General features: G+C 42.0%; 1 protein-coding gene across 1 annotated transcript; it reads right to left on the reverse strand.

Annotated features, from left to right (window-relative positions):
• Positions 1-30,128: 30,128 nt before the first annotated feature.
• Positions 30,129-36,748, reverse strand: EN1 (engrailed homeobox 1). The gene is made up of 2 exons (XM_072617019.1): positions 35,717-36,748; positions 30,129-31,250 (listed from the first exon to the last, which is right to left on the reverse strand). Exons 1-2 carry the CDS (start codon positions 36,669-36,671, stop codon positions 30,934-30,936), a joined length of 1,272 nt encoding a protein of 423 aa, XP_072473120.1. The 5' UTR covers positions 36,672-36,748; the 3' UTR covers positions 30,129-30,933.
• Positions 36,749-72,089: the final 35,341 nt, after the last annotated feature.

Consider the following 72,089-nt stretch of genomic DNA (forward strand, 5'->3'; position numbering starts at 1 on the left):
CATTAGTCTTCTAGAATCATGGTTGGTCATCATGCGGATCAGAGTTCCTAATTCTTTTAAAGTCATCTGTCTTACCATGTTGTTGTCATTGTATAAATTGTTCTCCTGATCTGATGATAACTCTTCATCTGTTCCTCTAAGTCTTTCCAGATTTCTCTGAAACCATCTCCCTTATAATTTCTTACAACACAATAGTATTCCATCATATTTATATACCATAACTTCATCAGCTGTTTCCCAGTTTATGAGCAGTCGCAAAGATTCCTATTCTCCATCAACTGAAAAAGAGCTATGAATTTGGGGGCATATTTTTTATTACAGTTTGTTTTACTTAGGATTAATCCCTCCCTTAATCTATCCTTCTTCTAAATCCCCCTTTTCCCTTCTTTCCTTTCCATTCTATGTCTCTGTTGAGTGAAATGCATTTCTCTAATAAATTATATGTGTGTTCTTCTACCCTTTGACCAGTTCAGATGAGTATGAGTTTCAAATGTCTGCTCATTTTCTCTACTCCCTCCTCCTTTTGTGTAGAGATGTCTACTTGCACACTCTGATTATGGTATATAATTTTCCTTAACCTTCCTTTTCTTTCTCCTCTTTCCCCACCACCATGATTTTCCTCTTTCTCTTTCCATTTAACTCCCAGACCCTGTGTAATTAGACTTCCTCTATGATCCCTGATGATGATAGGGTTGAGAGGGGGCATATATATCATCTCCCCATATTAGAATGTAAGCAATTTATCCTTGTTCAGTCCTTTGTAATTGTTTGTTAAATGATTACCTTTCTATGTTTCTCTTAACTCCTATGCTTGAACTTCAGAGTTTCTATGCAGTTCTGATCTTTATATTAGAATGCCTGAAAGTCCTTTATGTCATTAAAAATCCGTTTTCTTTCCCTGAAGAATTATACTTAGTTTTGCTGCTAAGTGATTTTTGGTTTTAAGTCTATATCCTTTATCTTCTTAAATACAGTAGTCCAAGCTACCTATTCCTTTATATTGAAGTCAGCTAGTGAGTGACAACACACGTGATCCTGACTGTAGCTCCACAGAATTTGAATCCTTTCTTTCTGGCTGCTTGCAACACTTTTTCTTTGACCTCAAGACTCTGGTTTTAGTTTTGATATTCCTGAGAGTTTTCATTTGGGGGTTTCTTTCAGGAGTTACCTAGTAAATTCTTTCTATTTCTGCTTTGCCATTTGGTTCTAAGAGATCTAGGCAGTTTTCTTTTAAAATTGTTTTTAAAATAGGATATGTGACCGCTTTTTTTGTCATGGAGTTCAAATATTTCAAAAATTTTTATTTTTTTCTCTTTGATTTGTTTTCCAGGTCACTTGTTTTTGCTATGAGATCTTTAATTATTTTTCTATTTTTTCAATCTTTTGACTCTGTTTTAATACTCCTTGTTGTCTCCTGGTCCACTCTATTTTTCAGGAAGTTTGTTAGCTCAGTAAAGTTTTGTACCTTTTATGCCTAACTGTAAATTCCCATTTCAGTTCTTTCTTTCATCGCTCTCATTCTTGCCCAATTTTTCCCTCAAGTAATCCCATTTCAGCTCTTCTTTTCTTTTTAAACTCTTGCTTCATCTCTTTCTGAAATTTTAATTGAGCTTGTATCCAAGTTGTGTTTTTCTTTCAGGCTTTGTTTGTAGATATTTTAGAGTCATTTTTGTCTTTTGGGTTTGTATCTTGAGCATCTTTGTGACCATAATACCTTTTAATGATAAGATACTTTTGGTCTGATATTAGAAAAATTCTAATTGTCCCACTTCCCCCCTCACTCTTCTACCACCACCCCCCTCCAACTCTGCAAGGTCCTGGCCTGGATTTGAGTCTAAGAAGCAGTAGACTACTCAGCCCCTATCAGTCATCTGGGAAGCTCTGCTGGTTCTGAGTCACTGAACCATAAGCTGTCCTTTGGTATGAGATTCCTGGTCCACTTATTCTTCTGCAGGCTTCAAGCTGGGCTAGAACCTGGAATTGAGATCCTACTCTACTCTGAGGTCTTAGCCACAGTACTGCTTTTTTGCTTACTTACTTTTAAACCTGCTTTTCTCTCCCCATGTAACACCTAGAACACAGAACATCCTTTTGCTTTGCAGGACACTTCTCTACCCCTGAAGATCTGTGACCTAGAACTAGGTACTGTGTAACAAAGTTGCCAGCTGACACCTGTTCCTATTTCAGTGCCCCAATATGAATCTAAGGGTGTCCTGGTACAATTCTGAAACTTGCCCTTGCCTCACTCTGACAACATATGCTTAAACAATTTGCACACACACTCCTAGACAGGCTCTGCCCCCAATGTCCACAAACTACTCTGTCTCCCTATGCTTGAATCAGCTTGGGAAAAAACTCTTAACTTTTTCTTGGATTTCCCCAAAAGGATTCAGAATGGTGCATTTTCTAAAACTGTTTGGAGGAGTTGAGGGGAGTGGGCTACCCTGTCCTCCTCCAACCCAGTTTTTTTGCTCCTGCATGTTGTAGCTCAGTCTTTCTCTGCTCCTCCAGCTTTAGGGGAACATATATTTAATTTCTGATCCAAAACTGTTGCTTTTTTTTCCTGAAGGTTGGAATTCAAGAATCCCCACTACTTGGCCACTTGGTTCCTTCCTTTATGGCTACCATCTCTTAAGTTAAAGGATTATGACAAGTCCTATCCACAGCTGGGTCCAGCATTGTCCAGGAAAACCTCCTCTATCCCCACTTTGATGGAGCCAACTGGGTCATGTGGCCCTATTCTCTCCTAGAGCCTTATAGATAAATGGTTCCCCCCAGAGATACTTCCTTTCACTGCCACATCTAAAGATCTCTGAGTGATAGCATATACAGCTACAATACATGCTTCCACTCTGAGACTTCCAACAAAAGTTGTGCAGATATATAAGACTCTCCCACCACAATTTTGGTGTCAGGTGAACTCTCAAGTCTTTAGTTTCCAGTTGCCTCAGCTCTCCCTCCAGATACCTCCAACAAGCCTCCCACAATCTTTTTATAACACACAATAATCTCAATCAGCCAATTCAGCACCAGACCAATAACTCCTCAGTCCTCTCAGTGAGGAGTCATAGGACATATACTTGTGTTCTATATGAAGAGACAAAGGCTCACCTCCCAGTAAACTCATTGATCTCCTTGCCTCAAGCACTTCCTCCAAAACACTTATTAGATGTAAGTCTTTGTAGTAGCTGATTAATAAATATGAATGGCTAGTGGATGCGAATTCAATTCAACCAGCATTCATTGAGTGCCTCTTCTGTGACAGAGTCACTCTGCTAGGCTCTAGGAATACAAAGACAGAAATAAAAAATAGTCCCAGCCTCTTGTATCCAATTTAATGTGTGCATATGATGGTCTATGACTAATTCACTGAAGGAAACCAAAAAACTCGAAGTATACATGAACTCCCAATGAAGTCCTTTCTTTTGGCTGAGTCAATAGAAAGACATATCAATCAGAAAAAAAGTGTCTACCCCAAAGCAATTTCACCATGCTTCCCCCACCCCTCACCCAGTGGCCTGAGAATCTATTTCAGATAAGAAGAGCACTCATACACTTGACGCGTTCTCATGCTCCACATTGCCTTCCACCTGCAAGAAATTGGACTATTGTCAAGCAAATGCACATGCTATTTTTTGGTCCCTGCATTTCCCAGTCTGCACAGCCTCAGAGGCAGGCTCTGGTAGGAGAAAGAGACCTGAGTGGGGAAAGGCAAAGAGCACATTTCTATAGCATTACCTACCAGAACAAAATCTATTCAAGATAGCCCTGATTTTTTACTCATCAGAAATCCTTTGGTTCTTCCTGGTGTCTGACATAAATCTATCCTGCTTCAGATTATCCCCCACACTAGCTTCAGACACTGGCAGAGTGACAGCACCATGAAATGAAACAAGAAGTTATTCCCTCCCAGCTCCCACTCTGTACATCACTGAACATGGGATATGAGTAGCAGTCGTAGCCTTGCCATGACTGATGAGAACAAGCAGCAGTCATCCATCTCATTACTCTCTATCGAGCTATCTCCATGTCAACCTAGTCACCGAATCATAGACACTTATATTTGGGGATCTTGTCAAAATCTTTAACTTCCTTCAAAGCTCAGCTCACGTGCTATCTCTTCCACGAAGCCCTCCTTGTTCCATCCTTCCCACCACTCTCTTCTATCCAGTTGTTAATGCCTTCTCCTTCCTCACATTTTCATAGAATATAGTGATCTCTTCCTTGCCCCTTTCAAGACCAAGGTCCTCCACTGAATCAGGGGCTCTATATCTTGCCACTGGACCCAGATGACTCGGGAGGAGAGAGTGAGGCTTGTGACTCTGCAATTCACTTACAAGTCATGGCATCACCTTCCTGATGCCATGGTCCTGTTTGAGAACGAAGGACAAACAGCAACTCTATAGTAGAAAGAGCACAGATTGTGGAGTCAGGAGACCTGGGTTCAAGTCCCATTTCTGATTGCTGCCAATGAGACTGTCAAGTAACTTAACCCTTGGATCTACTTCCTCATCTTTAAAAATAAAGAGGTTGGATTAGGTGACCACCACCTCTCCCAGCTTTAAGCCTACGATCCTGCAAACTGTATACCTGGCTCACCACCTCTCTCCCTAATCCAGCATAAAGTCCTTGAGGGCAGGGCAGGTTCTATTTTTATCTTCATGTTCTCTGCCTAGCTCAGACTTCTCACTCTTTGTCAAACTTAATTAAATTGGAAGGTGCTTCAGAGATCTTCTAGTTTCCTCCGTACTGCCCCACCCATATGACTAAAACTAACTAATTCCAACTCCCATGACCATGTACATATCATTCACCTACCTAATGCTTCCTGGTGCTTTTTACAAATATCTGATTTTTGAATAAACTGAGGCTGAGAGGGTTCAAGTGACTTTCCAGTGGTCAAAATCATAAGAAAGTGCTGAAAGCAGGTTTTGAAACCATGTCTTCCTGACTACAAATCTGGCTCTCTATTCACTATACCACAGTGACACATAGAATACAAAACAACTCCAAACAATTTGATATTATAAAATCAAATACTAAATGAGATACTATGGATTAGAAATGCTATAGGAGTTAGAGGTGAAAAACCAATGACAGCAATTGATGATGCTTTGCTATGTGACCCTGGACAAGTGGTTTAATGTCTCTGGGCCTCAGTTTCCTCATTTGTAAAATGGATTTGACTTCTAAAGTCCCTTTCAGCTCTAAATTAATTCTATGATCCTATATGAGACTTAATATCATTTTGAAGAAATGACCAAAATCTATCCTCTTCCTCTCTTGCCCTAATGCTTTCTTTAAAAAAAAAAAATAGTTCCTGACTCAACACATCTTCCTCCAAAAACATCTGGAGGAGGATGCTGGGAAAGAAGAATATAGAAATGGACAAAGCACTGCTCTTTGCACAAAGTGAGAGTGTAATAAACCCCAACTGGTTTCCATAGGCAGGCTGTACTGGAGGCTCAACAGAGTTGTTGGTAAAAATAGCTGAGGATTTTCCTCCACAGGTTTTGATATCTGTGGCTTTCTCTCATTCCCAGGTGTTGAGCAATAGCTAAACTTACAGAGAAACTGTCTGCTGAGAAGCTAGTGTTGATTTTGTCCATGTTTATTTCCTATTCTGTATCTTCTCCTTTGAGGTCCAGAATCAACCTCCCTTGAGAAAGTCCAAGGATCAGGGGGAAGGAAAGGGCCAAGGAGGAGAAGGTCAGAGCAGTGGAGATGTTCCTAGAGAAATGATGTGTGTGTGTGTATGTGTGTGTGATACATGTGTATATGTATGTGTGTGGTACATGTGTGTATATGTATGTGTGCTACATGTGTATGTGTGGTACGTGTGTGATAAGCAACATGGAGGACACTTGTCTTGTTTGGTTCCCCCGCTTCCCAACCAGGAGGAGAAGGATGAGTAGCCCAAGTCACAAGACACTTTCTCTAATGACATGTCCTCCTAGAAAACTGGCCTGCTCCAGCAAAGTAATGCCACTCACTTTGGGGTGGATCTCTGTAGACTCTTCTATCTAGCTGAGGCCACCCATCCAGGGTGTTCCCTTAGCCACACCTGGCCTCACCCAGACCCCATATTGCATCAATTGGCAACTCTAAGTCCCATTGCCACCCTTACCCAGCTTTCTTCCCACTCTTCATCCCTGCCCAGCCCTATTCCACCTATTTTTAAATCTTTTTTGCTTGGAAAAGTTCATGACTACCATGGCACCAGCATTTCTGCCTGTGGGCAGCAATGGCCAGACCCAAGTACTGGCCAGAATCTTGAGCCCAACACACCAGTCACTGTCAGCACCTACTTCCCCTGCTCTACCAAGGACATTAGTCAGGAGTTCAAACAAAAGTTCTCACTAAATCCCTTTCTCCTGCCTCAGATACCTCCTATAATCAAGTAGGCGTGTGTATATGTGTGTGTGTGTGTGTGTGTGTGTGTGTGTGTGTAAATAAATAAGGCTGATGCAGATAAGGCATTCTGTCATCAGAAATGTATTCTGAGAGCACAGTTTATGGTTAATGAATGTTTATATCCTAATGTACTCTATACATCTGTATTATAGCAGAAATTCCTTCACCTGCTATAAAGAACCATGACAAGTATACCTTGGAAAGGTACAGTAAGAGTCATATAGTAGTTAAGGATTTTTGCCTCCAACCTTTTTAACATAGGCAGTTTGTCTTTGTATTTAGAAAGGGTTGTTACACTATCCTTATAACTCTTTCAAATAAATGAAATCTGTATAAGTAACCAACTCATAGAATCAAAGAAGGGACCCTAGAAATTGTCCAGCAAAAATCTCTCATTTTACAAACGTTTAAATTGAGGCCCAAAAAAGGTTAATTGATTTAACAAAATGACCTAACTAGGTCACACAGTTAGTGGCAAGGGCAGAATTAGAACCAGGTTCTCTGGGGACTTCAGTGCTCTCTCCACCATATCATGCTGGCTCAAACAGAGACAGTGTATACAGGGTATTAAGCCAAAATTAACTGACATTTTGTAGCACTTTTAGGTTTGCAAAGCTTTTCATCTCATTTGATCCTCACAACAACCCTGGGAGATAAGTGTTACAGATATTCACATATAATTATTCCCATTTTGCAGATGAGGAGAATGAAGCCCAGAGAGATTAATCAATTTGCCCATGGTCACATAGCTAGCAAGTATCTTGGGCATGCTCTTGCAAGGTACAATAGCTTGTTTTCTCAGTAACATTTGAGAGTATGTACATCCAAATCAGCACTTTTCCCTTCAGGGCAAGGTCCCCTGGGGAGGCCAATATACCTATTCCAATGATACTCATATCACTCAAAATGTTTGCAGCACTCCTTTCTGGAAATGGCCACTAAGGCTTACTAACATTTTTTTTTAATATCCTTTTTGGTTGGCAAATATTTATACTTGAAGTATAAATTCTACCTTTGGAAATAATTACAAGTCTTTGGGAGCCAAACATAGCAAAAAAGGGTGAATAACTGGATAAAGCATTAAAAAATATGAGTTTGAATTCTGACCCTGCCACTATATGACCATGGACCAAGGTACTGAGCCTCAGAATCTCATCTGGCAAATGAGGTCAAACTGGGTGACCCCTGGAGGTTACATCCAAACTGAAAGTGATGACCCTAGGAATCTAGAAGAGTAATATTATTTTAGGTCCAAAACATGGTGTGGGTATAAAGTAATGAGACTAAGGTACCTGTTAATATTACTAAAGTGTAATTCCTAAATAATCATATTCCTAAAGTGGCTATGAAGGTCACCCCAGAAATAAAATTCCAAAAAATACTTTAAGCCATAGGAGCATCATTGGGGAGAATGAATAGCACATTAAGGCCATCACCCTGCTTTTCCCCTTCCCCAGAAGCCTCAGGTGACTCCCTGAAGAAGGAATTAAAATTCATTTGGATACAAAAGTGGGGTGTGTGCGTGTGTGTGTGTGTGTGTGTTTAAAACTTGATATTTGCAGGGATTCCTAACCTTTTTTGTTTCATAGATGCCTTGCCAATCTGGTAAAACCTATAGACTCTTTTTCAGAATAATGTTTTAAATGCCTCCAATAAAATATACAGGATTACAAAGGAAACCAATTATATTGAAAACAAAATGGGATTATTTTCCCATCCAAGTCAACAGATGCCTAAAATCCAATGGGCCGCAGACCTCAGTTTAAGAATTGCTGCATTAGAGCCAGACAGACTTCAAGCATGAAGACCGGAGCTGCCATTTGGAATCATCCATATGGCCAGACCTCAGGCTGCAAACAAATTTAAAATACAAGACAAACAAACAAAAATATTATGAGCCCCTAATGTTTTAGAGGTTGACAGAAACATACCTCTCTTCACCTCTACTTTCCCTCCTCCAACTCTCACCCCCCCAGCATGGTTATGTTTCAAATGACACAGCTAATTAAGGTAAGTACCATAGCAGTCTGGGGTGGCATAAGTTAGGGTAGATGCTAACTCCGACAAGGCTTCCAGAGGAATCCATATTTCAGGGGTTACTAGCTCATCTGTAAATAAAATAAAATTTCCTCTGGGCTTGAGCTTAGGAACCCTGTTCCTGCCTTTGGCCTGAATGTGATTAGTGTTTTGGTGAAGGGCATGGGGGCAAGAGGAGAGAGTTAGTTTGGCCATCTTTAAGTCCTCTTGACACTGAGTTGCAAGCATTTATTTTAAGGCTTGTTTCCCCCCTTCTTTTAGAAATCACTAGAACTTGAAGCTACATCTAGTAGAACAATTAACCTCCTATTCATTTAAGCCTCCCACTTCCCTGTAGCATCTGGCTCTGTATGAAGTTCCCAAGAGACCTGGGCCACAGAAGTGGGCAAACTTTCCTATACACTTGATGGGCCATGAGGTGTGGATGAGAACTGGGGGATCAGATTTTGAGGCAGGGACCTCCATTTCTCAGAATGACCTGAGAGATTGTAAGACATATCCATGTCTGGGTCAGAAGAGCCTTCTGTAAATTAAGAGGAATTTGGACAAATATGAAATAAGGAAGTCTCTACACAGTGAAACTGGTTCACTGTTATCCTCGGATAAGGATATAGTGGAAGTCATTTAGATAACTGTATATTTTGAAAGCAACCAATTGTGCAGCTAAATTCAATAGGTTAACATCAAAACAACCAGCTATTTGGTTGAATTTAACTATGTATTTTTTTCAAATGTCTGTGTAATATTTGACATGGAATGGATCTTTCAGAATATATCTTCTCTGCTAATAAAGCTAAATATGTGTGTGTGTAAATACATGCATATCTGTGAAGTATTATAATTATGGTGATTTTATAAGTAATTATTAAGCAAATATGACATTTTTCAGGTAAAGTAATTGAATATGCAACAAAGTACATACCAGCACCACTCCCTGGGATTTGTACTAGATTTTCCTTTAAAAAATCCCCAGTGTATTTTCTTCAATTCCATAGCTACACTTAAATAAACAAAACCCTTTAACAATTTGAGGACTATTAAATGTTTACAATTTTACTTATGGTGACTTGAAAAGTTTGCTTCAGTCAAATAATTCCACTGTTCTATCCTTAGCATTCCTGCTACCCTTTTATTTCTATAACACACAATTTCCAACATGTGGCGAAGGCATTAGTGAGGGTCTCGTCACGTTATTTTCAAGTTTCAGTTAACTGAAGAGAAGCAGTTGCCTGGCACTTGAGAAATAATGCAAGGTGGTTTTGCATCAAGTTCAGCTTTTTGGAAACATGCTCATCTGTAAACAGCACAGCTTAGAGGAAGTCCGTCGCTTGTTAAGACTCGAGTACATAGCTCTGAAATGCCATGTGCTGGAGGATTGCTTTAAATGCACACATCACTTATGAGAATTCAGCCTGGATAGTTCTTTTTGGAAAAAAAAATGCTTTAGCACATAATATATTTTTCATCAAATTATTCCCCCAACTTAAGTTCAGCCAGACAAGTTAAATGAGGTATAGTGATTTTTCAAATCTGAATCTGCTAAGAGTTTTTCCATATTTCCACTAAGAGAGTTTTTTTATCGTTTTAGCAACATATCTGTATAGTACTGTGCGTTTGTGAGAGGGTATGTGTATGTGTGTGTGTGTCTGTGTGTCTGTGTCTGTCTCTGCGTGTGAAGAATGAACTTAAAATAATCACCTTGACAATATCAATGTATATCCTCTATTGTGAGAAAATTTGCAACCTCATCAAGGAATGAGATTCAAATAAATTTTCATTGTCCCACTGCACAAAGCTAATCTGCCCAATCCTAATTTGTTATTCATTTTCCTTGTTTAATTCATAATTTGATGCTAAACATGGTGAAACAGCACAGTGCCCTTTAAATGCCGTTGCATCCATGGACATGTATCCTGCAGCTATACAAATAATGTTTTCTATAAACAATATTTTTGTGCATGCGCTTATGGATATAAAGCATGAATGGACAGAGAGATTGAAGAAAATGTGCCAGGAAGTCAGTGGGTGATATATGTATATTCATACATATATATATAAAATAGTCAATGTTAACCTATCCCTAAACTTCTGGAGATTTTTTTTTAACTATCTATTTTTGCTAATTTACTCCTCAGTATTTCCAGTGTCCTCATTTGCAGTGAAAATTCTCTCTGACGAATGCCACTGATTTAAAACTGTTTGCCTGGACTGGGTAATTGCGATAGATTTGAAAAGGCGTCTGCAAAGTATTCCACAACCTGATTTTTAATTTACTGCATCATCAGCTACTTTTATGATAATATTTAATCTACTGAAACAAAACCAGTGCCTCAGTTTAGGGAGAAAGGGAGAGAATATTTTTAGCAGCACCAGTTCTATGTGAAGCTAATGGGGAAATAATTCCAATCTATCTGATCTGGAAAGTGGTAGGGTTGCATGACACTAAGGGAGTAAATTTATTCTTCAGCAGTGTGCTGATAAATTTGAAGATCGTATTTCACTACACACTGTTAAGTCTAAATCAGCAAAGGAAAAATATATATGTAATATAAATATATAATCTACGTTAAAATGACAATCCTTTAAAACCCTTAACCATTCCTCACAACTATAATATTAAGAGAACTGCAGTAAATACAACTCTTTGTGGACTTAAATTAATTTAATTTAACTCACATGCTACTCTGATGACCAAGTACCGGGCAACCGTGATGATAACATTATTATCTGCAAGTTAGGCAAAGAATTTAAAAGGGAAGTTGGCTGAGACAGACCTCGGAGGTATAAAGGGGGTTGGGGGAGAGGGCATGATTATAGAACTAACAAAACACCTTAGAACTCGTGTAGCTCCTTTAACCCAGGGACTTCCAACCCTTTACTTTTGCTGCTTTTAAAGACAATTCAAAACTGAGTCATGAAGATCAACTACTCTGTCAACCGTTTTGTTTTGTTTTTTTTTTATTCTCTGGGTCCATGTCTATTGAAATCCATTTCCTGTGAACCAACCTGAAACAATCCTAGTGAGAGACAGTAAAAATCCATCTCCCAACACCAAGAAAGCATTCTTAAAAATCTGTGCCTTAAAGATACAAACTGTAATGGAAACTTGCCCTGGCCAAGGAAAAATTCAGCTAAACATGGTGACTTCCAACCAAACTTGAACTCCAGGGAAGATCACTCTTCCCCCCTCCCCCTCCCCCTTTACAATGACAGTCCTGTTGAATGATTTGGGGCTACTCAAAAGCAGTTAGACATTTGAATCATCCACTGGGCCCATCCCGAGTCAGACAAAGTTACTGGAAGTTTTGGCCTTCTTGGGTAGAAAATTACTCCTCACCAGAGTTGATCTGTGCAGACTCCTCTGTGATCAACAAAGCAGAAAATGTAACTTGAGCATTCAATTCAACCAATATACCCTTTTTCATCTATGAGAGCAGTTTAAGGGGGAGCTAATGAGAAGGAGACAGGCCAAAAGTCACTGCCTTGAGGTGGGACGTTGTTACTGAAACAAGTTCAGTTTTTGTTATCGTCTTATATTAGAATGTTTATACCCTGGAAAGGGAAGGAAAATCCCCTTTTACGCCTGTAATTAGCTTGTTTGAAAGTGCCCCATTTTCCCCCCATACAATTATTCCTATCATAAATTTTGCATTACTCCATGCACAATAATGCACATAAAATTAAATAAACAATTTAATTAATTTAATTAAAATTAAATATTAAACATATTGTGTATAAGGAGCCCATGCATTTGATTTAATTGGGCGGGAGTACCCAAAGCAGTTTGGGTAACAGCAGAAAATAATTAAAAACAACAAGTCCGTTAGCCTCTGGGTACAAGAAATACTTGGGAACTTCCTCTTGAGAAAGGTTTATTTAATTAAAATTAAACTAATCTTTCGAAAACATTTGATAAGCATTTCATAATACAAATCATAATCCAAAAATGAGGCTCAGCCTGCCTATCTATGATACAGGAAAATCATGTTAAATAATTTATCTCTGCCACTAGCTACTTTCTCTTCTCTCACACACAATAATTCAATAGACAACATGTTTACTATGTTTAAATTTGAGTAACACTTGGTTCATCTAGATAAATATTAGCAAAGTGAACAAAGGCATAAAAGGCCCCTAACTGTAAGTAAGAGACTTAAATGCTTTATTCCAAAGTGTTTGTCACTCCTTGGAGCTAGCTAAACAAGGGATACACCCTCAAACTTGCTTATTTAAAAACAAATCTAGGCAGGTGTATTGTCAGGTGAACATTTGGATGGGAACATAGAAGAATATACTGGGTCCCCGAAGTCATTCTCAGACACCTTTAATTCATAATATATCATCTAGAGTCTTGTACACAATAACTGGAAGAATTTATTATTTTGGGGACTGTTTCCTCCTGTTGATTTTACATCGTGGTCAGTTCTGGAATTCAACCACAGTGAATTACATGAGCTGAACGAAGACCACAGAGAGGTGTTCTCCACCTGAATAACTAAGGCACTGCCCCCCTCCACCAACAAATAGCTCAGAAGAGCCTTGCCAGAGCTTTTAAGGGTTGTTGTGGGAACCAAAGCTCATTTTGACTCCAGACAAGTACATCCACCAAATGCAGCTGTTTGGATTCCCTGTTTCAAAAGCTACTAGATCTGAATGAATCTTGGTTTGACAAGTATCCTATACAACTGGACATGACTCTGAGCTTACTGGAGTGGAGTTCAATTGACTGCCTCTCAACCATCCTTTCTTCCCTTCCCCCTCTACCCCTGCCCCCAAGGGGAAGGAAGTTAGACCACTCTTTGATTCAAATAATTTTTATCTGTTCAAACGCAAATATTAATCCAATTTAGTCTATCAGTAGGATTAAAATATTTTAATATATTCTGATGACTCGGAATCGATGTAGCAGTTATATTTGTCTCTGAGGTTTGGTGGGAATATCTGATTCATCCCTTTTCGGTCCATTCCACTCTCTGACATCAGAGATACCTTTTGCCCCAAAGTCAAACATTCATGGAAATATCAGCTCTGGGTGATTTCACAGAAATTCACAACCAACATATTATATAGGAAAATTGAACTGGGTTATTGTTGTTTCTTCACATTTGAAGGTTATTTATTTTTTTTAATGTTTACTTGCTCTCTCTTTATAAAAGGCATGCTATACACCAAGCTCTTGATCAGCAATAATTCTAACTGATACCGGGGAATTACTTTAATAGTGCTAAACATAAGTAATCATATACACACAGAGAGAGTCAGATAGACAGAAAGAGAAACAGAGACAGAGAGACTCTGCTTCTACCATCTTCTTTGGTACCATCAAGTTTTCTTTGGTCAGAAAATACAAAAATGAGGTTGACAGACCATATTCTGAATGAGGTGTATGTGCAAGAAGCAACATTTAATATTTATTCATCATATGGCACATGCTATTTAAATATGTTTGGAACCTTCTGTAACTAATTATGTATTTGCATATTCCATACAAAAGAAATTTTGTAGTAGAGGAAAAATTGTTGAGATTTTAGGCTCTTCTCTGTTTAGTCATCTACCTACTTCTGGAGTAGAAAGGTAATATTTTGACCAACCAGTGTTCATATCAGTGATTTCCTAGCTTTGCATGTCAATTTTTTTATATGATTAGGATGCATTTATTGATAAGGAGGACTTCATAACTTGAGACAAAGAGAATGAGGTGACTTCTTTCTGAAGGACACCTAAAACACTATCTAATATCAGTCTCTAAATTGCTATTAGTGTTTTCCATAATACATTCTTTGCTAGACAGATTCACAGCATTTGCTGAAAGAAAAACAAAATCTCTAGGGAAAACTCCCATAGGCTTCACTAACCCTTTTTCCCCTACAGATATTAGCATAGATTCCTAGACTCCTCTACCGGTATTGGGGATAAGACTGCCTTTGAACTTTTTTTTTAAAACGGCCATAATTCAGGTTACCACCTTTTCTTAGCTTTCTGGATCTGTTTGAGCAACTTCCAGCCAATTATTACCTCTGCTTCTGAGATAAGTTGCTGAGAGAACCACCCAGTGAATCTGGGTCTAGGTCTCAGCCTGAGATAGCTGACAGGAGAATGATGCTCTCCACCATAAGCCAGGCAGCATTCCCAGGGTGCTCCCTGCAATGGGATAAGTCTGTGCCCCTCAGATCCAACGATTCAATTCATCATTAATGATTTATTCACTCAAATAACCGTCACCTTTCCCAGATTGACATGTGGAGTTTTATTTATTAAACAGCAAACTCCATTTTTTAAAAGGATCAGGCTTGTTCTGGCTTCCTTCTCCCCATTAAAGTTTCTCAGAAATTCTCCTCTCTCACTCCCCTTCTCCCCCCTATCCCACCAAAATAAATAAGTAACAGATGAGGTGCTCACACAATTGAATCAGCTTCTACTTTCATTCCCCTGAACTAGTCTCTGAAAAGGTCAGAGAGGAGGCTTCAGTTAAGTTTAGAAAAACTGACAATTGGATTAGTATAATTTTATGTTCATTTTGATGCAAAAGATGTTAAACCAAATAATCCATGAGATTTGGGTGTTGTTTTTCTCCCCAACCTTTCTATAGGCCTTATCTGGTTTATTCTGGGGTCTGAAAAGCTGATAGTGTCTGATCAGGAGATAGTCAAGTCAACAAGCATTTATTAAACACTAGTGCTGGTAATACAAATACAAGCAGAAAGAAGGATAACTAGTTTACCATCCTAATGTGCTTTAAATTCCTCTGGTCCCCACAAGGAGGCTGGAGATTTATATACGTGGTCCCCAGGAAGGAGAGGCATAGCAATTTCTCTAGGGTCTCCAAGTACATAGTACTCAAAAGGGAGGAAAGCTTTCTTTTACTTATGTTCAAATACTTCATTAGAAGGAGCCCCTATGTTACTGTCAACAAAGACTGAGAAAAGAATCAAATACCTAGAGGAGCAAGGGTCACATTTCATCCAGATGTGTTCTCTGGGGGTCCTCCCCCAACACTGACACAGCAGGACACCAGAGGATTGACTCTCCCTGGATTATGGTGGAGTGCATATGGGGTGACTCAATCTCCCTTGTTCTTAAAGGGGCACTTGAAGTCACTCTTCTGATCAGGACACTCACAAGCTTCCTTAGCATTCTGGGCCTTTGGAAATGACTTCCTGACCAATAGTCTCCAAGTTGTGCCATGCCTGTCATCAAACACAAGGAGACTAGAAAGCACGATCCAAGGTCATTGCAGAGGACTTGGCTCTTCGAAAGTTTATATATAGTTAGTGAGGACTGATTTCTTGTTCTTTAAGGGGGATTGTGAATGTTTCAGCACCAGAAATTGTTTGGGAGAAAGGTGGAAGAGACTTGTTTAACTCAAATCAACCACTTCTCATTTAACAGAATTGAAATATTTCCCCTTTTTCTTCTCCCAAAATAGTTTGCATGTGTAAATATGGCCAAAGAGAAGACCAGAATATAAGAATTTCAGGAATGTAAAATTCAAGGAATGGGCCAATGTCAATTAATTTTTTATATGTCCTTAACATCATACAATTAAATACAAAAGGACCCAAGTTATGATGGTTTAAAATTCTTCCCGAATTCAGACAGAGAGATACTATGTGTGTACTGTAGAGGATATCCTTATCATAATGCTAGAGAATATTGCATAGAAGTGATCTCCAAGAAAGGAACAAATGAAAATATGTTGGCACACAACAGGTTCTGCTACTCAATCCAATGAATGAGACTCCCCAAAATGTAGTGAATCACAGTGTCAGACACTAAAATAGGCATGGGCTCCCAGATAGGGTGTTTCTGAAAGCTACCTTGAAAGGTGAAAGGGTTGTTCCATGCAATCAAATCTCTAAACATTGAGCAAGGATCAGGAAAAAAAAATTGCATGGAATCCAAAGGAAGGTTCAGGTAGAAATTAGCACAATACCCAAAACAATGAGGAAGCTTCCTAAGGAAAACTGAACACAATCCCCCAGCTTTTTGCAAGCCTGTTGTTCCACAAGTTACTTTACCTAAACAAATTCTACCTGGAAAGAGGAGGGAAACAATATTCTTTTTTTTTTTTCTGACGCTTTTGAAATAATAAACTAAGGTAAATGCACCTAAACCTGATTTCATTTTCTATTTCACAGATCAGAGGCACAATTGAGTCAACCAACTGAAAATGATCCCAAAGGAGTTGCCGCAAACGCTAGAGAAGGTAAGGGACTAGCTCAGGTTAGAATGCATCTACATAACACCAAACACCCAAGCTAAGCCTGAAAGAATTCAGCCAACTTATGTGGACATTTCTTTGCTCTACACAACTCAATATCTAAATACTTGGGAATATCTACTGCAGTCCAAAAACATAGTATAGTGGTATCAAATAGGTGTTGAATAAAGGCTATAACTAGATTGATGAAAAAAATAAACACATCTGAATATGTGTCTAAATCTTTTATGTTACATTTTTCAACCAGGTATTCAGAATTGTGGAGACACTACCTCTGTGCAGTCTACATACTCTGCTGAGACCACGGTTATGAGATTAGTTTGATCTTTTTGTTTCCATCCCAGAGATCACTTTCTCATTCAAAACAAAAAAAAGTGTGGCTACGAATACATACATACACACACACACACACACACACAAACACACGCTGTCCAGATCTGAGAAGAAAATTGAATGTTCGTGGAACCTTCAACCTTTGCTCCTCTCATCTAATTTTGCAGGCCATTAATCCAGAATGTGCATTAGTGCATTTTGGTATTTGTTTTCACATTAAAATGACTGAGTAATTAATAAAAGTTGGCAACTGTTCATGCATAGCAGTGGGGCTTTCTCCTCTCTTTCTCCATTTAACATGTTATATTTTTACATGTATATAATGTTGCAATCCACTCATTATACTACTATCAGCTTAGAGCTCTCAACAGATACTCTGGAATGTGTTGGATAATTTCAGTGCCGAAGAGCCTATGCTCTGTATATTCCTTCCTTTCTAATGGGGACATGTGAGAAATTATTATGATCTATCAAAGAACATTTCATGAATGGATCTGATTTCTTTGCAAGTAATATCCAAGTCACTAGCTTCACAATAAGGAAAATTTCATCATTTTCAACTCGGTCTTTGTTTACACCTAAGGGCATTCCCATACACACTCCCCTCCCCCAGATTTCTTCTAAAGAAAATAACCCACTCCCTACCTCCAAAAAAGCATCATTCTCACTCTCCCTACAGATTGCATATGGGTTTCCCCTCCTGTAGCCCTAGGAGCTACAAGGAGCTTCTGGGTTGGGATGGCAAGAATGTGGGGAAGCTTTCGTTTGGGGAGTTAATAATACAGTGTCACAAAGGAATTTAAGCCTGAACTCTGGAAATTCTCCTTCTGAGAACTTAGTCTTTCTTTCTCAGACCTTTCTGCTGTTTCAAAAAATAAAAACCTTCTGTCATTTTTCTCCTGAAGGCAATTTCAAATCCCTCCAACTGTATTTTGTGAAAGGAACAAAGTTCCACTGAATAGGGAAGAAGAAGGATACTAAGGTTATTGCTTTTCTTTTATCTTAAAGTTTAAAAGGATGTGACCATTTAAGAACAGTCCCAGCCTTTGTAAATGGTGCTGCTATGTCCTCAGCTTTCAATGCTGTGTTTTAACTGGGAAAGACTCACTCCCCACTAACCTACTTTTTACCCCCAATACAATGAAGATCTCTCCATATTCAATTCAGAAAGCTCATTGTGAGGAAGGTAGAGTGGAAATAGGGGCTCCTGTAAGGAAGAATCAGGAATGTCAACAGACAGCAAGCAATTCCCCTCAGGACCTCTAGAGGAAGTATTAGAAGGGTGGGGCAACCTGAAATGATGGGGGAGGCAAGAGTAGAGGCCAGCCTCAGGATATAGCATGTATGGTGTCCAAAGAGTTCAAACAATAATTCAGATCACAGACACCAGTTCCGGAGAGGAGTTTGGCCTGGGGTTCCCCTTTCTTCTCATCTTCCCCAATCCCACAGCAAGGGGCCTACTGTTTTCCATAAAGCAGTCCAACTATCAGAACCCACCTGACCAGATCCCTTCCACCACTTTCTCTCCCTGAGCCTGTTAGCCCAACCTGAGCACACTGTCCAAAAGAGTTTCCTATGACTTTGCCTATAGATCTTCAGAATGTCAGACACTTTTCCCCTGGTTTCTCACAGCCAAATGAGCTGGTAAACACTGAGTGGGATGGAGGTCCCAGACAAGGAACTGATTGCTCTTTTCCCTGTCTCTGCCTTTTGCAGAAATAAATGAAGCATCCATAATCTTTACCAAAGAGCTTTCATGCTTCATTCTTTGGAACTGTTGGAGGTTAGGAGGAAGGAAGGAAGGAAAGGAGGAAGGAAGGAAGGAAGGAAGGAAGGAAGGAAGGAAGGAAGGAAGGAAGGAAGGGAGGGAGGGAGGGAGGGAGGGAGGAAGGAAGGAAGGAAGGAAGGAAGGAAAAAAGGAAAGAAGGAAGGGTGGAGGGAAGACCACACACTTTGTGTGTGTATGTGTGTTTAATCAATCACAAAAGTAAAAGGGTCTTAAACAGAGAAGAGATCCCTAAACCTAAAGCCTAGGAAAGAGGATTCCTTGATCTCTGCTAGCAGCCTAATGATAAAGAGCTTGGAAATCTGTTGTCCAGAATTAAATTTGAAGTGTTTCCCCACAGTTAAGAGGGGGAAGAGTACCCCCAAAGAGGCAATGGCCTCGTACAAAGTCCCTCAATTCAGTCGTGGGTTTGGGGCTTGTCGCTTGTTTCCCACCTGTTTCTTTTACCTCCCCCCTGCATCAGATGCCATCTTTACCTAAAAATAGGCTTGCCACAGATTCCAGCACGACTTGTTGGATTGGGGTTATTGAGTGACTGGGGAGTCAATTCGGGACTGAAAGGGAGAAGCAGCGTTCGGTCTCATTTTCTGCGCGCAAGCACGCACACCAGACGCACGCGCTGCCCTTGTGGGCCCTTGCGCTCTCTAACTGAAATATCTCTGTTCAACTCAAAAAGAAAATAAAGGTGGGAGTGGAGGGAAGACTTTCAAAGAGAAGAGCGAGAAAGTGGTTGGAATGCAAGGATAGGTAGAGAATGCCGGGCTGCCACCTGCCCCTGCTGCAGCGCACTTCAGCAAGTTTTCTCGGCAGCGTTCCGCTGCTCCAGTCACTGCTCTCTGCCAGTCAGGTCCGGAGCCACCACTTCTCTGTTTGAGGTCGTAATATTTGGAAGGGAGACGGAGAAGAGTCCGGGCGGGGGTGAGGTTGGGGGTGGGGACGGAGAACTGGTGGGTAACTTCTCCAGCTCAAAAACACCCAAAATTTACTTTAGCTCAACGTTCACTTTTGGAGAGTGAGTTAGTATGTCCCAGAATCCACTTAAACTGGAGGCTTTCTTAGAAAACATTTTCCACACATACCCAGGGAGCCTGGACTCTCTCTCGCCCTCCTCTTTCAAGGATAACCTTGCCAAATCATCATCTTGCAAAACCTTACCAAATCAACATCTCGAACCCTCAGGGAATGGGTTGGCCTAGCAGAGAAATTTTTGGAAAAATAGAAAAGATCCTGGAAGGGACCCGAGCTAGGCGTTGATCATCCTAAAATAAGGACCTAGTGTTTTTACACTAAACCCTAAGATAAACTTTGGCCCCAAACTCCCCATCTCTTTCCGATTCCTATTTTCGATGCTCTGACCAGTTGTCCTGTATTCCCCACGTCTGGGAACTGGAGAGCAAAGTACAAGTCCAACTATCCGTATTTTGAGGGAGGGGCTGGACCAAAGACTGATCTCAACAGCAGACTAACCGCACACAAAGTTAGGCCGCTCTATCTCCCCTACAGGGCCCCCAGTTGCCTAAGGATGTGGAGAAAAGCTAACCGCAAGGAAAGGACAGGCATGGCCAAGAAGGATGCCGAGGGTGGGGTGCATTGAAATTGACATTGCAAGTACAAAAGAAATGAATGTAAAGAATACACCCCAGCGGGGAGCAAAGGCGCCTAACAAGTGAGGTTGCCAAATCCCTCTAGGAAAGAAAGGGGTGGAAATTGAAAAAGCCACTTTTCCTGCCTTGTTCGTGGTCGGTATATTGTAGGAGAGAGAAATAAGGGGGTAAAGATCACAGGGTTATAGAGGAACCTACTTCCACTTTCCTTGTGGCAAAAAAGGAAGTACCGCAGAGAAAGGATTTCGGAAGACGCTCACCTGGGTCCTGGAAAGATCAGTACAGGCCCCTCAAAGCCTGATTGCCCGGAGTTATTCCCCCGGAAGAGGGAATTGTGTTAGATCGTCTCCCTCCAAAGACCCTGGGCTTTGCCTCCGTCAAGTCCGTGGGGGATGACGGGTCCGAACAGAAGAAAGACTTTCTCAACTCAGGGTTCGGACTCTCTCTCTCTCTCTCTCTCTCTCTCTCTCTCTCTCTCTCTCTCTCTCTCTCTCTCTCTCTCTCTCTCTCTCTCTCTCTCCCTCTCTCTCTCTCTCTCTAAGTTGAAGAAACACAAATAAAGCTTGAACCCAGCAGCTCTAAAGGCTCCCCCTCTCCGCTCCCCCTTTCTCCTCCTCCTCCCCCCCCCCCCCAGGCCTCTTCCCCAGGAGGTTTTGACCCCCAAGCTGGTCTGTCTCAGATCCTCAATTGGCTTGGGAAAGATTGGAAAGTAGCCTGCGTTTCCAGGCGGCGCTGAAAGTGAGAGTGGGATGGGATGCCCTGCCAGAATTTCCTACTTTCTTGCCCCATCTGTCCTCGAAGCCCCCTAAATAGGCTGCCCCATTCCCCTGCTACTCCAAGACAAGATGAGTAACTCAAGCTGTAAAAGTTGCGAGGGAGGGGGAGGAATTGTGCCAAGTTCTGCCCACCATCAAGTTCAAGGGGCACCGCCGCACTCATTGAGCCTGAATAAGGTTCCTAACTATTGCTGAGCAGGCTGTTTTCTATTCATCTCTTTTTCTCTCCATGGAAAAACTAGGTAACTTTCTGATCAAACTTGGGTGCTGGGGGCGGGGAGAAACCCAGAAAACGATATAAAAAAAACAAAAAAGTAAGAGTTCGCCTCAGAGAATCAAATCGGCTTTGGAAAGACAGGGTTAGACACAGATGCGGCAAAGACACAGAGACACGACGATGAAGAGATGAGAGACAGAGGCACGGAGAAAAAGACAAATTCAGAGACTCTAGAGGGAGAGAGAAATGCTGCGGCAGAGAGAGAAATGAAGAGGGAGACAGGAAGCATCCATGAGTCAGAGGCTGAGACAAAAAAAAGACAGAAAAAAGAAGTGAAAGCTGCAAAGACATATCCAAACAGATAAAAAGAGACTTCTAGAAGACACAGACCACACACCTGGATGCTGTTTTGGGGCCTGGAGCCTGCTAAACCGAGAGTCCTGCTGGGACTCCAAAGTCCATGGGATCCTTCAGCCCTGGGAAAAGCAGTAAAGGCAAATGAGTGAGGAAGGGAGAGAGTTTTTTTTTTTTTTCCGAAGAGTAAGGAGAAGGAAGGTCAACATTGTCACCATCCCTCTCTCAGTGGTTTAGACAAAGATTCGCGTTTGAGATGTTAGTTTGAGTGAGGAAGATGGAGCATTTAGGGATGTCAACTTAGACCTATAACTAGAATTAGTGACCGAAGGAAACATCGAAGGAAAGGTATGCCTTTCTAGACTCTGGATGGTGTTTAATAGTCTCTTCGGCTGATCTATTTCTAGAGTCCAAAGGTAGCTAAATTTAAGTCAGAAGACAGAGGAGCACCTCTGCCAAAAAAGTTTCCGTTGGGAGGAAAAGGAGTAGAAAAGGACTGGCTCCTTTATGCTATGAACTTAGATATCTCGGGAGAGAAACAAGTACCCTTTTCCTGGGCTAGTGCTGAACCTGAAAGAGAATTCTCTAGAGGCTGATGCTGGCTCAGGGCTCAAAAGACTCAAGTCTCTTTAAAGACTAGGAGCAGATGCATGGTTTTCCCAATTCGTTAGCTCCAAGATCAACAACACCCAACCACATTGAATGGATGGTGGTAGGGTTTAGGGAAGATGTGTGGGAGCCCTTGCATGGGGGAGCCTTGCTTCAGTCTGAAGGAACATAAACTAAGAGGGAATGGTTCTGAGACAATGAAAATAGGACTAAGAGATTCTTGAAACAAACATCAGAGGAAAAGCTAAGAGGATATTCTGTCACCTCTGATCTTAATAGGACATGATACAAAATATTGTTGATCATATTAATATGTGGGGTGCCCCCCAAATTCCTAGTGAATTTTTAAGCTATTAAAGCTTCAATTAACCTTGAATATCTTCAAAGTGCACTAAGACTTGTGGGGATAGCCTACATTTTAAAATTAGGTTCCTCTGATACATAATTCACTTACATGGAGTTTTATCGGTTTACAAAGCTCTTTCCCCATTGTAATGCCCATTTGTCTCAAAGAAGAAAGATGACAACTCCTGGAGGTGAAATAACTCACTCAGGTTCACACTGATGGTATTATCCTAGGATGATACCCTGATTTTACAGATGAGGAACCTGAGGCCTAGAAAGGTTAAATGACACATACCAGATTACCGGACTAAAGTTCAAGCCAGAACTAGAGGCTTCTGATTCTAAATTCAAAGCACTTTCCATTTCACCATGCTACCTTTTTTGAAATATAAAATCTTTATAATTATAGGAACTACATTGACTATTAATGTTACAACAATTTCTAGTTGGAATAATAATTGCAACCGACACTTATGCAGATCTTCAATTTTCAGAACCCTTTACATCTATCTCATTTGATTCATAAAACAAATGAGTTGGTTTCAGTTTTACAAAAGAGGAAACTGAGGCTCAAAGTGATTAAATGACTTGCCTATGATCACATCACTAGTGTCAGAAACAGAATTCAAATCTAGGTCTCTCCTTACTCAATCCAGATATTTTTCACTTCACCATCCTCCCTTTCGAACAATTATCTGATATAAGGTATTAGTTTCTGAATTGTTCCCTAAAGATGAGTGCCACTTTCTTCTGGAGATAAGGAAAGAGAGAGTGAAGAGAGGAGAGAAGGAGAGAAAAGAAAAGGAGAAGGGAAGAGAAAAGACAAGAGGAGAGGAAAGAGGAGATGAGTCAGAGGAGAAGGAGAAAAAGATTGTGGTGAAAAGGCTGAAGAAGGTGAGGAGGGTGAATTCCCTGCATTTTGGATGTCTGTATTTCCTTGGCTTAATTCATAAATTGGAGAAGCTATGTGTTCTCAATATAGGTATTGGCAACGCTTCTAAAATGTGAAGGCAATTATGCCAGTACATTTAACTGCATACTTCCTTTTGTCCAAAAACCAAACTTCTGGTCTGTTGGCTAAGAATTTGGGGACCTGCTATTATGGCTCTGTCCAAGGAAGGAGTTCAGAGATTATCCTTGAAGATATTTTTATGTCTCTTCCCCATAGTAAGTACCCGTCTTAATCCAATTATCCAACCCAGGAATATATGTTCATTGTGGGTGTGTAATTATTATTGCTATGTTTACTGGCAGCCTAGGTCTGTCTCAGTGCAGTGAACAAGTGTGATAGTGGTAGTGTCCCAAACTAAAGCAGCAACCTAGATGTGCAGCCTGAGAAACATTCATCAAGCAAAGACCCCACTGCCTTGATGTCTGCTCTCTTTTATAACATTTATAGACGTGTACAGCAGACAGAATCCACATGGCATACAGTGGGAGAGGAGCAATTGGGATGAAGATTCCATTGGGTTTACAGGATCTAGGAAAAAGGGAGGTGATTTGCCGCTGCTGCCAAACCCTACCACTACTCAAATGAAAAGTTCCACAGATCTCAGAGGATGAGTCAGTGTCAAAGACAGATATTTGAAATCACCTGCATTTCAGCAAATGTGCTGTGCCAGTTTCCAAAGAAAATTTTTCAATTGTCCTCTTTTCACAAACACATGGGCATACACACAACACACAAAGAAGAGAAAGAGTGAGGAAGAGTTCTTGTACAAATTTTTGAAATACACATAATAAGCTTTCCCCATGAATATCTCATGTGCCTGACTGGTAGCAAGAGATTTTTCAAGTCTTAAGGACTGGTGTGACCACTGACAAAATTTCTGAGAAAAGTTGACATCTCAAGTAATCTGTTGGACGGTGTTTTTTGGTGGTGTTGTTCTCATATGTGAGTAGGGTATATCACTTAACTAAAACTACCAAGCAAACTCCAGCACCAGCATCAGCTGTAGGAAACCTCCAAAGCTTAGGGTCCAGATCCAAAAAATTCCTTACTAGCGATCAGTAACTAGTCTGTTCTCTTCTGACTCTGTTCAAGATTTCTGGCCAGGAAAGAGAAAGAGGTGCTGATGGAGAGTGCATATGCTTTGATGAGGCTGGAAAATCTGTGTGGTGTAGTGTGTGTGTGTGTGTGTGTGTGTGTGTGTGTGTGTGTGTGTGTGTGCATGCGTACTCGTGTGTGCTACAGTGCTTCCCTCTCCCCTCTCAAGCAATGCATATGACCAACTACTGCTGGGGTTTCTTGCACTGGCTGGCATTCTCTGTATGTACAAAGAGACACACTGGCCCCTGGGGCCTCTCCAGAGAAAGCACTTGTTTTCCTGGCCAGTTCCCAGGCTGCTGTGCCTTCAGCTCTTCCTGACCTAAGTGAGGCCCAACTTCCAGCTTGAGGGAGATGAAGACCCAAGAAGAAGGCAACCTAAAATGCACTCTGGCCCTTAGACCGCTGTGCTCCCAGGATTTCATTGTCTGAACTCTCCTGGCTCCCAATTCTGTCCCAACTTCCCCAGGGATAATCTTTTCTTTCCTAATATTTCTTCATGCAGCATTTGAGTTCTAGCCTTGATAAACCCAAGCAGTATGGGGACTGAGTTGTGAAGATCCAGCTCCAGATAGGAATAGACGGGGCAGAACACAATGGTCTTTCTTCAAAAAACAAATTCCTCTTATTGTGAACATATAATAGATTCTTCTTAAGTGTTAATGTGTTGGGTGTGTTCAGACTGTATTGTTGATACATATGTGCGTGTGTGTGTGTGCTCTGTGTGCAAGAATGAGTGATCATGTGTACATGTAGACAATATGTGCAAATATGTGGTCCTTATGAATTTAACATTTTTTTTTATTTTTGCATGTGTCTATGCACCTATATGGACATGTCGTATATATGTAAGTCAATGGTACTCAAAATTTGTTTTATGCTTGTGAGTAAATACATGTTACGTGTGCTGTGCATACCTGTGGTAGAAAAACTAACTCCTAAATCTCTTCATTTTGCCTTTTATGGGAAGGATTTTCACCCCTTTGCAGCTGCCTGAAGTCCAGACTTAAAATCCTCGAGTAACTTCCTTTCCCCAAACTCACAATTTAAACAGTAGCAAAATATGTAGTGTTCCTGACCCCAACTCCTCAACAGCAGTGAGGTGGTCTGGGGCCCAGAGGATGGGAGTAAGAGACAGAAAGTGTGTGTGTGTGTGTGTGTGTGTGTGTGTGTGTGTGTGTATGTGTGTGTGTGTATGTGTGTGTGTGTATGTGTGCTGGAACAAGGGGGCACGGAAAAGGGCAAAAGAGAAAAAGATCAAGGTTCTTTTCTTCTTTGATGATTAAGATCTCTGATGAGGAAAAACCCTCTATCTAATTCGAACCCAGTTCCTCATTTGAATTAGAGTTGCCCACCCTTCCAAAGACCTGGTCTGGAAAGATAGCTCCCTGCCCCAGGGGAGAGGTGAAAGAGTAAACCAAGATCAGAATTAGCCTTTGACCTCCATCCCATTCAGGGGGTGAGAAATAGCCTGTCACAGGAACCCGACAGCAGAGGAAGGAAGGTCTATGATTGAAAACCAAAACTCACAGACAGAAATAAGAGAGAGATGGAGAGATAGTCTCTGACAGAGAAATGGGAGTGAAGGCAAACAAAACAGATAATGAGACTGAAAAATAGTTTGACTGTGTTCTCCTCTCTTTTTCTCTCTCTTACCTTAGGGATCACCTTCTCATACCCTCTTACTAATTGTTATGCATCTGATTGTCCCATCACTACTCAGACCTCTGGCTATTGTTCCCTGACTGGAGAAGAGAAGAATTGGGGTGTGGAGGGAAGATGGGGTGAGTTTCCTGCTTTGGAAACATCTTCAGAGTCATAGCCACTGGTTGGAAAAGCAAACTATTGCTTTTGTGGTCACTGGAAGAAAGAGCCAAAGGCTTACTCTTGATCTTCTTGCTAGGCAAGAATTAGTCTGTTTGGGGTCTGTGCTAGGCTGTACTTGGGAGAACTGGACAGAAATCCCTCTTCCCTACACACACACACTATTCCAGCATCCTCCAGGGAAAAAAAAGGTTGAGTTTCCACTCGAAAACAGAGACCTTTGCCTACAAAGGAACCTTGGATCAATACTGTTTGGACTTAGATAGCAGTCTATTTCCTCCTGGACAGAGAGAGATTTAAGTTTATGGTTCAATTCATCTTTAAAAGAAAAAGAAAATGAGGGAAATTTTGATGGTGCTTTCTGATATTTATTTCAGTGCAGCCTCAGACTTTAATTCATATACAGTTTGCTAAGCCATCCTCATAAATCATAGAAATCAATTCCTTTTATGGTTATTATTACTTTTCCTAAAGGGGAAACAAGGAAGTAGTCTGATCAGTGAGGAAGGGTTCTAGGAGTGGGGACTGGAGTTGGGAGGAGAAAAAACAAGAAAATACTTCCAGGTCTCAGTTTCAAATTCAAAGCCAGTTTTCTGGAACAGAGGAAAGAGAGTCAGAAACTGGACACAGAGCCAGAGAAGACACATATAGTGAAAGCATCAGACAAAATCAAGAGACTTTTGGATTCTGTTTTTGGTATCTGCCACTAGCCTGGTGTGTGAGCATAATCACATTTAGCCCTCAGTTTCATGATATGTGTAACAGGAAGAAAAATAATTTCTCAATCTATTTCTACAGTGGAAGTGGAAGGGTGAGAATAAACAAATGGATGGAAAAGCACTTAGGACAATAATATAAAATGTTGACGTGTTGAATTCATTTTGATTACACAATGAATGATTACTGCTCTCTCTTCTTTCCCTCCCTATCCCCATCTAGGTTGAGGATAGGAGGGTCTCCAGGGAAAGAGATACTGTCTACTCTACTCTGATCAAAGGGTGAAAAGGAATGGTTCTCTTGCCCGCAACACACATAAACACATACATACATAAATACATACATAAACACAAACCCCTTGCCTGAAACCTAGCCAAATCTAGTCTCTTCTTGCTGACAAACAGGCAGCAAGAATTTGGAACAGGAACCTAATGAGAGAAAGAAAAAAAGGAAGTAGCTCTGAAACAAATGACCTTCTCGAGTTTTCTCACATATAGGCTGATCATGTCGAAGGAAACTTTAACCTGAACAATTCTCCACTGATGCCACCCTTTGTCTTCTTTTTCCTTGAGTTATAGAATGAGAGGACTCAGTAAGATGGGAGTGGGAAACCTTTGTTTGTATAAGTTGTGCCTGACTCTTGTCCCCTTTTCTTAATTAAACTCTCTAAAATCAATCCTTATCTCCTCCCCCATCCCCCCCCCCCCCACACACACACATTATTCTGACTTCACCCAAGCTGAAGAAGAGGAATTCTATCTGAACCTTCCCCTGCCCCCAACTTATTATGATTATTTGTTGAATTGAATTAAACAATTTTATTCCTTGAGAGATTTATAGTAATGGGGTTGGATAAATCAGAAAGAAAAGCTCAATCTCCTTAAATCTGGAGGAACCTGGTCAGTCCACAGACTCTACTTCCCAACTGTAAACAAACAGTTAATACCAAACAAGTGCCAGTAAACCAGCATAAGTCGCCATTCCTGTGGAGGTGTCTCATCTGAACTATTACAGGATTTTTATCCTCCTCATTCCACCTCACCTCTAGATTGGAAAGGCTCAGATGGACGGTGAGAAGAGGAAGGATAAAGTAATTGACTGAAATAATGTTTGCAACTGATGTGGGAATTTCAATGTATCCTTCTCCCTCATTGCCTCTGAACCCAGATACTGGGGAATTGATGACATTTTTGGTTACTGAGATTCTGCAGGGCTGGTCCTCACCCAGGTTCAAAAGAGGAAATAATCTCAATCTAAATGGGAAGGAAGCAGAGGATTGGAAAGTAACCAGTCAACTTCAGTTGATGTTAATAATCACAGACTAGGGCAAAGTAATAATAAAATAAAATGAACCCAATGAAAGAAACCATTATGACCCAGTTTTACAACACACACACACACACACACACACACACACACACACCGTACACACACACCACTGAGGATGGAGTAGGTAAAGTAAGTAAAGAGCAGAGATTCATTTTATATTTTTGTTTTTTATATTCCCAGAGAAAATACAGGAGCGTCAAATAGACACAACCACTCACAGATGGAAGAAAACGGGAAACTATTCAGGTTTCTCCCTTCCTCTCCCATTCAAAAAAAAAAAAATCACTGAAGATATAAGCAACCTGATGTTCTTCCCTTGTTCCCTCTTCTGGAGGATTTGAGGAAAACTGGAAGAAGGGGCAATAGAGAGGACACACTGAGACCTGGTGTGTTCTGGCATGTCTCTCATCCCCGTAAGATGGGAATACTTATTATGGGTGTGGTTGTTTTTATTGTTTGGAGTCTTGCTATGTATTTTATTATTAAAAATATTATTATAGTAATGTTATAATAAACTTGCATCAGGGTCTCCTTAGATGGGGAAGTCTAGTAGACGCTGGCAACCTTAATAGTACTATCAGTACCATACGATCGTGGCTAACGAAGCCTTTGAGTCCAGTTCTCTTGAAGCGAGATAAGCGCGCTGGTCAGGAGGTTAGGCTGAAACTAGTAGTGGGCTCGTTCCCTTCCTCATACCCTAAGACACACACACACACACACACACACACACACACACACACACACACACACACACACACACACACACACACACGGTCCCCAGGCTGAATCGCTTTCTCGCAAACGAAAACTTGTGTGAATAAAAGCTGCAAAGTCTGCCGAGAGGGTAGAGGGAAAGGGGCAGAAAAGGACCATTCTTTACTAAGAGGCTGCTAAGCAACGGACTGCCGAGTAAAGATCATTTTCAGAAGGGATCCCCGTCGCACCCCACCCCCACCTCCTTGCAGGGAGACCCTCTTCCATCCTCTGGTTTAGAAGAAACACTTATTAAAGAGAGAAGGGGAATGAAGGCGCTGAGAGCACAGCTCCCGGATCGGGTCCACGTGCCAGTCTGGGCAAAGCCCCTATCAGCCCAACAGTAGGCACTCCTCCAGAAGAAAAAGTGCTGTTGTTGGCATTCCCTCTCCTCCTTCCATTCCTGCTTTTTTTGCGCCTTCTCTCCAATGATGGGCATTTGTTTCCCGATGAGATCTGAGATCTCTCGAATTTCGTGGTCCCGAGACGAAGGTCCCATTTCTCTAGAAACTGCTTTGGCCTAGAATCGCCCTGTGGAGTAGATAACTGGTTTCCCATTTGCCGCCCACCCCATGCCTACTCCCCTAGTATGGGAAGATAGGGAAACTAGGGAGTGAATGCTGCTCAGGTCCCATTCTGCCAGACATCCATCCTTTCCAGAAATCCCAGTCCGGCTCTAATGGTCAGCCAGATGAAACCAACCAGCCCAAGCCCGAGTCCGGCGGGCGGACGAAGACCCAAAAGAGAAGGAGCGAAGCGGCCTTGTGAACACAGTGTACACTTTATTTCAGACTACAGATTTCTGAACATAATAAAATCTTTGGCTTGTAGCGGCGGTTCAGTCTCGCAGTCTGCGGGGTCGAAACAGGTCTCAGAAAAAAAAGGGGGGGCAGAGGAAAGGAAGAAAGAAAGGAAGAAAAGGAAGAAAGAATGAGGAAGGTGGGAGAGACTAAAGGACAGACACACTCAGGCACACATGCGGCACACACACGCACACACACACAAAGAAAAGTCCGAGATAGGCAGAGACAGTGATGAGGTGAAGAGGGATGGAGGGGTGGAAGGAGAGGGAGGACCAAGAAGCGACCACATTCAAAAGAAAAACGGAACGCAAACGAAACAGGGGGGAAAGGGAGGGATAAAATAATAATAATTATTATAATAATTATAACAATAATAATAATAAAGGAGATTAATAAAATGTCCAGCAAATAGAGATCGCTACACATATTTTTGTCCTTACCTGAAATTAAATATATACAAAGTCGTAAGCTGTTTGGCTATATAGAGATTTAAGTGTTCGCATTTCCGTCCCTTATACTATTAATAGAGAATAGATCTGATTTCGAAAGCACCTGTCCGAGTCTCTCTTTTTAAAAAATTTTTTTTCTTTCAACATGACTTGCCGTTCGAAGTCTTTTCCCCCCTTCTCTTTTGTTTATTATTTCTTCCCTGGAAAAAAAAATCGTTTGAACCAGAGGAGGGGAACGGGGAGAGAGTGGGTATGGGAGGGTGTCAGGAGCCAGCGTGAAGCAGGGGGTGGGGGTGGAGGAGAAGGGGGAAGTGACTACTCGCTCTCCTCTTTGTCCTGTACCGTGGTCGTGGAATGGTTGTAAAGTCCCTGGGCCATGAGGTGCAGAGCCAGGCCGTTCTTAATGCCTGTGGCCTTCTTGATCTTAGCTCGTTTGTTCTGGAACCAAATTTTGATCTGGGACTCGTTGAGGCTGAGCTCCTGGGCCAGGGTCTGCCGGCGTTGCTCGGTGATGTAGCGGTTCGCCTGGAACTCCGCCTTGAGTCTCTGCAGCTGCTCTGCGGTGAAAGCAGTCCGTGGCCGCTTGTCTTCCTTCTCGTTCTTCTTCTTCTTCAGCTTCCTGGTGCGGGGACCTACATGGGAGGGAGACAGGCCAGGGAGGGGAAGGCAAAGGGGAGGGAGAGGACAGAGAGAAACGGGGAAAGAGGGAAGAAAATGGGGGAGGGGGAGAGAAAGAGGAAGGTGGAAAGGCAGCTGTGTGAATTGTATCAGTGAAAGGGGGTGCATCATAGTTCTTGGCTACTAAAACCTCTTCTGTTTTCGCAGTCCCCCTCCCTCCATAGTATCCCAACCCCACCCCCCCATTCAAGAAGCAATTTTTCCTGGGCCAAACCAATTGTCCCTTATTACCAACTCTTATCTTCCTTCTGATGGGGAGTAAAGAGTGAGAAAGGAAAAAAAATGGCCGACAGCTGCAGGACCCCCACAATCTAATATAGACCGAAGGAGGGGAAGAGAAAGCTTGTAGGATTTCCCCCACTTGCTAGCACTACCAGTTAAAAGAATGGGGGGAGAGGGGAGAGCCAAAGGCATTCACCTGAGAATAAGATTCTAACTAGCCAGGCCCCGGAAACCAAGGGACCAGAGAAACAGCAGATAATGTCAGGAAGAAAGGAACTGCTAGAAAAGAAATCTGGGCCCCCGCCCAGCTTTCTTTCCTTCTGCTCCCTTCTTTCCCCCACGGAAAACCCCAAATCTGCCTATGGAAGCAGACTCTGCAGGCTGGGACCAGTCATTCCCATCATGACAATGAGGAAGGGGACAGGGCAGCTGGAAGAGGAGGAGCTGACACCCCAACTGGAACCCCAGCCGAATCACTTTGTGTGTCCCCCTTATCCCCCACTTCACGACCACTCCTTTAACTTCCAATATCTCAATATCCCGGTTCCACCGAGACTGAGAAAATAAATACTAGTAGAAACGACTTCAAACCAATACCTACTGTTCTTTACCAAGACAGCATCGCTCTTGCCACCCCTTCCCCCACCTCTGGCCTCCCAATCCAGAGAAACCTCCTCCGCCCCCACCCTCACCCGCATCAGAAGAAAAGCAAAGAGATCGAGAAAATTAAGCCCGCGGGGTCAAGGTCTCCTGAGAAGGACCAAGAAATAGACGGCTTTAGCCTGGCCCCCGTCCTTAGCCGTTTTTCTATTTGCCACAAGCTTCGCTCTAACCCCGGCCCGGTTGGGCTCAAGTGCCCCAGGCCCCCTTCCTTTCCGTTATTTTCTGTGAGACCCTGGGGAATGCCAGACCCCGCCGCGGAAAGCGAGGAAGTTCCATGCCTTCTGTTACAGACAAGTTTCTACAACGCCAACTGAAGTGAGGCCAGAGCCATGGGCTTTGGGAAATAGACTGCAAGCACACTTTACACCCAGAACAGTTGCAAGAGCCATGGTCCCGGCTAAGGTTAGAGGGGAACCGATAACTCAGCATGGTCAACAGTGAACCTTTGCAAGCGCTCCAAAACTGTAACCCTATTGCTTTCTCTTCCCAAATCACCACCTCTTCAGTGTTCACTTTCTGGAAAGGGATACCTGCCTCTATTCAGACAAGAGGTCTCCGTGACTGTGCTAGGGGCCATCTCCTAGCAATTTCGAAATTCATTGACTTTGGGTATTTTTATGTTTTTAAGGCCTCTACTACTTATTTCATGAATTGTAAAAAGAAATCAACCAACAAAATGAAACAAAATGTAACGAAACGAAAATTAAAAAGGAAACACGAGGAAATCGGAATTGGAATCAGAATTTTTAGCCCCTCTTGCCATTTTCAAGATAACACTTTCCCTGGACATTTTCTTCCCTGGATGATATTTCTGGATCAAAACACAAATGAGAGAGGGGCAATGGGGGAGGGGGAGAGCTTTTACAAATAATTCAAGGCTTCATCCAGAGGCCAAGAGTATAGGCATACAGCAGCCAGAACCCACAGACCCCATGGACCCAGCTGCTATATTCTGCAAGCCCAAGGATTCTTCATACACGGAGGTTCCGCTGATCCTCTACCAGTCGGTAGAAGACAGGGAATTAGGATAGAGATAAGGACAGACAACTACCGAGCTACAGAGACAGACAGATAGAGATTTTGAGAACGCACAGCTGTCAGTTGGCCTATCCTTCTACCTGATCCATGCTTCAGTACACCTACATCCTCATCCTAGTTTTACTGATATTTGTTTCTCTAGGGTATTTGCAACAGAGGATGGAAAAGTTAGAAATGGAGATTTTGAGAAGGGATAAACAGTCGAAGTTGAAGTCTCCTGGCCTTTCCAAGAAGCTAGCTAACCAAAGCCTTGCTATTTATAAAAACCCTAAAGCCTTGGAGGAGTACTCCAGTGAGAGTGCCACCTTCAAGAGAAACAGGCCACATAGCTTGGATTCTGCCAGAAGGGAATATAAACAAGGAAGCTTTGAAAACACTCTAGTCTCCAACTGGTAGATGGAGTAGGGGTCTGAACCCCACAATGAACCTCAAGAAGAAACACCATTAGCTTTTGTAGGTTACAGTCAGAGCCTAGGGAATCTGGGGCCTGGCAGCCAGGCCATTCCTTGTCCTGGGGACAAGTCTGAGATCTTCCTCTAAAATAATCCACTCTCCTCATCCCAGAGAAAGAGGATACAGTATCACAATATCAGAGTTCTAGGTTAGGCTGGAACCTCTTCGATGGGATCCTGGAGTTCAACCTTCCTGTTTGAAAAGCTTTCTAGGTGATTGCAAATAGATTTTTTTTTCTTCCAGTGGAGACCAGACTCCTAAAGTCCACTTACCACTACAAACCAAAAGTCTCCATTCTCTCTAGGATAATCCTAGGATCCAGAAAGTTGCAGGGAATACAACTGGGACTCTAGCTCTAAAACTCCCACTACCAAGGGCAAAGATGCTGACCCAGACAAGGTAGAAGAATCCCAAATGAGGATGGAGAAAATGATTAATTTATTTCTTTTGGTACTGTGAAGGGAGAGGGGACGATCATAGCCAGAGAGGCCTAGAACGCTTTCTGTGTCTGAGGCTGAGTTTATGTTGGTGCATGTGTATGGACACACTGAGCACAGGCAATAAAATCGTTTCTCCCTGGCTAGCCCTAGCAGCCGACCTGACAGCTCAATCACTCTATCCATCAGGCGAGTCAATCAAAGCGGCTTTTCAGAGGTTCAGGGAGACGGACGTGTCAATAACGGGGGGATCGAGATGGCTGGGGCTGATAGCGGCCTATCGATTGGCTCTGCAGCCCAAGTAATTCGGAACAGAACTGAAGAAAGAAGGGAAGGGAGAAGAAAACGGAAATGGGGATTTGGGAGACTCCCGGATACCTTCATAGAGTTCTGAGCTCCGACCCGAAGAAATAGTCTCTGACTCTCAACTCTGCCTCTTTCCTCAGCCCAGGCTGGGCTTGACTGGAATGGGATTTGAGAACCCAGCAGATCTGGATTCCTTCTTCTCTTCCCACTAAGTCTGAAAGGGAACTAGGAGGCTAAGGGTTGAGAGACCCAATGTCCGACACTGAGGAAATAACCTAGGAGCAACCCAGTGAAATGGGAGACCCACCAATGGAAAGCACGCTAAGGTCCCTGTGATACCAAGCAAGAAAAAAAGGAGTGTAGGAGGGGGAAAAAACACCTCAAAACAATCGCGAGTGTTAGATGTTGTGCCTTGACTGAGATAAAAGGAAAGAGGGCTAACGGGAACAGAAGGCTTTGAGAGCCGAGTTTCACAGGCAAACAACAGTGCAAGTAGGCAGTCTCAGAAGCTGGCCTTTCCGGCCTGCTCAAGCTTCTCTTTCTTAGGATCTTCTCACTGTCCTATAGATTGTCCCTCCCCATCTCCTTCATCTAAAAGCTAAGATTCATCTCCTGGACTATCTTAACGCTATTTTCTCCTATCAGACCAGGGGATCCTTGTGATTCCTTTCTGACATTATTCTACAAAATCCCCTTGTTTCTTTGCCCCACGACAGGGCCTCTCCTTCCCTCCTTCCCCGTACCCAAGGAAAAAATCTGTCTTCTCTCTCTCTCTCTCTCTCTCTCTCTCTCTCTCTCTCTCTCTCTCTCTCTCTCTCTCTCTCTCTCTCTCTCATCAGTATTGCAGAATACTGCTAGTGTATATAAATTCGATTGCACATTCTATAATCTTGTCCATATAAAAATCGAACTTTCTAGCCTAGGCCTTCCCATCTTTATCAAACACAAGTGCTTAGTCAAATCCAGAAAAAAGAAAGGGAAAAAAAGAAATTATTATTAAATACTTTAAAGTGTTAGGAATTCAATAGTGAATCTTCCTCGGTGCCAACCCCAACTGTTCAGAACTTCAGGCTGGGCTAAAGATGAAGATATCGTAGAAAAGGGGCAACAAATAAAATATGCGAAAAGTGGAAGCAAGAGGAACAGACATAGGAATAGGATAGGTTGGGAGGGACGGGGGAAGGAAAATGCATTATTATTTCTGTTCTTAAGAACTCTTGGCGGGGGTTGGGATGGGGAGTGTCCACCAGTGACCCTAGAGGGAGAGGGGAGTGAGGACTCACTTCAAAGGGTGTACTCACCAGAAGATGGGCGATCTGAATAACGCGTACAGTAGACCCAAGCGGGCCATACTAGCGGCTGCTGCGAATCAGTTTTAACCACTGGCCCGCCGTTGGCAGAGCCCATGAGTAGAATAGCCGGGTTCGCGTGTTCCCCGTATTTAGCGCCAGTTGCTCCAGGACTCCCCCCGCCGCCTTCCGAAGGTTTGGAAGCAGCGGCTGCAGCAGCTGCCGCCGCCGCCACGGCCGCGGCCGCGGCGGCAGCAGCAGCAGCCGCGGCCGCTGGGTTAGCTTTGGAGGCGGCGGCGGCCGGGGCCGACGCAGAGCCGTCGGGCGTCACACAGTTCGCATCTGCCGGGCAGAGAAGTGAAGCCGGGTTGGCCGGCCGCGTTCCCAGAGAATTGGCCGGGTCTCTCCCAGCCGCTGTCTGGCCTCTGTCTCGCTCTGTTCGGCCTCCTCCTCCTCCTCCTCCTCCACCAGCACCAGTACCAGCAGCAGCACTACCGCCACCTCCTCCTCCTCCAGCTCCAACCAAGATCTGCTGCTGCTGCAGCTGCTGCTGCTCCTTCTTGCAACCAAAGTCTGGCCTCAGGATGTTGTCTATGAAAAAGTTGGTGGTGCGGTGCTGCTGGGGCGGCGGCGGCGGCGGGGGCGGCTGGTGAGGAGGCGCTGGCATGGGCTGGGGAGGCGGCGGGGGCTGGTGGTGATGGTGGTGGTGGTGGTGGTGGTGATGGTGATGGTGGTGGGGTAGGGGCTGGAGGCAGGGCGCTGCAGGAGAGGAGGGAGCTTGCTGCGGGGACACCGGCACGCTGTCTCCATCGCTGCCGCTGCTGCTGCCGCCGCTGCTGCTGCTACTGCTACTGCTGCTGCTGCCGCTGCTGCTGCCGCCGCTGCTGCTGCCGCTGCTGCTGCTGTGGCTCGCAGTGCCTGTGGTGGAGTCGCGCTGACTGTTAAGCTCCGGCTGCTGCTCTTCCATACTCAGCCGCCCCGCCGCCCCGGACGCGGCTTCCTTCCCCCTCCCCCCCGCTTCGCTCTCCACCCCACTTTGCCAGTGGCCGGTGGGGGTGCGGGGAGGAAAGAAGGAGAGGAAGGAGAAGAAGGAGAAAAAAGGGGAGCAGAGGGAAAAGGAGAAGAAAAAGAAGAGGGGGGGAAAAAGATCAGACGCTTGTCTCCAGTCTCTCTTTTACCGAGCAGATCTGTTTTCCTCTCTAATTTGCAGATATCCAGAAATGAAGACACTTCGCTATTTCTTTTTGCAACCAGATTCAGTTTTTGTTGTTGTTGTTGTTTTTTAGGAAGGAAAGCCACACCAGGAGGAGCTCCCCCAAATAAAATATTTTTTCTTAAAGGGAAAAAAAAATCGAGTCCTTAAAATCTAGCCATCTTCCTAAGCAATAGTGAGGGGTTTGACTTCCCCAAGTGTCATGCTCAGCTTTGCCCACAGCTCGAGGTTGGCAGCGCCTTTAATCGCCTTTGCTTTTTTTGCAGGGAGAGAGTGTCTCCACCACCGCGCCTGGGCTTTTTTTTTCTTTTCTTTTTTTTTTTTTTCAAATCTCTGACAGCTCCGATCTTTGCACAAACTCTCTCTCTTAAAAAAAAAAATCACCCAGGCACACTTTTTGCATTCAAACCGGAAGCACGTGAGTCTGGGCCGCACGTGTGAAAGGCCAATAGCGAACCGCGACTCTCGCTGACACCCGTGACGCAGACCAATGAGTCGGCTTGGAACTTTGCGGATAAATAATCCTTGGGGTTGGAGCGGGGAGAGGGGGAGTCGCCGGGCAGCCTGTCGCGTCCATTCTCCACTCGGCAATTCCTCCACCCCACTCTTCACCAGTACCACCCCCTCTCAAAAGTTCCCGTTCTTCCTACGTCCGGCTTCCAACTTTTCCCTGCCCCTCAAGTGTATATGTGTGTGTGTAGGGGGGGGGGGGGGGTATGTCATTTGGGATGTAGGCAAATATGAAATTAACTCCTTAAAAAAAAACTTTTTCAAGTCATACAGGATAGGCTTAAGGGTCCATATTCAGCAGGCCAAGCAGGGTCCGAGGGGAAAAGACTTTTCTCCCTTCCCCTCTCCTTCTAAGAAACTCACCCTTTTACTTTCGGCTATGGAAATTGAGAAGGTGTCATTTGACTGGAGTGAGCATGAGTGATGATGATGATAATGGTGGTTATGAAGGTGATATGATAAAGATATGAAACTTGCTCTCCGATGTTATCAAGCAGGGGTTTAATTTAATACGGATTTAGAGATCGATTTTTTTTCCCTTTTTCTTAATTGTATCAAGGAAACTATCTGGAGCAAGCTAGCAGGACGAGTTTAGGCAGTACGTTGTCGCACCGTTTCTGAGTCTGATAAGAATCCCTCAGTCTTCTTGCTGTTTTTCCTTTTCCTAGCTCTTTCGAGTTAACTCGTGGCCAGACAGCACAGGTACTGGGGTGCAAGAAATTCAACTTGGAAGTACTTGAGCATATAGCAGAGATCCCAGTATACGTTTCTTGCCCGCATAAGACAAGAAGCGGGTTTGACAGTTAACCCTCCTAAAGAACATCGGTAGTAGCTGGCCGCTCTGCAGTTAGCCTACTGGCCCGGCAGCAGCAACTCCAAGGAGAAAAGAAGTTGCTTGCCTGGAAATCTCCAGACGCTTATACCACGGAATGGGAACGGGAAGCTCTCGGTTGGAAGACGGGGGTGTGGGGGAAGATCTTTGAACCATAGGGACACTGGCTAAAAGCCAATCTTGTTGATAATTATTTTCTGCTATTTTTTTTTTTAAGAAAAGGACTGATTTCGAATACTTGCTCTCTCCCTCCCCCTTTTTTGGCACAGAATAATTATTCTCCTTCAATTCTTCTAAAATTAAGCACCACAACCAGCACCAGTTCATTATCCAATCATATCCACTATGTTCTGAAACCCTTAGAATTCTGTCTGATCAAGGTTTATAGAGTTGTTTACCTCTGACGATGGTTCAGCAGACTGAGCTCCGTCCCTCAATTTACTAACATTTCCTTGAGAGCAGAACTGTTTGGGGGGTTCACTCCCTGCATATGGACACCTCGTAATATTCTACCTCTTTTGCCTCAGCCCTTTCCCTGAGAGACGGAGAATCGGAGTATTGTTTCTCGTGAAAGGGGTTTGGAATCCTAGCCTGTCTTCTTCTACCTCTTCCCCTTAGGAGAAGAGAGGGAAGAAAAGAGGTTATTTGGAGACCCTGGGGTGGGGTGGTGAAGATTCTGATCAATTCTCCCCTTTCATCTCCATCTTCTCCTGGAGGCCTGGTCCAGGCAACAGTCACTTCAGGAATACACACACACACACACACACACACACACACACACACACACACACACACACACACACACGGAGTCTTTGCCTAGATTTTTTTTTTTTTTTTTTTGAAAACTGAACTGGGGGACGAAGACTTGGGAAGGGGGAAAAATGAAAAAGGATGCCAAGTCTAGACAAGGCACAACTGAGGTAACTGAGGCGAGCTAGCCCCAGCTCAGGGATTCTGATTTCTGTTCCTATTTTCACAATTAATCTATGGATCCCTTTGGAGGCGCCGGCATCACTGTGGCCCTTGGAATAAAGGAGAAAGATGTCGGGGTGTTGGGAGCTGGAGAAAGAATGAGGAAAAAAGGAGGGAATACTTCGGACCCTTGTACTTCGGAAGGACTTCTACCCTCTGACTCCGGCCTCTCAAATTACACCGCCACTCACCTTTGGGGGGGGGGTCCCTCTGCTTCCCTATCTAACAAAATATTGGGGCATTCTCCCCCAGTGTGCCTCCCTCAACCCCCTCAGACATAGAGGCACCAAAATGGGGGGTGGGATTTTATTTATATTTAAGTTAGCAAAATTGAAATCTTTATCCCGCAAGCGAGCGTGGGTACTTAATTAAATTCTAATTAGGACACTATCAATATCCTATTTAGCCACGTAGCTTTTGTGCAGCGCGGTCCCTTTCAGCGCCGTAAATAGGGTCTCGACGCGTTATCTCGCCTGCAGGAGACGCCTCGAGAAGGGCTGCGGAAGATAATTTATAGGTTTTAATTACTCTTCATTCCGCCTGATCAGCTTGGCGTTCATCACAGGACTGTGAATAAAAACCTGGTCAAAAGCTCTGTCACATTGCGCTGGCAAGACGCTTAATCAAAGTGAGCGGGGCCCGCGCTCCACGCGGCCCGACTCCTCCACGTAATTTCCAGGCTGCTGATAAAGCCAGCTGAATAATGCGGCGGCCCTTTGGAGACACCATTTACAGAAATGACTTTATTGACGGCTTAACGTCGGTAATTCATTTTACCTTTCATGTAGTGGAGCCCGGATTTGTTACAGTAATGGGATGATAAATGCACCGCCGGCCCTATAGCTCCGACTGCAATGTGGAGCACAATGCGCGCTCCCAGCCCCCAAAGCCGCGGCCCCAGCGCGGGACTGTCGCTCGGCCAGCTCACCTCTGCATTTCATGACCTCCGCCCTGCCTCCCTGCTATCTCCAAGCTGAACTCCTTCTCTGGCTCAACTCTGGTGCATTAAAATAAAATTGGAAATTACCTGAAGGGGGTGAGAGTGCTCTCTCGTAAAGAGATGCCCTCCTTAGGGGGCCCATTTGCCTACGTTTGGTAGAGGGAAATTTCCTTCTTTTCGGGAGATGTGAATTCTCTTTCTCTCTAGAGAAAATCCGGATTTGGGGATCCTAGGGAGGGGTGGAGAAAGGTGGTGGCACTGAGTGTGTGTGCGAGGGAGGGGGTAGGGGGAAGATAGATAGATGCTTCTTTCCTCCTGAGCACTTTCTATTCTATCTACTCCTGCCTCCCGGGGCCTGAATCTTAGAAGAGTCGATAAGTTTGTAGGTGCTATTGTGTCCCCTCTCCCAACAGCTTCCCTTTCTCCCATCCACCCCAGAAAACAAGGGAGGAATGATAGAAGGGAAGGACAGTTATAAACCAGGTGGTCATAGATTCAACCTTTCCCGTTGGGCTCAAGAGAGATATTTCACTTTCTCCCTGGCAAAACCATGTGGTTTTGGTCTCCCCTAAGACCATCCTCCATTTCCATCTAAAGGGGGAAGGTGTCTTTTATTATGTCATAGTGTACCATTCCCCCTTCCCATTGCCATCTTTTAAGGAAAAAGGGTTGCTTCTGTGACACAGACTTAAAGTCACTGTGGTTGCTATTTGTCTGATCCCTGACCTGTTTCTCTTCCTACCTTACCAAAGTAAGGTAGATATTTCACTTTCTCCCTGGCAAAACCATGTGGTTTTGGTCTCCCCTAAGACCATCCTCCATTTCCATCTAAGGGGGAAGGTGTCTTTTATTATGTCATAGTGTACCATTCCCCTTACCAAAGTAAGGTAGGAATTGAATGAAGGAATTTGGGGAATTGACATGGAGTAAGTGCATATAGGTTGAGAACACTAACGTGGGGGGGGGGGGGGCAAGGAGATAATGTTGCTAAGAGTTTGGGGGAGTTAAGGCCCCAGGGGTGAAGAGGGTCCTGGAGATATTCAGAATTGAAGGAAAACAATCTGCAAGGTCCATTCCTCTTCTCTTCCTCACTCTGCCCAACACCCATCGCATATAGGACACGGTTTACTTAGACTTCTGTTAGAAGTATGCGTGTGTTGTTATGTCTGTTTGTCTGTGTCCCTGTGTGTTTGTGTGTGGCTGTAAGAGTGCATTCCTGACAGTCTTTCCTTTAAGTAGGGTGTCCGTTTTAACCATAGTTTTATTTTTATTTTTAGTTAAGGCAGAAATTAATGTCAAGATTGTATATACTTTGTTTCTTCTCCTTTTGAAGATGGGGAGAAGAATAATTTGTAAAAAAAAAAATCGACAGTCTTTCTCTGTGTGTGATAGGAAGTATATCCATGTGTTTAATATACACGGTGGTAATCCTATTTCGAGTCTAGATCAGATCACATTGGGGCCTTATGGTGCAGGACATAAATGAGTTGTTCTAACACAATAGATTCCAGTCTTCCTACGGGGACTGGGTGACCAGCGGTTTTGTTGGAAGTGAATGCGAGTAGATTTCTACTACAAGTGCAGCAGTATTATTATGAGCTGTAAGGTCAGACTATACATCTCAGGTCCCCAAAGCCTATAGACCTTGGGAAATGTGCGGGCTCGAACCACGTCATTGTACCTGACAGTCCTTTCAATAGACTAATTCAATTATCGCTTGGGGATTCAGTCTTCATTTGAAAGCAATAATGGGGGTGGGGGATTCGTTTGGTAATAGGTACCGGAAGGAGTTCTGCTGGAAACTTCGAGCTGGGGTGAGTCTAGAGAAAGGAGAAGAAAAAGAATGGAGAAAAGAGAAAGATCCCTGGAAACAAAACGCCTCCTTAGTCCCAGAAATTGTGATGGTGGATTTGTTTGTGGTAAGCTGACCATAGTCCGCTTTGATGAAATATATTTCCATAAGTTTGTGTGTGTGTAAAACGTACACACGTGTGTGCATATTCGTGGAAAGTTGGATACTAGTTTACAAAGAAATATCCTACCATTAAATAAATTGGGTGGAGGTTTCTTTTTTTTTTTTTTTTGGTAATTAAAACTTAGTTGGATTTTTTCCCCACTCTTCTCTCCCATTTTTCCCAACTTCCCATCTTCACCCCAAGTACTAAGTACCTTCCCGTGTCCATTTGGGTGAAGTGGTTCTAAGTGGATCGTACCTATACAGTTTGAAATAATTGTCCCTTTTCACCCTTTCCAAGAACAGAACCAGACTCCCAAGAGAATACAAAAAACCCTTATAGGTCTGGCCTTTGAAAGACTTTGGAAAGGGAAGAAATAATGTCACTAAAATAAAGCATCTTTTAAAATTAGAGAGATTCGAAAGAGGACATGATCTCCCCTAACATCTACACTCATTCCAATGTGGCCACCCTCCCTGCCCCAAGTCTCGTGTATGTGTTTAAGATGGACAGGAATTCTGCATTCCCAGGTTTTGGCTAACGAATGCAAACATTTTAAGATTCATACAGAGAACCGGGAAAAACTTGGTTCGCTGTGATTTGGGGAAAGGGGGCGTTTTCTATCGATTTCTTCCCCCGAATAAGTCTCTTTCTGGTCTCAGAAAGATAAACACAGAGATAGACACCAGGATTAAGGGCTTCTGGTAACCATCGTTCTCTTTATATATAAAAAATGTGACTTGATAAGTTTATTTATTTTTCCTGCTCCTAGAACTGTCACACTCTTCAGCTCGAACCCCAGGGGTCCAAAACCCAAGACCGAGATAGTCGAAATAATTCCGCTTTCCTTCAACTAAAACCAAAGTTAAAACTCAGCTTCTGGTTTGATTTTCTTCTGTCCTTTATTTCTCTCCCCCCTCCCACCTCATAATACAACTGAAAACTCGGTTTTCCCACCCCATTCCAGAGCCGTTCAGACAGAGCCCGCTTGGGAGCGGTGTCCTGTCCGTGTCCCCACCTGTCCGAGTCTCAGCTTTGGATTCGATCGCCGGATAGTCGCGGTGCGTAGTCCACACGAGCTGTGCGAGTGTGTGTGTTTGTGTGTGTGTGTGTGTGTGTGTGTGTGTGTGTATGCGTGAGTGCATGTTCGTGGGGAGGGGGCCTTCCCCGCCTCTTGGGCTCTCTTGTTATGTTCAGCTAAATCCATTCTCCAGCGGCCCGGGATCAAACAGAGAAGAAAAAGAAAAGCAGAAGAAAAAAAATATCGGTCGTTTGTCTAAAAACCTCCAACAGGGTTCCACATTTCCTCGCTTTTAAAAATTTCTTTCTTCTAAAATTGACTGTTTCCCCATCCTCAACTCCTAAGTAAGGACCCTCTCCCCAGTCCCACCTCCACTCCACGCCAGGAGGTTGTTCCCTAGACAGAGATCTAGAGCGCAGGTCTGGACACAGCAGTCAAGGACTGAAAATGAAAAGGAAAGGCGAAACACAACATGCACGCGCGCGCGCGCACACACACACACACACACACACACACACACACACACACACACACACACACACACACACACACACACACACACACACACACCCTTCTGGCATGTCAAGGACTTTGGCCTTGGCTCTTTGGGACTTCAGCCACTTTCTTAGCCCAGTGGCTAAGATACTGGTACCCATCAACTAAAGGTCAAAATCCCAGTCTTCCTCAATTCCAGCTTCCCTGCGTTCTTACTGTGCTCAAGTCACACTCATCACTTCCCCCACCCTCCAAATCACAGACCTGCAGCTGCCACTGGAACTATAGATGTTTTGAACTCTCTGGTGAGAGAGCGCTCCCGACAGAACTTTGGGGACATCCGACTCCAAAGTTAGTTGTTTCTGGAAAAGAAAAACAAAAGCGCAAGGGGAGTCGGGGTAATTAGGGGAATATATGGGAGGGGAGGGGAATTAAGTCCATTTACGGAGTGAAGAGCTTGAGGCTATGGGAAGATAGACAGTGGGCAACCCTTAGAACCTGAGGACCTAGAAGTTGCATCCATCCCCTTCCCGACCCCTGAATTCCAAGCCCATCAAGGTCAAGGATCCGAAGGGAACCAGCTTGGGAAAGTGACTTCAAAATTCTGAGCTAAAGGCAAAAAGATATTCACTATTCTGCACGATTCTCGCAGGCTTCAACTGAATTTATTCTTGATCAGGACAATGTGTGTGAGTATGTATGTATGTGTGTAAACTTGTGCGCGTGGGATTGTATTCTGCGGGAGACTGGCAAAGCTTTTTTTTTTTTTTTTTGAAGGAAAGTCCATTAGGAGAACATACCCAGATTCGAGTTTCAATCTCTCCATCGGGAAATCAGTTCTAAGTTCCTAGAAAAGACCTCTGTTCTACAGTGAATCTTTTTGGGGGGCAATTAAACCCCCATTTAACCAACGAAGCATCGAGTCAACTAGGGCCTAGGTGGAGTAACATTAATATCTACAAAAGGAAAACAGGCCCCTCTGATTTTCTTTCCCAACTCCTAAAGGATAGAGATCTCCTTTTGGGGGGGGGGGGGGAGTTGGGGATTCACCTGGATTGGTATTTTAAGCTCCAATGGGTGCCTCGTCCTCCAAAGCAACCTAAAAAAAATACTGTCCACATCTGGTGGAACTCTCCTATTTTATGAATCCGGATCTCATTATGTCCTCATCAAACTTCCCCCGACAGGGACTGATCAGTTACCACCTGCAGCTCAACTCAGTTGGGTCACTTCTCTTATCTCCTCTCCCCACAGTACATAAAGTACTGTGTGTGAATATCTCACTGTGTAAGAGGGGGCTGGAGGAATAGAGTGAGATTGAGTTGAATCTTGGGGGAAGCTCAGGCTCCTTCTTTCAAACGACGCACTTTGACTGCTGCCCAGCGGCGGTCAGGGGAAATAAGATCCGAAGGTGGGGGTGAGTGGGGGCGGCGGGGTCCCAACTCCATTCCAGTCACGTCCCCTCCAGCTCCGAGGATGTCCTCTCCAAAATTGTTATGCAAAGGAGTCGAGTACGTGATCTCCTGGCGATAAAAGCGGCAAAGCCAAATATTAGAGGAGAAGTCAATAATGTATGAACAGATTAAGAAACCCATCTCGCGGACAATTATTGCAGCAATTGAAAAAAGCGCCCTCTCTCCCCTCTCCTGCGTTTTTTTCCCCTCCCCTCTCTTTCCTCCCCAAATTATTAAAGATTATTTTTAAGATAGAAGATGTAGGATGCTATGGGGGTGGGGTGGTAGTCCTGTGGAATAGGTGAAGAAGCCAGAAAAGGCAGATGAAAATTCTGGGTTACGTTGACCTTGGCTCTTCCATCTAGGGTGTGTGTTGCGGGTGAGTGGGTAGAGAATCACCAAAGGTGAACTCCTAATAGGTTTTGATTATTTATATTTCTAGGGTTCTTGGAGAGGCCTACCCTTACCCATTATCGATAATGTTTATTAGCTCTTTTGAGAGATGAAGTTTGAGCTTTCTACAACTCAGGAAAAATAAACCAAAGAAAGGGTTCCAAGTCTGTAATGAGCAGCGGTATTTGTTTATTTTTCTCCCTTTAAAGGAGGAGGTAGAAATGGCGTTGCCAATTTCTGTCTTAAGTTTGGAGGGCCCAGACTGCTTTATTTCTAGCCCAATTTCGAGTTCTTCTCGTCTTCAACCCCACTTTCTCCCTCTTCCTCATACAAACACCAGCTGCCCTCCCAGCTAGAGGTTCAGTAGGCTTCCTGGAACCCGGGGGACCATTTTCGTGAGGAAAGCGCCACCTGTCGTCAATTCATAGAGCTTTCAGGTGTTTGTGGAAATTTCGGGGTAAGGATTCGCTGAGGCTAGAATTTGTGTTTGACCAAATTGGAGAGGATTCAAAGGGTCCCTTCCTGGGGATTTCTGCCCAATCAAGACTACAGTTGGTCCAGAAACTAAATTCTGTATGCAGAATGGTTTTTGGAGATACAGATCGAAAAGGAACTTTGACTAAATAAGTTATTCGACCCCTTAATAAGGAGAGAAATAGCCTTGGAGTCGGACTTGCCATAACATCTTGCAGAAGGAAAGAAAGCCCATATATGTATAACACATATATCCTGTATAATTTAGATATGATATATGAAATAAATTATATATATTGTTCCCGTGAAGTTTGGCTCTCAATGCCCTTTCTTCCCCTTGACCCCTCCCAAATCCAAATACATTTCCCTCTACAACTTGATATTTCGCTAGGACTGCATTTTTCTTTGAATTATTAAAATACTTTCTTAATATCCATAGTTAATTTTAGAGTTTGTATAGCAGTTCATTAAAGGAATGAAGACGCATATATTTATGCACACACTTCAACTTGATAATCTGTAGGTTATTCAAAGACAGGGACTTGTCTCATGTGCTTTTCATATGCCACTACATACACCCAGAATTTAATCTAGTGCCTTGCACACAATAGATGCTTAATTAATGTTGAACTAGATTAAACTGACTATTTCTACTAACCAGGGAAGGTATTCGTGTATTCCTGTCTGTTCAGTGCATTTCTCCCAAATATATCATACTCCCACATCTTCCCCCAAACCTCAAAGGACTGGGAGACAACATCCCAGTAAGAAAATCATCCAGGTAGGAAAGGACAAAATGAAAAGATAGAGGAAGGCTGAAACGAAATAAATAAAATAGTGAGGTATGGTTCACTTCAGCTTCCAATCCGAATCATTGAACACAGCAGGACTGAAAGGTTTTGCAGAGTCTCGAGTCCAACCAGTTAACTTGTGTCCACTTGTACAAAGTAAAGCCTAGAAATGAAGCAATTAGCTAAGCAATCCAGGCCTGACTTAAAATATCCATGCAATAAAATAAAAGACTAAAAAGTGGGGTGATTTGGTTATTGTTGTTTTAACTTACTTCTTTACCTGGAAATTAAATTTTCCAAAGTTTATTGAAATTCTCCACTTTGCTTAGTATGTTTAGGTTGCCCTGAAAAGGTCCGAGCTAAGAAATGAGACTCAACTTGCCAGATATACTGCTTCCCTCCCCAAATTGTACATATTCCATGTGACATTCAGGCATTATTTGCTTGGTGAAAGAAGGCAAAAAGATGGCTGCGTTGGGAATCAAAAGACAACAGCCAGAACAGAGGTAGGGCAGAAGTATCTGACGACTTGTCAGTCGTCAGTGTTAGGAAGGAAGATTTATAATTCGGTCCCGAGCCTTCAGGAGCACTCTGGCTTGTCATTCCAAACCGACCGAAATCTCTCCATTTGGCCTCCTCTTACGCGCGCCTCTCGGGAGTCTGGAAGTGGGCCTGCTAGATAGACTGCCGCTCTCTAAGTCCCCGAAACTCCGGGTCGGTCACCTCATTTCTGCCTTTTCAAACACCCCGGTGTCACCCACATCTTCTCTTTGTTGCGGGGATTCAGAAACTCTACTGAATCGAACGAAAAGCACATTTAGATAAGATAAAGTGAACGGTGATTTGGGAATTGAGGTGGGACTTTCTGGACATCGGGAAATGAGGATTCTGGGTGCCTTTAGGAATTATCGCATACAGACCTTGTTACGTTGGAGGGGTCTACCCTTTAGTCACCGTTTACCCAGGTCCCGTGAGGTTTAGAATCAAAAAGCGGGGGAGATTTTCCACTGAAGAGGACCTTAGGGCCAGGGTCCTTGTCACTGATACTGATTATTAAACGCGATGAATGGTCCTTTCCCTTCATTATCACTTATCTCTCCATGACTGAAAGAGAAGGATCGAGAGGACAAGGCAAAGGGAGGATGTGGTGGAACTGCGATACAGCTTTAGTCTGAGAATGAAAAATCTATCGCAGGCCCGCTCTCCTTGCTTTAATTGGGAATGAGAAGTGTGTGAGTTGAGGCATTTGATACTTTGTCGACCATTCTCAAAGCCCAAGTTTTCCCAGCAACTCCGAAGGCAGCGGAGCTTCTCCCTGGTCACAAACCCCATTTGAGAGTTGTGTCCGGCCACTCCCCAGTGTCTGCTCCTGTATAGCCCCTAAAACGGTTTACTCGAGAATGATCTGGAAAAGGCGAAGCTCTAGGACTCCAGGTCCATGCACTCAAATCAGGTTGGATTAAGGAGGATGGCTCAGAGAGAGCAAGTTAGACAGCAGGACATGGCGAGGAGGAAGTTTTGCACTAGTTCAGCGTTGTCTGTATGGACGGTACAGTTTGAGACTCTCTGGGTTCAGAACATGGGAAGGACTGAAGAGGCTATTTTTCCCTCACCTCTGTAAGTTGGAAGTTTTCCAAGTATCATAACCTTGTAAGGGGCTCAGGGGCAGGAACACAGTTATAAATAAAACACTCAGATGCACAGCAGAAGGGAAGAGGTATAAGCCTTTATTTCTAAAATCAAACATTGAGATGAAAAGTGGAAAAGGCCATCCGCTTCATATTTCCAAATATCTGGTTGTTTGCCCTGTTGCTGATTTTAAAAAATGAGAATTGGAGATTTTCTTCTCCACTTTTCATTCCCAACGTTTGGGTTTAAAGGCAGAACCCGAAAGAGCTAAAGAGCCAGTGAGAAAGGATGAGAGGGAGGCAACAAGGGACCGCCCAATGGTTCGGCAACCCAAACCACCCGTCATGTGGCTCTTGGGTTACGTCTAGAATCATATACAACTGGGTAAGAATGTGGCTTTGTTAAGGAAATCCCGCAAGACATGGTGACGGGCTGGGAGAGCGAAATGCATTAACCGGTTGTCTCCCAGACGGTAGGAAGAATTATTGTCAGAGAGAGCATGTGTAGACAGATGTCGTCTCCCCCTCCCCAATCTCCAACTTTCTGGAGCTGGCCAAGTCCTCGTTATTTCCGGAGTAGGGCGGGAAATCCTATCCAGCAAAAGGGGACAAATCCTCTTCTGCTTCCACCTGGGGTTGAAGTGAAATGTTTCAGTGGGGCTCCCTTACTTGCCCGGAGAGGGGTGGCCTGCTGGGGTCAGAGGGCGCCGTGCGCAGCTGGCGAGGACCAACCGAGTGGGCCTGGCGTGGGAGAAATCAATGTTGTGGAAAATGCTGGACTAGCGAGGCTCCGATCCCAGAGGCAGAGAAAGGGGGTAGGGGTGGCACACAAAGGAGAACGAGGTTCGGGAAGTCAGCAGACTAGAGAGACAAGTGGCTGGAATGAAGAAAAAGAAGGTCCCGGCGCTTCTCCTCCTGGAGACCTCAGTTTCTGGACTTAGCTGCTAGTCTGCTCTCCTGGGGCTGTGTTCCTTTGCCCCCACACGAAGCCTCTGGAATGGCGAGAGCATGGTTTAGAGGCAGAGGTCAGAAAAAGAGTCCGTCACTGAAGGCTAGGAGGAGGGAAAAACTAAGAAGCTGTCTTCCTGTAATCGGCCTTTGCTGCTAGGAGAACAGTGGAGGATGCTTCTAGCTCCCTTATCCATTTTAGGACCCGTCCCAGGGTACACCCAGACTCCCAGGACTCGAAGCCCATTCTGGAAGACTAGGGACTAGGCGCGTGGGTATAGGGTAGAGTGGAAATTGCAGTCTCTACCCTCGAGGAATTTAGACTTCAAATGCTGGAAACAAAAGAAATGAGAATTAAAGAAGGAAGGGTGAGAAAAGATTAAATAAGCCCCTAACTTCTCCTTGCTCACCTTTCTCTCATCTTATGGTGTATAACAGCTTCTATTGTGCTTTAAAATTTAGCAACCCGCCTTCCTTAAAACAACCGTTTAAGATAAGTAGTGTATTGCAATCTCATAAGGAGAGCTATAAACAGAATGGTTTCTCTGACCCTCTTCCCAACCGCGGCACGAACGGGCCTTCCTCTTCCAAGTGGTATCTTTTCACCTAGAACCATGTGAGGGAGGTTAGGGAATGTTGGGGACTTTTGAGCGAGGGAAAAGTTGAGCTGCCTGTGTGAGTTTTCCAGATGTCAGGAAATAGAAGGCAATTATTTATTCTGCAAGTAAGACTGTACCAGTTAAGGAGGTCCTAGGTTTGGAACAGGTGGGGAACCCCCTCCTCCCCCCACCCCTTCGTCCATCCCTGTGTCTCCTTCTTCCCCCTTAGGAAATCAGGAAGGGCAGTGGATACTTTTATATTCAGAGATGAAGCACCTAGTGCTATGGCCATGGACACAATTCACTTTGCCTGTCTCCTGTAACACTTGGAGGGCTGGAGGGAAGCTTAGGTGACAATAAGTTTCCACTAATCTTTCTGTCAGATATGTAAGCATCTGGTCAGGCTAGAGGTAAGATCCCAACTCCCCCCACCCTACTTACGTCTGTCCCTATCCCCATTGTCCTATATTTTTATAGACCAATTTCAGGATTTGTCAGATGCTAAAAACTTCCTATCAGAAGCTGACATGTTTGAGTCTCATAACTCTGTGGTTTTATAGATGCTTTTAATGGAGAGGTTTGGAAAGGGAGTCATCCTGCCAGTTAAAAAGTGTCAGCACTTTTGAATGAATGTGAATTGGAACTTGACAGAGACATTTTGTGAGAGGTGTCTAGCCCTCAAGCCAAAGATACATCAAGGAAAAAGATACCCAAGACACCATTCCGGGAGAACCCTCCAATGAGAAGCAGTATCGTCAGCTATGGAAAATGATATAATGTTTGGTGTGACAGAACTTGACTTGAACCAGGGTTATTTATCTTGGCCATGTCACCAGAGGGATGCAAGCCAAAGGACTCGACTTCAAATCCCCACTTGTCTGATGACCTTTTAAGCAGCATCTTTTTCTCTCTTACTGCCAGTCTTCTCACCTATTAAGTGGGAACTTGACTACCACCCACCATACAGGAATGTTGCAAGAAATAACTAATTAAACTGCTATAAAGTGCTTTGAAAATGGTAAATGCCATATAAATGCCTAATCCTAATAATAATCATGATAGTAATTATGTGCCATGGAACACATCCTTAAAGAGTCTAGTGGTAGGGCCAATTGCAGCCAAGGCTTGGGTTAGGAGAATGGGGGATATTCACCATTGAATGGCACTCCTAATTCACTCCCAGCCCTGCAGCAAGATAAATAAAGTCCCAGATTGGACTTCCCACATTCCATTCCTGAGCCAGACGTTCATAGAAGGCTCTTCATGCACTAATGAAAGGTTCCTTTCCATTCTTCCCCAAAGGTTTCTGCTGCACATATAATTAGCCTGCAGTGTTTGATCAAGATGGGGGCTGCTTACACTCCTGTACTCAGGAGATTCCAGATTCCAAATTTGATCTGGCTGTCACTTTGATCAGCTCTGGTCTCTTGGTGGAATATATGTTTGGGATCCCAGACCTTTTGTCTGAAGACTTGGGTTTTCTGGGCAAGGGATGCAAAGACTGTCAATCCAATCTTCTGTCTGCATAGAAATGAATAAAAGCCACTTTTTGTGTGTGGTTTTGGAGTCCAATAGGTACAAAAAACAAAAAGACACGTTCTGTATTGAGATCCTTTCATGAGATAAATTTGAAATATACCTTCCCAGAAACTGTCAACAATTTAAAGCCGCCTAGATAATGGAGCCATTTATGGTTCTTATGGAACTTAAAGGCAGCTAGATGGTTGAGTGGATAGACCACTGGGCCTAGAGTCAGGAGACCTTAATTCAAATCCAGCTTCAGGAAAAGACTAACTCCGTGACTCTGGTCAAAACACTTAACCTCTGGTCCTTAATCCTCTGGAGAAAGAAACAGCAAACCACTTCAGTATTTTTGCCAAGTCTCAAAGAGTCAGGTATGACTAATCAACTAAACAACAACATGGAAAATAATGGATGTTTGAGAAATTTTCCTTACCTGTGAGACTGACATCAAATAAAAATCAATAGATGTTCATACAAATGGCCCTATCAGAGAATGGTATACCATGGAAATTCTTGAGCCAAGGTGGCATTTCTCAACTTCTTCAATCGACTTATTCGTTTTCATTTGCATTTAGACTGAACATTTATAATAAAATTCAATCCATTTCAATTCAGTAATTTCTGAATGTATACTGAGTGTGCCCAGAACTTTGTAAGCCCAGTAGAGAAAGAAAAAGGATATTAAAGTATGTCCCACTCACTGAATTAATGGGACATGGGGAAAAAAAAAAACCACAATGGAAATGTGATCCATTCTGTTTGTGGAGAATACGGAAAGCAAATTTTTACTAAGAAATACCCTTTCAGTCAAGACAACTCTGGAGTGCTTTATCATCTATGCATTTTAGTGGGAAACTCCTTTTCCAAAGAGTATTAAGAACAAAGTTGTGAAAATAAAGGGAATGATACAATAGAAAGAGAGCATGGAACATATATCTGTTTAATCAGGAGAACTGAGTTTGAATCCTTATTACGATACTATGTGATTTTTAACCTATGTGATTAACTTTTATTCCTCAGTTTCTTAATTTGTAAGATGGTAAGAGTAATACTTTTTTAACCTATTGACATGCTCATTATTAGGGATAGTCTGATAGAAATAAAATTTTGTTCTTCCCCTGAAGGGGAAGAATTTTCTTTTGATTCAGTATAGTATATTTGAATACTTCAAAGGATCTGGTTGGGTCCTCCTTCCAGCAGATCACAACCTGTATTTGTTTATTCATCCTGTGTGATTCTTGAATGGGGCCTTTTATAAATTCTACCTAGAGGATCTATCCAACTTGCTGGCCAATGGTTCCCATTTATTGGTTCTTGAACCCGTTGGGGATTGGAGATAATACTAGGGGTTCATGCTAAAAAATCTGTAATGGAATCTTAAGCACTAAATGATTGCAGAATATTGTATGTAGTATATTAAATTACCCTGAAGTTAAAATCACTTTTTGTTGTGTTTGTGTAGGAGTTTGGACGGTTAAAAAATATGTGGAAAATTACCCCTCCAACCCTTTTAATACTCTGGGTGTTTAAACTCACTGAAAGTGATGTGTGAATTTCTCAGAGGCAATCCAGGCAATGCTCTTTCTCATATTCAGTTCTGAGATGACGACATACACAAACTTTAGAAATCTACCTTTGCCTAAGACTCGTGTTTATTCTCTGCCTTAACAAATTCGCCATTCTAAGCGGTGAAACATTGGGGAAGCAAAGACCTAACACATTTCCAGAAGAACTCATAATGCAAAATGCTATCCACATTCAGAGAAAGAACTAAGGAGTTAAAACCAGAATGAATGAAGCAGACTGTTTTCTCTTTTGTTATGCTTGATTTTGTTTTGTTTTTCTTTTGGCTTCTCTCATTTGTTTTAATTCTTCTTTGCAACATGACTAATGTGAAAATGTATGTGTAGAGTCCATATAAGATTGCATTCTGTCCTGGGGAGGGAGAAGAGAGGGAAGGGGATAAAATTTAAAACTTATGGAGGTGAGTGTTGAAAATTGAAAACAAATAAATTATTAATTTAAAAAATACAGAAAACAAACACTGGGGAAGTTCAGAGGAGAAACTAGAACATAAAAGGAAACTATGGAATCTTTAGCGACATTTGACACTGGGAGAAGTTTTCTTGGCTTGATGTATTCTTTCTTGGATGTAAGGGGGTGGAATCGTTAAACTACGTTTTCAAGATTCCTGAAGATCACGAGTTCTGTGGTTCTGTGTCTCCTCATACAATCATAGATTTGGATCTGAAAGGGACCTTGGAAGTCATCTTATCCAACCCCCTCATTTTCCAGAAAAGAAAACTGAAATGAAGAGAAATTCAAGTTTGCCCAAGATCCTATAGATACTAAGTTGTAGAGATGGGATCTGAATCCAGGTTCTCTGACAACATATGCAAGACTCTTTCCTCTTTACATACTGGTCACAAGTTCATCTAGCCCAATGCCTTTACTTTGTTTTTAAACTTTTTTCAATTAATGACCATTAATTTTCTCTCTTAACTTCTCCCCACCAATTGTTCAACAACAATAACAGTAACAAAAGCAAAAACCCTGTTAACAAATAAGAACAGTCAAACAAAGTAAATCCCCAAGCTGGCCATGCAAAAATATCCGTATCATCTTCTGCAGCTTCAGTCCATCATGTCTCTGTCAGAAGTAGGGGGCGGGGGAAGGAGGAGAGCATGCTGTGTTCATTCTCTGGAATTGTGGTTTGTCATTGCAATGGCTTCATTTTTATCCAAGGCAAATAAGGCCCAGAGAAGGTATAGTAACTTACAGAGGCAGTGCAGGTTCAAGTAGTCAAGACCAACTTTTCTGGCTCAAAAGTCATTGCCCTTTTACATGATACATCAATTGCATATCAATGTTCTCATTTCCCAGGTTCCATTTAAGCTACTGTGGTTTCGTGTGATGTAAAGAGCAGCCTTTTTTCAGTATTGTACCTTTTGCTCTCCAGAGCCTCTTTATTTGGATTTTCATTTTCTTAACTTTAACCATTGAAACATCAGGCAATTCAAAAGTTCATGTTCACATAATGAAACAGCCCAGATACCACTGAATGTAAATATTTCAGGCTGATATTTCAGTGTGTGATTAAAAAATTAAATATTCTATGAACTAAATGTGTACATATATACACATCTATATGTATATGTGTATGCTTGTATTCAGGACATACCATGGGCCAGGTCCTGTACTAGACCCTCTTTAGGTATGCAGAAATTAATCAGAAATAGTTCCTGACCTTGAAATGCTTATAGTCTAGTAAGACGAATTAAAAAAAAACTGTAATATAAAGTAGGATATGCTAAGTACCATGAAATCTGCAATTCAGAAAAATCTTGTTCTCATGAGACAACCCAAATACCACTGAATATAAACATTTCAGACCAATATTTCAACACTAGATTAGGCAGCTAAACATTCATTTTAACTAAAACAATATTTATCAAGCACATGCTCTAATAATAGCTAACATTTGTATAGAGCTTCAGGTTTAGAAGGCATCATATTTGATCCTCATAATAGCCCAGTGAAGTAATCACTCAAGGTATTATTATCAAATCCATTTGAAAAATAAGGAACCTGAGGCTCTGAAGAATTTGTGACTCATTTTTGCTCACATAGCTTGCAAATATCAGAGGTGAAATTTGGATCCTGCTTTTCTCCTAATTTCAGGTGGAATATTCTTTCCGGTATATCGTGCTGCTTCTCAGTGTCTGAGAAAGTTGCTAGACATAGATCATTGCTAACCCCAGAAAGCTTGCAGTGATGAGACATGCTGTGGTACAAAGTGGAACAGGATATATCTCATAAGAAAGGTGCAAAGTCTCATGGAATTCGTAGAAGGGAGAGATCACTTCCCTTTGAGAATCAAGGAACTTTATGAAGGCAACATCATTTGAGTTGGGTCTTAAAGAATGGGTACCATCTAAACAGGTAGGGTATTCTGTGAATATCAAAATGAACACATACAACACAAGGTTCTATAGTTTTGCCCAAATCTACCTTTTCCCCTTCTATTGCATTACCCCCACACTTTTTTTTTTTTTAGGCAATCAAGGTTAAGAGACTTGTCCAGGGTGCACAGCTTGCAAATGTCTGAAGTCAAATTTCAACTCAGGTCCTCCTGACTCCAGGGCCAGTGTTCTACCAACTGCATCACCCAGCTGCCCCAAGCAATATATCTTTTCACAGATTTGTTTTACTTATTCCATAATCATTTGTATTTTTATTGTTATTTTCCTTGAGTTGGGGGAAAGCCTCCAGAAACATCAAATAAATCTTCTCTGATGGAGTTACATAACCTTCCAGAGATTAGAAGGTATTGGAAGGTCACAATTCAAACAAAGGAGTTTTGTCTCTGTAGATGGCACAGGACCGTGGCTCCAGTTCTCTCTTCTTTTGTTTTCCAGGTGTATTCTGTCAGGCAAATCACTTTCCTTATTTGTCAATTAGAGATGACCATTATATATCTATGAAACAAGAATTGTTTTTCTAAATTTCTTAATAAAAGTCTATTTTAGAAAAGTCCAAACTTGCCCATCCAACAGTCAAGTTAGCTTTGAGGGGGAGGATGGGGAGATCAGAGTCCTTGTAGAGCAGGTTCCCCACCACTGTTCTAGAGCTATATCTGGTTCTCCTAGCTGGATAAATCATCTCTGTAGGCCCCGGGAGAAAAAATGAAGGAGAGGGCCAGTAACATTTGGAGTTACCAAAGGGTCTGCTGTGACTATTGATTCCTTCCCTTAAAATCCCCAGTGTTTATTATCTCGAGAAGCCTGCTTTATGGGAACCAGAAAGAATCCTTTCCTTCAGTGATCATTTAAGGTCCTCTAACAGATAGGGTGCTTTCCCTGAGATAAAATGTTCAGATGAGCAGAATTTCATTTCATTTCTTCAGCAGCAATACCATGGAGACAGAAACCTGGGAGCAGAAACTGGTAGGACTTGTTTTCAGTATTCTAATTACTCTTCAGCATCTTTTTCACTTTTCCTGGGAATAGCAGAAGGCCTTCTGAGAGTTAGCTTTTACCAAACTGGGAAATTCATTTTGAGCCAGTGACCCCTTTGGGTTTCCCTGAAGGGCATATTTTGTGCAAATAACCCCGCCTCCTGCCCCCACCCCCATGTTCATGATTTTGGGGGGGTCTGGTTCAATTCTAAGTTTTCTTGTTTTTCTGAGTTAAAGTTAATTGTTGTGTATCTTCCATGCTGGACTTTATGTGAGTGGGAGAAATGATTTGGGAAAGCACAGGGTGATAAATATGTATGAATCAGTTATTCTCACTTTTTAACAAGTTCTTTGACTCAGCCCCTCCCTAGACTCTTGCAATATCATCAAATCTCTTTCTCCCAATCAGATAAGTTCTCCAGGGAGACTGGTGATGTTCTAGATAAGGTTAGAGCAGCAGTTGCATATTCGATCTTGTTTTCCACAAAGTGATTATCAACCAGAAAACATCCTCTCCTCTCTGAGAGATAGGAAACTAGCTATCCAGAACTCACAAAAATCTGGAGAAAGCAAATGGGATATTAAGGAAACATTCCACAAGCAGCAAACTATAGGCCTTGAAATGTGTTCTGTGCTAAAGCAGAAAAGGTGATACTTAAAACAGAGTCCCTGCCCTCAAAAGACTTACAATTGTTACGTTGTTTTCTTAATATTCCAGTTCCCTTTGAGGGGAGGTGCGAGAAGGGAAAGAAAATGGACCAACTGCAGGTTCCAAAGGATGTAGAAGCAAAATAGTTGCTGTACAATACTTGTGATTTTCCAACCCTTGTGTGGTTTGGGAAAGAAACAGTTGAGACTGATTTGTTTCCTCCATTCCTGAGTGAGAGACCATGCTTGTCCTTTGAATGATAATGGAAGGACATTTTTCATCATCATGGATTATCTAAACCCATAGTTTTATTATTTATTTATTTGTAACCTGTAGTGCTTCGATGATGTTTATGGCTGGGAACTTGGTCCACTTAGTCAATTTGGTTTTCTTTTTATCCTCCATTCCCTCCCAACCATTCACTAAGATATGAATTTACTATTAAAAAATTTATTTTTAAATTTTATTTGTTGTCCCTCCCCCTTCATCTGTTCCACAGGGTGCCAAACATCTAGATGAAAAATGGGGGTAGGGAAGTTAAGCCTCAAATCCAGATGTTCCCAAATTCCCGAAGTTTTGGTGCCAACATCTGGATTTCAGACTTGCTTTTCTTATCTAATTATCCAACTGATAGCATGTTATCATGTCCTGGTTGGCATGAATAGGATTTGATTTTGCCTCCTAATTCATTTTCCATTGAAGTAGAGATGGATAAGTGATTATAGGGCCACAGAATACAAATCCTCCCTAAGACTGTAGGAAAGAGACACTGAGATGATTTCCATTACTTCAAAAATAGAAACTGCTAAAGAATTTCGGAATCAGACAACTCCAACTGAGCTACTGGGAAATTGGATGCTATCCGGAATGGCAGTGTAAATGAACATCCCAACTGCTTAGGCCTGCCCCTGGAGCCAGAATGGGTCAGCTCCTTTTCCAGAATGTCTCATCTAGAAGAACAATTTGATTGGAGGGTTATTTTAACAGCTGGCAAACTCTAGAGTCATATGGTTTCCAAATGTGGTGTCTGCGCTGCCGATCTGAATGAGTTTAAAAGTTCCAATTTGCTTCTGCAGCTCCCAGATACAACCCCACGCAAGACTGATGTAGAATTGGTTAATCTATTCTCTACAATTTTGTTCCTTCCTCAGGTCTGACAAGTCCCCTATGCATTCACCCGCTTTCCCCAGACCTATTCCAAAAATTCCCTACTCTCCAAAACACCATAATGTAAAGGAATCATAACAGCCAGGAAATATTTGAGAATAGGGAGGAATTTATTATTACGGTTCTTCTAGAGTTGTGTTTTTTCCTAGAGTATCCATAGGAAATATATTTTGAAGTAAAGACTTTGCCCTCTCCTAGGGCATTTTGCATTTTAATTGGGTTGGTTCAATTTTAACATAAACTTAAGGGTTGTACTGGCCATCAGGTGGGGAAAGGTTAGAGAAGATAGGGGCAGGGAAGTACAGAGAGCCTACTGGCTTTAACTAACTGATCTGATTGCGTTAATATTTATAAAGCACTTCACGAACATAAAGACTTACATAAATATTATCATCATTGTTCTTTTTTGTCATTATTATATCCCTATGGGTAGCTGAAGAAATTTACACGTTTTTGTCGTTGTATAGCCCATTCTCTTTTTTGCTTATCCACAAGTGAGGAAATAAAAACAAAGTCGTCATAATTTCTGTTCTAAAAACCCAAAGCCATCTCCTAAGACTTGGGAAAAAGTGGAGATGTGTCTTGAGCAGATGGATGTCTCTTTTCCAAATACTGGCCTTAAGCGACATCTTGTGGCCAATAGTGAGTACTACTCTTTTTCCTAACTTCTGTCTCTCCAGAAAATTGTGAAATTTGGAAGGCACTTTGATAATAAAGATACTAACGCAACAACGACGACGACGACGACGATGATAACAAGGGTTAAGCATTTATATAGCACTTTAAGAATTGCCATCTACTTTAGAAATACTATCTTGTTTTACCCTGACAATAACCCTTGGAGGTAAGCACTATTATTATCCCCATTTTCCAGATCAGGAAACTGAGGTAAACACAGAGGTTAAGTGATCTGCTCAGGATCGCACAACTAGTTAGTAGTCTATCCATTTTCCTATTAGCTCCGTTTCTTTCCTTTCAACCTCCATGTGCCACCTGGGAACATAATGTTTTCATATTCCACCCCTTTCCACCCTTCCTCTCCTTTCCCAGAAGAAAGTGGTCAGCTCAGTGGTCAAAAAAGAGTCTTCATTCTGTTTCTTTGCAAGCCTTAAAATACTGCATGAATGCTAGCTATTTTATGCCCTTTTTGACCTTGGAACAATCACTGGATCTCAAGTTCCTCATTTATAAAATGAGAGAGTAAATCTAGATGATATTTCCTAGGAATTCTGGGAATATGTCTGAAAGGAGATAGAATGTGTGTGGGGAATGGGGCCTTGGTGATACAACCTCTCAATGCCACAAGCAATTCTCGAAAACAGAGATTATGTCTGCTGTGTTTTTTGACTCACCTATGGCTAAATCAAGAAAGAAAGCCAGAATAAAGGTAAATTACCTACACTACCCACAAGGACTTCCAGTGAGTTCACTTGGTCAAAGCTAGGTTGGACTTTAAACATTGGTCTCCTCCTTCCCTATCCTATCCTTTCCACCTCCCTCTGACATGTTGAGTAAGGGCTGAGATCCTCAGAACTTCAATCCCTAAACTGAGTTTTAAGAATGATCCTTTTAAAGATAAAGAAGGCACCAATTTTCACTGGTGGAGGAAATTCCCCATTGTGAGCTCCTTACACTGATACAATGACAGATCACGCACGCGCACACACACACACGCAAGCGTGAACACCTATTTAAAGAGGAACATTATGCTTAATGGGAAGCCTGTTACTCTAGAATGAGTACTGGACATCAGTTAAATAGCTATACCATCTGAGGCAAGACTTGGTAGAATGGAAATAATACTGGATTTGGGATCATAGAATCTGTGTTTACATCCAAGCTCTCCCATTTAGCTATGTGACTTCTGATCAGTTACTTCGCTTCTCTAAGCCTCAATTTTCCCATCTATGAAAAAGATTCCTTTAAAAATCTTTCAAATATGCTTCTTTTCACTTTGGCTTTGTTGTACTTTCTCCCCCTTTAACAACTTTGTAAAGTTTTTTGATTTTTAAATATTCTTACTGGTCTTGGTAAAATTAAGGAAAGGAGGACTTGCTGTTGCTTAGTGGTTACCTCAGTTTCTTTATCTGTCAAATGAGCTGGAAGAGGAAATGGCAAACCACTCCAGCATTTTTGCTGAGAAAACCCCAAATGGGGTTACAAAGAGTCAGACACAACTGAAATGACTCAATGACAATAACAACAGAGGGGATACAAATATATTCAGGAATTTCTTTATAAATGCTACTGCCAATCATACTTAGCAAAATACAGAGACATTTTAATAACCAACTTATTATGTGCTCTGAGCATAATCTGTGAATAAAGTAAAATAAAATAAAACAAAAAAAGGAACATTTAAAAAAATCCTACATAGAACAAGATAGGATGGATACAATTGGAATTTTTACAGAGGCCAAAGGGAGGTGAGGATTTACAAATCAAATAAGAAATAGAGAAGGATTTATTACAGATTTTGCAAACTGACCATGAAATGTTTATCATAAGTAAAGTTAAAAAGATGAGTCAGAAATTCTTTTAATATTCACCAGTTTAAATTACCTGAGTTAAACTTTTTGGAAGTCTCAGCTAAATTCCCAAACGCTTTATCTGGTTACTGGCTTTAAAAATTAAATGACTGTCTCCTGAAGCCAATACAGAACAATTAAAAATTCTCTTAAGACATTGATAATTGTGTAGGATTTTCAAACTCCTTTGTGGATGGATAAGAGATAGCAGAAGATAGGGAGGAAAGCCCTTCAGAATAAGGGACTTTAGAGTTCAGCATCAGGAGCTATGCCTGCTCTCCTAGGGTCATTTATTTATACAATCACTATCTAGAGTAAAATTAAGGTCCATGTGTGTTGAAATGTTTATGTTTGACTGATAATAAAGAGTGGGATAAGCCTAGACTCAAATAGATACATTATACCTGAGATAGTAGATATTTTCTTTTTCTCTTGTGTTAGTTGATCTTGAGTAGACTAGGAAGCATTTCAATCCCATATTTTGAATTCACTCAACCAACTATAGTACATAGAGATCACAAACTGTATATTTGAAATTGACCATAAGAGATGTTTCCTCCTCTCCATCAGTCATCATCCTGGAACCCCGCTAAGGGAGCATCTCCAATACATGTCAGAGATTGAACTTTTCCTGTGCAAAAAAGGGAAAGGTAGAAAGCTATCTTTGAGGGAGATGCCAAATCACTACTGCAATCTGGACACAGATTTGGAGAAACAGAGCATGCCTGTCTCATCTCCAACCAACTATAAAGAATATCCTCTAAGAAATCTCTTTGGGACACCTCTCATATGTGAGTTTTCTCCTTTCTCCCTCCCTAGTATGGAGACTGGATTACTACACAATAATTCATTTAGAGAAGCCTTTGCTGTCAAATGTAGGATTTGAAATTGTTAGGAGAAATGGATCAAGTCTCCTCATTTGAAAACTCCTAAAGCTGACATAGAGAGAGCTCTCAATCAAAAGAACACATGATTAAATACAAAAGACCTGGATGCAAAACCTGAGTTTACTTTTTACTACTTACATTAGGTAAGTAATGTCATCTCTCTCCAGGCCTTAGTTTCCTCGTCTATAAAATGAAGCCATTCAGGGCTGGGGAACCTTTGACCTTGAGGCCATGAGGTTGAAGTTTCCCTACCCCTGGACTAGATAGTTTAGCTCAAAGTTCTGCAATCCTATGATTTTTTTCTTTCCATGTTCCCACACCTGGCAAAAGTCTCTTCAAGACTGCCTTGCATGCTCGTTTTAACATGATAACACCTGTGTGAAAATGTTAGGTCTGGAAAGGGTTTCGATAAAAGATGATTTCTTCCCCACCCATACCCATCATTCATATCCCTCTCTAAGTCTGGCTCTGAAGTCTCCATCTCCTTGGAGATGACTGAATTTCTGGGTTGGGTGACTCAGAATTGGAGTTATCAGATGGGACTGGAAGAATTTTGGTCACGTTATGGGGGAGGTTCTTGCTCCAGTTGCAGAGCTTGTTATACTGAGTATTGGAGATCTCCTCACCTTATAGGCTAGTTCCAACTTTGCCCTCTTCTATCCTCCACCTTTGTAGAGGTGAACCCAAAGTGACCCTACTAGCTATTGTATTCCTGGGACCTGCAAATATTCGCTAAACATTCATCTGGAGGAAAAGGGGGCCAAGAAATATTCCTCACTGTACTTAACTTAAGCAATCTTCTTATAAACCCAGAATTACAATCCCAGAAAGGGTTCACTCACCTTTTAGAGGTTGCAAAATAAGTAGTTCTTCAACCCTCCTGCAATGTAGAAATTGCTTAAAACATCCTTACAGGGTTTCTCTGTCAGAGACACAGCAATTAAGTCTTTCCAAGGCACCAAAGTGTCCAGGAGGCATTGCTTGGGAAAGCTGCACTAATGAATAGATAAGAATCATTTATAATTAGCACATTCATCTTTCAGACTAATGTTTGCACACACAATGGTTTTCTAAACCCGCTGAAAATAGTAGCCGGTCTTCACTCAAATAATATAAGGTACCATATAAATGGAAGCTATTATTATTTTTTATTAGTTAGGCTAAACATTTCCATTATTAATTTCCTTGTTTTTGTAGAGAGCAGAGGTTACATTTGGCTCTGCATGCCCAAATTCAGACTCAAAGGAGTCAGCATAAATTACATTTTACTGGAATTGCCATTGTTTTGACAACCAAATTGGTCTTTTAGAACTTGATGATTACGACTGCTCCAGCATGAAGTGACAAGGGCTTGGAGGTAGGACAAATAAAGAAAAGAAGAGTGCTCAGTTTTCCATCAATGGTATTTTAGGGTGTATGGCTCAGTAATTCATTCAGTAAGCATTTATTAAGCTCCTACTACGTGCCACACACTAAGCCAAGAGCAGGAGATACAAAGAAAGGCAACAAACAAATAAACAAAAAACAATCCCTCCTCTTAAGGAACTCAGGCTGGAGGATTTGGGCAGGAGGATGAAGTGAAAATAAGTTTTACTAATAGTTCATAATTTTAGTATAACTGATTCCATTTTGTTTTAGTACTCCATTTCATGATCAAGCTATTTAAGTAATTTGCTTTTCAGTAATAACATAAGCACTTGTGTGGTATGATGTAGTAAGCAACATGTGTGTATTCTTAAATAACTGACAAACATAGGTGGACCTTCTGAAAAGACAGATTGTCAATGGAAACAAATATTATAAACAGCTTTATCAGTAACTTTGAAGTAAACTATCAGTTAAATTTATTGATATACAACGTAAGAACACCCGTAACTAAAATTACATATATTAAAAAAAAAAAAAACCTACCTCTGATCTTAGCTTTTAGACTACACCTTTAGCCTGTAACTAGGACTAGCTTTTGGCTTCCTTATATTTGACAGTAAACTACCTCTGTTGACTTGAAGACAGTGCTGATGAATAGAGACTAGCCAGTTGACCACCTTTGCAGGAGACATAGATGGCATGAGAGTAGGGCATGGGGAGGGGAGGAGAGAACCTTGCTGAGTCCTTATTGGAATGTCTAAGACTCATCTTGATGGTTTGTTATTAGAGGATGGTATTGTTTGTATGCTTTGATACAATAAAGATTGATTGCATATACTAAGAAGTGTTAGTATTAATTAGTATTTACCTTTACTAGTTAGTATGAGTAATGGTACATTGGTTATATGTGTGCAAAATTGTTATGGGGGAGGGGAAGACACCAGCTACCAGGGGAAAGCTACCTGGAAACACATCCTCAAATTAACTTTTCAAATTATGATGTGAAAATGATTCAATAAGTCAATAAGATAAATTCCATTGAAAGGAAAAGTTTTAGTTGTTATGGTGTCTACAGAATCTCAGAATTAGCAAGGATTTGGACTTGCCAATCTATGGAACTTGGGGTGCCATATTCTATTACACCAGAGAGCTCTTGCTACATCTCTTCCTTTCCACAGAGTGGAAGTAAGGTAAAAACAGGAATGTTACTAGCACTAATTAGGGAAAATGATACTCCTTGTAGGGAAGTTGGGGGTGGTGATAGAGTATGATAGCTAGACATCCTGGAAAGAAGGAAGGGAAGGGGAGCCCTAAGTAAGGTATGGGATAGAAAAGGATCCTTTGGTGATTTCTTTCTGGAACAGGGGAAATAAAATACAATCCACTATTCCCTTACCATGCCAGAAATGAACCTTTTCTTCCCTGCTCCCTGGCTAATATCTGAACTCAAACTTCCTTCACCTACTTTTACTTTGTCAAATTGTGCAGTGTGAAATTATTTTCACCCTCTGAATTTCCCACCCTGGGACAAAGCCCCAGAGGTCCTGTGCTAATTATGTCTCTAGTTTTTAGTGAATAATGGTTTGAAAGAAGGTCATGTTTTCTTCTATTAGCTCCCAGGAGACTAAGGTCTATCTCTTCATCTTCCTCTACCCCTCTACCCCCAGACTGATAAACACTAGATTTAGGTTCACTAAAAAATGTAGTAGTTTTCATTAAAACATGGCCTGGGTTGTGGCAAAATTGAGAAATGCCTCTTTCTCAGTTCATTGCTTACACCTATCCCACCTTTCAGGAAGTTTCCTAAAATTAATCAATTATGTTCCAATAGGAATGAATAGAAGTCACTAGTCTCATCTCCCATTGATATTTTCCTTTTGAACCTTAACTTTATTTGTTTAATGAAAGCCTTTGTTGGTCTGTCAAAGGAATTCAAGACATTAGGGAGAAAAGTGGAGAGATATCTTGAGGGACAAAAGATGACTTCTTCAGTGTCCCTGAGATTGAAACAGAATGACTGTTTATGTAATTATGCATAGATCTGATCCCTCCTGAAACAGATCTCCAAAGGTCAATTTATTTTGTGTGATTATCAAAGAGTGGACTGTGTCTTCAGATGTGTGCATTCATGTGTGAGTGTGTGTATGTGTGAGATTTGGGTGTTGATTTGGATCTGGATAGTGCAAACCCTGAAACTCTCCTTTTTATACTTACAAGATATCCTTAAGTAATCAGTCAATATAGAATTTTTTTTGTTTAGGACCTCCTATATGCTAGGTGTTGTAGGGGTATCCAGAGGAACATATAACTCTGTCTTTATCCCTGGGGCCACTGAGCACATTCATGGAAAGTTAGCATATAAGAAATGCCACAATGAGTTTATCAGAAAATATTCTGAGAAGTCATAACAGTTAGTAATCTAGAATAGACTAGAAACATTTTTTGGAGAAGGAAAAGCCCAAGTTGAGCCTTAAAGTATTCATTTGGATCGTTGGAAGAGAATGAAGGGTTTTTCAGACAAGGGGAACTAAGAATAGATGCGTGAAAGCAGGGGAACAAAGATTCCAGTAGGGAGCAGGAGGGCTGGCCATGTGGTGCAATGGATAGAACGCCAGTCCTGGAGTCAGGAAGACTCATCTTCCTGAGTTCAAATCTAGCCTCAGACATTTACTAGCTGTGTGACCCTGGTCAAGTCACTTAACCCTGTTTGCCTCAGTTTCCTTATCTGTAAAATGAGCTGGAGAAGAAAATGGCAGACCATTCCTGCATCTTTGCTAAGAAAATTCCAAATGGGGTCACAGAGAATTGACCGATAAAAACTGAACAATAACAAAGGCAGTAAGAGGAGATACATGTGAGAAGACAAGCTGGGTGGGTCTTGTTTGCCAGAATACAAAGTTAGGACTTTATCCTGAACATTTTTGAACAAGAAAATGCCAAGATCCAAGCTGTATTTGAAGACCAATATGGCAGCAAAGATTTTTTGTTCAGATTTGTGATGTCATTGGTGATAGGAACTCTCCCATGGTGAGAAACTCTGCCATTGATGAGGAAACTCCCTATATCATTTTCAGAATTATAGTTTTAGAGTTGCCTTGGGAACTGGGTGGGTGTGTTGGGGGGTGGAAGGGAGGAAAGTGAAATTAAATAACTTCCCCAGGGTCACACGGTCAGTATGTATCAGAGAAAGAACTTCAATCTTTGGGATTGTGAAGTCCTCCTTCTAGGCACTATAGATACTGGCTGTTTGGCAAAGGGAGCGTTGAAGGAGAAATCATAGAAGGAGGAAGAAAACTAGGAGATTATAGCAGTAGAGAGCCAAAAATTGCTGAAAGGGCAAAGATAGAGAAAAACCCACTAGATTTGCTTTTAAGCAGTCATTTGTGAACCTTGAGACAGTGGTTTCAGCCAAATGGACAGTGCTAGAAATGGCAGGGAATTAAGGAGAGAGTGAGTGAAGGGTTAGAATTCAGTAGAATTATGTAGAGACAAAACTCGCTTTATTTCTAGCCAAAGAAATGGTGTTTTACAGAGAAAAGATATTTGGATTTATGATAGGGTCACAGTAGTCCTTAGTTCTGTCATGTACTACCTGTGTGACCTTGGGTAACTCATTTAATCTGTCTGGAACTCAATTTTCTCATCTGTAAAATGAGGAGGTTAAAGTGGAGAACTTTTAGGTTCCAAATCAATGGACGAGCTCTAGAGATCACTTCTCATGTTTTCCTCTTCTCCCAGCCTTCTTCCTACCTTTAATTAAGAAGTTACTTGAAAGCATTCTGTCATTCTGTGATTCTACAGGTCGAGTATTTTCAAGGAGTTCCCTGGGGTTGCATGTTCCCAACCAATTTGTGTTTCGATACAGATTCTTTGGTGTAGTTTCTGTTAAGTTTGAACAGTAACATGGTACTACGGCAATTTCTGAGCATCTTAAAAGATATAGCCTTGACTGTTAGAAAGTCAAGGAAGTAATAAAATGCATCCCTTCAGGAGGGCTGCTCCTGAACACAGAGATACCAACAGCAAGTGCAACTGCTGAGCACGTGGTTCAGAGTTGAAAAATGACCTCAGTCCTATTTACAGGTGATTCATTTGCCAACTGCTCCACACCCTGCCCAGTCTTGCATCAGCAAAAGGGCAGGGCATAGAGCTGGCAAGGCTCAGGCCCTCTCTCTGGCTGTCTGTTACTAAGGAGGGGGAACGAATAAGCTGTCTTTTGCTTGGGGATCTCCAAACACTTTAGAAGGGGCTAACCTCTTAAAGCAATTCAGAGGGGAGGAAATTTTATTAATAATATTTGAACAGCTGTCATGTGGAGGAGGTATTAGATTTATTTTATTTTGCCCTAGACTGAATGAACAGGAGCCAGGGGTAGAAATTGCAAAGGGGCCAGTGGAGGCTCAGTCAAGAAGAGCCTCCTAACAATTAAAGCTGCCCAATGTGGAATCTGCTGCTTCCAGGCATGGTAATTTCTTCCTCCTTGGGAATCTTCAAAAAGAAACTGAATATCTACTTACTGGATATGTTCTAGTAGACATTCCTTTCAGGTTTAGGTTAAACTAGACGTCCAAATGTGATTCTATGAAATAAACGAAAAGGAGATAGATGATTCCCCCCTCCTTGCCCTGTGTCATTCCCATCTTTTGTAAGTTTGCCTGGTGATTTTCATCATCTTACCCTTGCCTCTTAGAAGAGCTTCCTTCAAAGCTCAGCTCAGATATCATCTTCTTCATAGAGCCTTCGCCAATTTCTTTAGCTTAGTAAATTCCCCAACAAATTTCCCTGTATTTACTCTGTTATTTCATATTTACATATGTGTGTGTGTTTATCACAGCACTGACACATAGTAGTTACCTAATAAATATTGATTGATTGTTGTTTCCTGGATATAATGTAAGATCCTGAAGAATAGGGACTTTCTTATCTTTTTCTTTTAAGAGAGAGGGAGAGAAGGTGGGAAGAAGAGGAAGGAAAGAAGAGAGAGAAGGGGAGAGAGGGAGAGAAAGAGAGAGAGAAAGAGAGAGAGAGAGAGAGAGAGGAAGAGAGAGAGGATGAGCTTCAATATAGGCTCATGGTTAACTCTAAAACAATGAACTCATGGGTTCTCTTTTGTCGTTTCTCAATTGCATGCTGGCATTATAGTAAACACTCTGAGAATGCATTGAAAAATCAACTTACCTTTATCTAAAAGACTGAAAAATGAACTTATCTTTATTTAAAGACAAACCCTTTTATAAATTTATAGACAGCAAATTAACAGGATTTAAAATAAGAAAGAAACTCATTAGGGGAGGAAGTAGAAAGGAGATACATTCACTAGGTCCTAGTAGTGTCAGTACTCAAGGTAACATAGTAGATACTTAATGAATGTATATTGAATGAATAATTGAATTCTCTGCATCCAGTATCTTCCCTTTCCAATTCATCTTTCACACAGTTGTCAAAATAATCTTCCTAAAGCACAGGTCTAATTGCTTCACTCCTCTGCTCAAAGATCTTTAGTGGCTCCCTGATGTGTTTAGGTTAAACATGAACTCCTCAGTCTGGAATATAAAATCCTCCAACATCTGTCCCCTGCCTCTTTTTCCAGGCTTATTTCACATAATTCCCCTTTGTGCACTTAGCCTTTCTAAATATATCTAGAAAGAGCTGTAGGCTCTTAGCTGGGTGTTGCTAAGAGAGTTATTATTGAAACAATTAGACCAAAAATGATTAAGAACATAATTAATTGTGGCAAATTATATGGTACAATTAAGTGCTGCAGGAGTTCAGAAAAGGGAGAGGTCAGTGTGGACCAGAATTAAAACCACATGAAAGTTAGAGCTGGAAAAGGCTTGCTGGTCATCTATTTTGTGTTTCTCAAAGTGTATCCTGAGTATAGTTAGGGGTCACCAAGACCTTTTAAGGGGGACCATAAAGTCAAAACTATTTTCATAATAATACAAAGATGTTATTTGACTATTAAAATCCTCCTCCTTTTTCCAACTGTAGAGTAGTGTGAGGCTGGTTCCTTGTCATCTACTTCAACCAACACAACAGTGACTGAATGCAGAAGCAGATATAAAAATCCAGCTATCTTCTATTAAGACAGACTTTAAAGAGTGTGCAAAAATAGCTAAAACAATGTCACTCTTCTCATTAACTTTTTTGTTTTAGAAAATATAGTTATTTTCATAAAAATTGATTTTTATGTTAACATGCATTTGATTTATTATTATTTTAAATGAATATATGTTAACATTTTATCTGTTTTAATCGCAAATGCACTAAATGTTGGTAGATATAACTCACCGAAGCAAAAGTCCTTTGGGGACTAATATAATTTGTAGGAGTGTAAAATTTCTGAAAAAAAATTTTAGAATTGCTGATCTAACCCAAACTCCTCATTTTAATCCATGAAGTGGCTAAGTACTCTTCTCAGGGTCACACAAATAATAGGAGAGAAAGGAGGGAAAGGAAGAAGGAAGGGAAGAAAGAAGAAAGAAGATAAGCATTTGTTAAATGCCTACTCTGTGCCAGGCACTATACTAACTGTTTTACCATGATTCTCTCATTTAATCCTCACAGCAACCCAGAGAGGTACGTGGACTTAAGTGACTTGCCCAGGGGCACACAGCCAGTAAGGGTCTGAGGCCAAATTCAACTCAGTCCTTCCTGAATCCATGCCCAGGGCTCTATCTATTGCATCACCTAGCTGACTCAAAGCCAACTCAGGTTTCTTGGCTTCCTGTCCAATACTCTCTTTTCTTTATCTTGACTTTTCTCACTGGAGAACTTTATGGATTTGAAGTGGTCTTGAAGGATAGGAAGACTTCAGATAAGTGGAAAGGGCATATTTAGAGTGATGAACTGGGAATAGATTATCCTGGCAACTTTGATGACAACCTGCATCAAATGCCGTTTAGCCTGCATAAAAAATGCTTGCTAAGCAAATTTTTGCTTTGAAAATTTCTCTCCTCAAATTGAGAAAACCTGTGATGGAGACAAGGACATCTTTTATAGGGAGAAATGTGTACTCGTATTGTACGAATGTCTTCTTACAGGGGTTGCAGTCAAACAGACCCTGTGTTAACTGTGAGAATATTTTAAGGATCTCATGAGATTAAAAAAAAAAAGTCAGGACTTTTGGTGTAGCAAGCGAAGTTGGCAGATTCCTCATTTCTGAGAGAGCAGCCTTAGCACAGTTCCTGCTAGTGAAATATCCTCCAGGTCTGAGAATAGTAGACAGATGGAAATGAGGCACAGGTCCATGACTGTGGTCTGTTGTTCTTTTGTGGTCTGAGAAAATGCTTGTGGCAAAATAAATTTCAATATTCTAATAAGTCCTTAATTTCAAAAATGTGGTTCCCCCAAACAATGCAGATTCCAACCCATCTACACTTTCTCATCCTGTGAAACTCTTGTCTATATCTCTTTCTGAATCTTTCATTGGAAGCTCAGTCAACATACTGGGGACCTTCCTCTGGAGCTCTTGACATCTCATGAATAACAAAAGAACCCAGAGACTGTTAAGAGGGGTATCTCTCCCTCCACAAATCAAATGACTTTTTCCCAGTCCTCATTCTTCTCCATCTCTCTGCAGCTTCTGAAACCCATTAATCACATTCTCCTCCTAACTCCTCTCTCTTCTTTGTTTTTTCATGACATTGCTGTCTTCTGGTTCTCCTCCTACTTTCGTATTCTTTCTCAATCTTCTTTGCCAGACATCTATTGTCCTGCAAGGTGCTGTCCTGGCTCCTTTCTCTTTTTTGTTTTCTCTCCACACTGGTTCAGTTGGTGATATAATCAGTTTCAATAAGTTCAATTATCATTTTTATTCATATGACTCCTAGATTTATCTATCCACCACTAGTCTTCTTCCGAGCCCAAGTCTGACATCATCAATTGACTTTTGAAACTGAATGTCTTATAGGCAAACTCAAACTCAACTCATCAAAACAAAACTCATTATCTTTCCATTCAAGTGGCTCTTCTGAACGAAACTTATTATTAAGGGCATCACTACTCTCCTGATCAACCAGATTTCCAATTTAAATGTCATCTTCAAATTTTTCCTTTCACTCACCCCACACATACAATCTCTTGCAAAATCTTGGATTTTCTGACTTCATGACAAATCTTGTATAATTCTCTTCTCTCCACGAAACAGGGCCACCACCCTGGCTGGACTCTTGCAATGAACTTCTAATCAGTCTCCTTCTCTCAGGTTTCTCCTCACTCTGATCATCCTCCACAGAGCTGCCCAAGTGAAAGCTTTCACTTTTAAACTGTAGGTCTGACAAAGTCACCGCTTTCCCTCAGTCAATGAGCTCCAGTTTACATCAAATATAAAGTCTTTTGTTTTGGCACTTAAAGTTCTTTACAGCCCGGTCCTTCCTGTCTTTACAGTCTTCCACACATTCCAAGATGGAGCTATGCTGGCTTATTTTGTCTTCCTCATACAGAACACCTTCACCAACCATCCTTCATGATTCAGCTCAAGCAATACCTTCTGCAGGTAATCTTTCTCTGAGACTGCTAGAGCTTTCTCTAAGGTTACCTTCCATCTGCCCTGTATGTATCTTTTTGTGTTCTGTTGTTTCCATCATTTCTGACTCTTCATGACCCCATTTGAGGTTTTCTTGACAAAGATACTGAGTAGCTTGCCATTTCCTTCTGCAACTCATTTTACAGATGAGAAAATTGAGGAAAATATGAGTGAGTGATTTGCCCAGGGTCACACAGCTAGTAAGTGTCTAAGACCAGATTTGAACTCGGGAAGATGAGTCTGCCTGACTCTAGGCCTGATCCATTGTTCCACTTAGTTGTGTGCAATACATACTAATTTATTCACATAGTGTCTTTCCATTAGGATGTAAGCTCCTTAGGGTCAGGGACTGTTTTTGTTTTGCATTTTCAGTGTGTAGCGCAGTGCCTAATGTTTATTAAATGCTTGTTGGAATGAACTATCTCATAAACAGTGGGTAGAATGGGCTCACATGCATGTAGTATTGTGGCTCTTGTACACATAAGGAGGGGCAGCTTAGAGTTGGTGTCTTCTCCAGAGATCTGGACCTTGCTTCTGCTGGACCTGCTTCCCT

This window comes from Notamacropus eugenii, chromosome 5, assembly GCF_028372415.1.
Source record: "Notamacropus eugenii isolate mMacEug1 chromosome 5, mMacEug1.pri_v2, whole genome shotgun sequence".
NCBI lineage: Eukaryota > Metazoa > Chordata > Mammalia > Diprotodontia > Macropodidae > Notamacropus > Notamacropus eugenii.

Excerpts from the sequence above, each read along its gene's own strand:
- EN1 (XM_072617019.1), bottom strand. The coding sequence starts at position 36,671 with ATGGAAGAGCAGCAGCCGGAGCTTAACAGTCAGCGCGACTCCACCACA. Across the intron at positions 31,251-35,716 it reads TTCAGATCGCCCATCTTCTG|GTCCCCGCACCAGGAAGCTG; the intron begins GTGAGTACACCC and ends CCTCCCATGTAG.